The sequence below is a fragment of the Homalodisca vitripennis genome, chromosome 5 (genome assembly GCF_021130785.1).
Source record: "Homalodisca vitripennis isolate AUS2020 chromosome 5, UT_GWSS_2.1, whole genome shotgun sequence".
Lineage (NCBI taxonomy): Eukaryota > Metazoa > Arthropoda > Insecta > Hemiptera > Cicadellidae > Homalodisca > Homalodisca vitripennis.
The window spans coordinates 161,821,918-161,889,007 of NC_060211.1; the positions used below are offsets into that span (position 1 = coordinate 161,821,918).

Consider the following 67,090-nt stretch of genomic DNA (forward strand, 5'->3'; position numbering starts at 1 on the left):
TAAAGTCGATGAGTTCCAGTTGCTGTGCGATGACCTGAAACCCGATATTTTGGTGGTTTCAGAGCACGGTTTCACACTGGAGTCAATTGATTTGTTTTCCATTGAAAATTATTTAATGGGCAATTTTTTTTGTAGAGAAATTTTCAAGGGAGGTGGGGTTGCACTTTTCGTAAAAATAATATTAAATTTCAGTCTATGCATTTTGAATTTAGTAAAGAGAAAGATTTTGAAGTGTCTGGTCTGAAAATTCAGACGTCCTTAAAATCTCAAGAGGTTAAAATAATTGGAATTTACAGGTCACCTCAAGGGTCTTTACAATATTTTTTTGAAAAATTAGAACTTCTTTTGAATAACTTATTCTTTAAAAACTCTAAATTTGTTGTTATTGGTGATCTAAATATTAACATATTAAAAGAGAGCGGTGATACAAGACAGCTACGTGACTTATTGAAGACCTTTGGGTTGACATGGACCATAGACTCGCCCACACGAATAACAGCCACGTCTGCAACTGCCATCGACAATATTATCTCAAATACTGAAAATGTAGTAGTATCGGTGTTGTGCACGGGAATCGCCGACCATGACGCTCAGATTGCCGTCATTGATAGTTCGACACCATTATGCCACCAACCCGAAATAAAGCTAAAAAGGGATATGCAACCTTGTAACATTGCCCATCTAAAATATCTCCTCAGCAAAGAGAAATGGGATTTTTTTAACGAACCAATCTCTTCAGAACAAATGTTTTCTTTCTTTTATGAAACCTTTCTTTATTACTTAAATATAACCTGTCCGTACAAAAGTTTTAAATCCAAGGTTTTAAACGACCGTGCTAAATGGATAACAAAGGGCATTCTAGTGTCACGCGATCGATTGAGAGAATTGTCATATATGTCAAAAAATTCTACTGATAAGTACTTCCTCGATTATTTTAAATCCTACAAAAGAATTTACCGCAAGGTAATTAACGCCGCTAAATCTTACAACGTAAACAAAAAACTAACATTTTCCAAAAATATAAATAAAACTGCATGGGAAATAATTAATAAACATAAAAACAAGTTACAATACAAAAGCATTAATTTAAAGACTGAAAATGGAAACATTATTAGCAAATTTGCTATGTGACTTCTTTACATATGAGGTGACAAAGAAGTGTGACAAAGGGACTGTAAGAATAGCAGGCCCAATTATAAACTGCCATGAATCCTCAATGATGTTGACTTCAGTCAGTGAAGAGGAGGTGGCCATGGTTATAAAAAAGATAAAACCAAAAAAGACCGTTGATGTCGATGGCATGTCGGCGTGGCTCGTAAAAAAATGCGCTGTCTCACTTGTAGCCCCCCTCACACAATTGATAAATTGTTCTTTTAAGAAAGGAATTTTTCCCTCGCCTCTAAAGAAAGCTATTATTGCACCTGTTTTTAAGAAAGGTGATCATACCCAGCCTAATAGCTACAGGCCGATCTCTATACTGCCTGTTTTTGGTAAGGTCTTTGAAAGCCTCTTTCTCTCTAGATTATTATCCTTTATAGATAAATTCAAAATCATTTCGAATCACCAATTTGGTTTTAGAGCTGGTAAATCCACAACAGATGCTGTCATTCAGCTAACTGAATTAATAGTTAAAGGTCTTGAAGAACGAAATTCGACGCTTAGCGTCTTTTTAGACTTATCCAAAGCCTTTGACTGTGTGGATCATTTGATCCTTCTTGATCGATTAAGTGGCTACGGTATCCGAGGAGTCCCATTAAACTGGGTTCAATCATACCTAAGTAATAGGACTCAACAAGTTCAGATCTGCGGTACATTATCTAAAGCTTTGAAAATAAGATATGGTGTACCCCAAGGATCAATCCTGGGACCTATACTTTTCTTATTATATGTGAACGATGTTGCATCATCAGTCAATTCCGGAAACATCATACAATATGCTGATGACACAACTGTTTCTTTTAAATCGAATAACATGTCAAATCTTGAAATTCAAACTTTTGAAGGGCTGAATAGCTGTATACAATATTTTAATATGCACAATCTAAACACTAACAATTCTAAAACCAATTATATATTTTTTTGTAACCGAATACCTGTAAACGGTCATAGGCCAACAGTGATGTTGGGAGAAGAAGAACTCAACGAAGTATATAGTACTAAATTCCTTGGTATATTCTTAGATAGAGATTTGACATGGAATGTACATGTGGACAATGTATGTAAAAAGGTCTCATCAGGCATTTATGCTCTGAGATACCTGTCAAAATTTTGTTCAAGGCAGATCATGAGAACGGCTTACTATGGGGTTGTATTTCCTTATCTGTCCTATGGCATTGCATTATGGGGCAGTTGTGGGAATGCAGCTTTTCTGAGACTTTTCAGACTACAAAAGAGAGCGCTCAGAGCGATTCTGAAATTGAAAATTAGGGACTCGTGCAGGAATAAATTTAGGGAACTTGAGTTTTTGTCACTGCCCTGCTTATACATATTTGAGACAATAATATATTGCCGTTCGAAGTGTGTGCTGACGCAGGGTAGGGACGTTCATAATTACAATACTAGAGGCCGGGAAAATTTCAGAGTTGCCCAACATAGACTAAAATCTTACGAGAGTCTACCATCTGAAGTTGGTGTAAAATTTTTGAACAAACTTCCTGATAATATAAAGAACCAGACGAACCCTATGCATTTTAAACGATTACTTAAGCGTTATTTAATATTAAATGAGTTTTATAGCGTGAGCGAGTTTATGGAACATACAACTTGATCGGACATCTCTCACTGGGTGTTGACATGTCTATTCTTATGTTGACATTGTTAATTTTAGGAGTAGATCTTGTCTTTTATTAGGTACAATTGTTTAAATAAAATAATTTTAAACATTAACATAATTTATTGATAAATCTATAGAATTACACGATAGTTATAGAGTTATGACGATTGCTATACAAATTTTGTATTTATCTTCTGGCAATAAAGAATTGTGAATTGTGAATTATGTGTTACTACTACCTCAGTCAGTTAATCACATCATTGCCTTTAGTGATAACTGCGGAGGACAAAAAAGAATAAGTTTATAACAAGATTTTGGATGTACATTGTAAAAACACCCATATTAGGACTGTAGATCATACATTTTTAGTCACAGGACACTCCTTCATGGAATGTGATGAAGACTTTGACCTCATCGAGAAATGTAAGAAAACACTTTATTGTCTTTGTACCTGATCATTGGGTAACAGCTGTAACCTCTCACCCAAAGATTCCAAGCTGTAAGAATGATTAAAGATAACTTTCTAAACTTTTTAAATTAATAAAAACTTTTGGAAATAATTGGAAAAATTGATTTTTTGTCTTTTGTAGGTTGTCATCTTCAAATAGAGCAAGTGTGTTATTATATCATTGTAAATGGCAAATGAATTAAACGTTTACAATGATATGTGAGCATTAGACATAAAATTTAAAGAATAATTATAATAGTAACACATGTGGTATTTGATGGGTATAAAATAGGCAGTATTAAATCTGCTAAAAGGAATCGTCATGTATTAAAAAAGAAATGCACAGATATTGAATTATATGAAAATTTGCCTTTAAAAATTGCTTAAGAGAAATTTTTGTCAAAAAAAAAATTAAAGTCGGGTGATGGAAATGTTTAGAATTAAATTAGCTTTAGAACAATATTTTTACAAGCCAAGCAGAAAGGGATGCTGACAAATTAATTGTTGGCCCAGCTATTAATTTGGATTAAAAAAATGTAGTTACAGTTTCAGAAGATATACCTGTAGATGTTTTTATGTTATTAACGACATTGGTGGATGTAGATTGTGAAATATATTTTCTAAAAACCGTCTCAATAATGTTTAATAAAAAATATTTTCATTGAAAAGTTTAGAAGCGCTACCAAAATGTAAAGAACTTGTTCTTTTCTATATACTTTCACGGATTGTGATACTATTTCTGCGTTTCTCAATAAAGGAAAAATTAAGTTTGCCAGAAATTTTGAAAAAAGAAATTATTTACACGACTCAGCAAAAGTATTTAAAAATATCAGTGAAGATCCTAATAAATATTTCAAATGAGTGTAGCATGTTTTGGGTTTATTTGCAGCTTCAATAAAAACTAAAGATTGGAATACTTTCAGGTACAATTCTTTCATAAAAGCAACTGCCAAAAAAAACCCAGCTGGGATCACTTCTGGCTGGTTTATACTTCCAATTAAACCTACCACTGAGCACAGCAAAAACCAATGTGCCTCTTAAATCTGGTCAACCTTATGGATACCCAGGAGCGGCACATCACTAACTGCAAATATTGAGATTCTGGGGTACAAGGGTAATTCAATAGGTCTAGTCTACTGCGGGAGATGAGTGTTGGTGTTGGTGGGGTTTGTTTGCTAAGTGTTAGAGGTTCTTGCTAGCCTCAACAAGGATGTGTCACCCCCTGCTTTGGAGAGGCTGATTCAGAGCTGGCCTCCCCTTCTTTTGAGGGGACATGACTTTGAGATTAGTGCCCTAAATTCGTCCTCATGGATCTCAATAGGAGGCGGCCCCTACCCCCAACCTTACCCATCCTGAACATCCTGCCACTCTGGAAGCAGTGCAAAGGTCATTATAGGACTAGGTGCAATTTATAAGCTTCTTGTACTAAGAGAACAAAAAAACTGCCAAAAATACAAGTATTCTTTTGTCATCAATACCTCCTACATCTGATGCAGCATTTGAAAACTTAAAAGAGTGTACCTGCAAATCCAGATTTGTTTAAATTAACGTAGTTGTTAAAATTGGCAAAAACAAAGCGCAAAACCTATTGGCGATCATCTCAGTTACCTCTTTTTATTAATGTCATATGATATCTGTTTATAATCCAATCTCCTCAGCAACTCATTTAATTCAGGCCAGTCATCTTTGCAAATTTAACGGTTGCAGAAAGTTTGTGAGAATAGATAAGCATGATGACATAGGAGTCTTAATTTAGTAATAATGCACATTATTATATTACATCCAGTTTCCATTCATTGTCAAGCTTTTCATCTTACAATACTGCTCATTTTGTATGGATGCAACTATTAATGCACCTTCTTTATGAGCCAAGTGTTTTCGTAAGTACGAAAACATTTCAGTGCATTTTTCAGTTGGAGAACACAGAAGGTCCAATGATTTACCGCCACCCATTATACAATGATTATAAGCTACAAGCCTCCAACCCTCGATGGCACAGAGCTGTCAACAAAATTAATACCTGTTTTGTGTTAGTTGTCTAATTATTTTTTTATTACAGTAATCAAACTGTTCCATTTATTTACATTATAATTACAAAGATACCTGCTGTCCTATTATGCGTTATTATTCACTGTAATATGAATTATTCACTGATTACTTAAAATTTTAACAGTCATACAATTCTTAATTTTGACTATTTTATGTCAATTTTCCTTTCAGAAAAATAGGTGGTTTTGGGGCCCACCACTCCTTATGAAGTTGGCATCTATGATTATGTAATCACTAATATTTACTGACTTGTCCATATACAATACTGTTGACACAAAGCCATTTATTTAGTACAGCATAAAATAGTTGATTGATTACAATTAAATAAAGATTTTTATGACATAAAATTGGGTAATGACATTATGCATACATTTTTACTTTGTATATGTATTAATGTTTTCCTAATTTTCATCATTATTTTACTTTTTTAAACTTTATTGTTACTATCAGATTTTATTATTTGTTATTTCATATTATATCCTGATATGTTATTGATCGCATTCCAAATTTTATATAAAATGTATCTTTTATATCACCTTCCTTCTCTTCTGTACATGCATAGTAAGTAACTACTAGTACGTTATGGTCTTAAAACAACCATTGAATCTAACACGTTCATTGATTCAATTAATAGTATGGTTAGTTATATGACTATTAAATAAATTACTAATATCTCTTGACTTGTAAACACAAAATGATTATTTAATGGACAAGAAAATCTGCTGGATTTAGTTCTTACCGATATATCTTGTATTTTGTAACATTTTAAGAATCTTTTGCTGTATGAAAACATTTTTCACCCTGCCTTGGGTATCAATTTAGTATCACAACAATGAACATATCTCCTCAGCTTAGATTCATCCATGAATATTATAAAAACAACTGATGGAATGGATGCGATTTAGAAAAACTGAGAATGGAGTTATGTTATTGAATAAAACTACTGAATGAATAATTATTAATTACTTACTGGTAATTATCCATCTGCACGGATATAAACTTCAACCAATATCAAATGAATCTCAGTACCATAATGGATAAGAACAGACGTTTAAACTGATTAGTTTGTCTCCATTTCCCTACTGGTTCCTACTTAAAAGTTGTAGTCATCAAAAAGAAAAGGCTATATACGATTTATAAGATAACAGGATTTAATAGTAGTTAAAACGTGTTTGCTAGATCAGATCTGCCTGTATGGACAATGTAATGTAATTACCCCTGTCCCTATTCTCATAAGGATGGAAGTCTTTCACCTGTATCATTTATAATACATTTCGACCAGTAGTAAACTGACACCTCAAAGAGACATGATTCTATTTTAGTTTTGAAATTATCCAGATAGTTTTCTTTTGGAGCTTAAATAATCTGTCTTTATATTTAGCACAGCTGCCCCAAACTACACTTCCATAGCAGAGATGTGAGTAAATAATCTGTAATCTGGGAAATAATAACTCATTAAGGCATCTTAATGTTCATTCCTCAGTTTTTCCAATTCTCAGTTGTAATGCTACATCGCAATGTTAAGGAAGCCAACCAGTTTTGAGTACCTTATGTTTATTTTTTTTATAATCACTTTTGTAATGTGAAGTAAAAGTTAGATAACTTTGTCTTTGATATCTGCATTACAATTCTGATCAAGCACTGTATGCTAAATATTTTCTAAAAGGTAGGCATAAACCATTGTTTCAGCTCTTTGACAAACTAACTTCAGCTGAAAGCGTCAACACCTGTCTTGTGTCATTTACATTTAAACTGTGAAAAATAAAGATTTTTATCATTTTTTCTAAATTCTAGTGTTCCAGTAAATTTTTCTCATTTTTCTCTTCATAAAAACCTTCCTTGGTCTACAAAAAAATATTTTTTAATTAGCGTCCAGCCATTCTCTAAATTAGCGCTTAGCAACACATTTAGCAGTTTATTTTTACTTATGTGATATCTGACTAAATATTAATTTTAAAGGGATATGGTACTCTTTATATAATTTTTGCACTTTTCTCAAAAACTAATAAAAGTCTGCTTTGAAGTACATGCTGTACTATACATGAGCTGCTTTGAAAGCGACCTATTTGGTGAGACTCAGTTCCCCCTCCACAGTCCCTATCAACCACTATCCAGACGCCACTTTACCACTCGTTGGATATATGCAAGCAATATAAAGTGCAAGCTTAATACTTTTTTAATGGTACCTAAAAATTAACTTTTTATAAATGTATAATTTTTAGTAATTCAACATGTTTATTTTCTTGTTTAAAATCATAGTCAGTTAAAAATAGTACAGCTTATTTAGATAAACGTGATAGACATCTGGTAAACATTGTAACCCTGTACCTCTTAGTTTCTGAAAAAAGTGCACCAAAGTGAACAAAAATTGTATTTTTCAGGAACTACGAATAAAGTGGAAAACAATACTATAATATGCTTTTAGGTGAATTTACTTTTTAAAACATGTATAATAGCCTTAGTACAAATCCTTCTCTTCTTTCTTTTTGACACTCAGATTTTTTTTTCACTTCTTCAACACTTTTTCAGTTTCATCATACACTCTTTTCCTATCGATCATCGATCGTATGCTACACCGTTCACTGTGTTTTAGTCATAAAACAGAAAATGTGAAAAATTTAGTACGGTACTATATCCTCTTAAACAAGGTTAGTTTATCCTCTTTAACCATATTAATCTCTGAGGCGAAATTAAGTGGTACCATATTTTGTATTATATTCTTTTCTGGCTATTTGACTAGGGGGCTCTTCACTGTAAGGCTCACTGGTTATTATTCTGATCCTGGTTTTGATTTGTATATTAGTTATTTACATCAAGAGAGCTTTTATCCACCTACTGCATGATATATTTTTACTGCAAAATTCCTGGAACTTCGGTTATGTGAGTCATTATTTACTTAGCCTTCAGCTTCGTCATGAAATCCTTGGTAGCAATCCTTTGACGTGGAAAACCTACGACAGGTTCCCTACTCGAAAAAACAGTAAACAATATACTTAATACAATACAATAAGGTACAGCAATTACAAACCTCAATAGCGATAATTTCATATAGTATAGTTAAGGTCATCCAGTATTCACTCTAAGTTAACTAATTTTTTTTCCATTTCCTGACATTAATTTTAAAACCCACTCACTTTTTAGACTAAGGTGCATTGTACATCAAAAGGAGAAGACGTAGAATTTGTAAAACTGTGTATCAAATCATTATCGTAATATGCACTATCATATAAATAAAAAGAGTTACAAAATATAATAATAATTATTGTGGCAATAATATTATTATTGCAGTATCTTTCATTATAATATGATACCTTGGCAAACTAATCAATGTAGCTTTGAAAGTAGAAAGTAAATAAAAACAGCTGATTTCAATTCATGCCGAATTAAGAGTTTCTATTGGTTGTTCAGATGTGTTAGTGTTGTTCTGTAGCTCAGCTGGATGGGCGTGCGGGGTTGAGCGATTGTTTTTAATTGCGTCGTATCTCTCGAACCGTGCAATTTGAGTAGTTCGGTTGAAACGGCACCGTATGTAGTAACAGTGTTTGTTTGTAAAGTGAAGTGATGATACACAGTTAGTAACTTGATATAAGCATTAATTTGTGAATCTGCTTTTTAAAATTTCAAGTGACTTAATTTGTAAATATTTATACTAGCCTACTTAAAAATTAAACTTTTTGTTGACATATTTATTTCTAGCCAAGTGGTTGTGAATAAGATTAGGATATATTTTTTGTTCAAAAAAATAATGTAAATAGTTTCAAGTGTCAAATTTAGACAGTTTCATATTTCTCAAAAATGACTCAATCTCCAAGGGATACTATTATCCACTTGATTGCTGGGGGGTAAGTGTTTATCTTCATTAACCTATGAACATGAAGCATGATTGTTTATATTTATTTATCGTCATAATTCTAAAGATAAAAGCATATTTAAAAGACCCAAACCTTGCAAGAATAAATGTAATTTGCAGGAAAATAAGCAGAGAACATATATTTAGAGACTAAGGTGACATGTACAGTAGTTCTATGATTCCAATGTTAGCTAAAGATCAGCATAAGCTATCATCAAGGTTTATACATAGCCAAAGTTTTCTGTGTGTATGCTTCAGCATATTTCATAGGCCTAACATATCATGCCAGTCTGAAGTCCCACAGAATGCCACCAAAATTAAGATAATGAGATTTATTCCGAAAAAAACATAGACTTTACAATACAAGATTATTAAGGAATATAAATCTAAATTTGCTGTAATTGTAGCCCTACACAATTATATTTACCTTTATTCATATAATAAGGTATGTTATTCACACAGGAAGAAAAATTCACTAATTTCTGGTAGCCTAAGTGCCAAAAAGTCAATTTACAGAACCATTCAACCTGCTAAAGGTAGGGATGTTACACTTATCGCCAATGCCGAAGTTGCACATTTCTTCTCAGTCAGTCTGCTCTTAATTTTGAGTCATCCGTTATAATTTATCGCCACAACCCACACTGAAGGCAAGGCGCATTTGAGATCATCTAGAATAGTCAGGGAGTCTATTTTTTATCTTATTTGAAAAAAAAGATTATAGATGGCATTTTTAAATTTCAGCTATTTTCACATCTTTATAAATAATGTAGTATACACTAAACATAAGTTGAAATAGCATATTTCCATAAAATGGCGAAAGAGTCAGAAATCAGAAATTTATTTCTCTTAATCTTTTTTTAATTAATCTTTTTTTAGGAACTCCATTATTATATAATAGTTGCCTCACATAATTTATTCATAATTTAATTATTAATACTTATTTTTAATCTTGTTACACTTGTTGGCCATCTTTATTATTTTTCTTGTAATAGTGTAAAATGGTGTATGCCGTTGGTGAATAAAATAAATAAAAATAAATAAATATTGTCACGTAGGCTAACATTACATAATTGTAGTAGATAAGATCTACAATAAACAGGTCACTTGTCAATATAGGCTAATTTAAAATATATTTATCGTAAAAAAAGATTATAAACATAATTAATAATTCATCAATAAATAACCCCCATTAATCAAAAAAACAGTGATCCAGTATGTATACATATGTAAGCAAACATAAAACATTAAATTCTAACGGTACAGGTTATAATTTTATTCTATACGTAGTGGAATTAATATATGTAGGCCTACCTTAAAAAGTTTTGAAATGGTTGGAGAGTCATTTATTGAATGAAAGTTGCATTAATTAGAAAATAATTTTCTAAATAATATTCTTTCTCTATTAAAATATTTTTTAATTTGATAGAAAACTTTTCTAGAGGCAAAGAGGATAGAGATATTGGAATTTTATTTTAAAATTTTAGTCCTTTGTAGTAAGGATTAAAATAGCCTAGAGTGTAAGCAATAATAGGCCTATTCTTATTTCTTAGGCTTACACGGTTAGTGTCATAGAAGATGGAAAAATTTGGCCTAACAGTAAGGAAAACATAGTAGGTTCTTATTGATGGCCGTTTTTAAAGGGTTTCACTCTTGATGTGCTAGAAGTCAGCACCAGTTCTACAGAATTAATTTTTATCGGTATGGTCTGCTACTATTTAAATATCCCCAGACGTCAATATCACAAAGACTCTTTACACTATTTATAAAGCTACTAAACATTCTGATAAATAAAATACTTATGAGCAATTAGGCTCTATTGTATTGTCTAAAAATATTTTTTTAAAGAAATTAAATACTGGTAAGTGTAAATTTTATATTTGCTTTACAAAAATAATGCAGATTGCTAAAACTGTATATTTTATAAAAATAGTTCATCTACGAACCAGTAATAGGCTATTTCAATACAGCTCATTATGAACAACAATTATATACAAATATTAAATGAGCACCAGTAAACCACAGTGTATACAGGAGTAAATAATACATAATTATTGTTTAATTAGATTGCTGGGTTAAGTTTATTTTAAAGACTTGTTAGAAAACAATATTTTTAAATGTCAGTTTTGTTTCTTATATTTATGGCATCACCAAAAAATGGTAGGCACCATTGCTCTCACCATATTAATTTTACCATGAATAATATGAAGTAATTCAAGATTTAACAAACACGTCATCTTGATGATCTAGATTCTTGATTTCTTGTGAAGATTTTATTAAAATTTAATGCTATTATTAGGGAGGGTTTCAACACTGTAATATAGTTATAAAAAGTATTCTCCTGAAAAGATTTAAATCACTATATATAATCCACTCAGGCTCAAAATCCGATTACTTGAAACATAAGACTAACAGCTCTCCCAAGACAAGATTTCTAGCTGAAGATTTATAAAGAAAGATCTTTACAGATTTAAACTGAAACACAAGTTTTGTCTGATCTGATGTAACTAATTTTATTGTCTCTCAAATTTTATTCTGCAATATGGGGAGTCCAAGTTTATATACATTCTATGTAAGGGAGTTTGTTCTGAATAGTTTCATTATATATGCACCTCATTATCTACTGAGGAAGTTACAAACATAAATTCCTATTGATGTTGGAAGGAAAGGGAAGTGAAAATGTTGAAATATGTAATGATGCAACTCAGGAGCTAGTGATGAATTTACTAAAAAAACTTTAAAAATAACTAGTACAAGCGAATAGTGTATTAATACAACTTAGAAATCACAACTGGACTAAAAACAACATTACTTAACAAAGAAGAACCAATAATTAATGCTAGAAATGAAAATTAATCAGTTAAATAAAAAAAAAAACAATTTTTCTATTTCACTCCATAATTTTCAACCTAATAAAGTAAATTTTCAACATAGACTTCCCCTCTTAAACTCCACACCAGTATGTAGTGAAGGTACAAGAAATGGAGCATGGAGCTCTGTAAAGAATTTAAGCTAAAACCTTTCTCTGGGGTTAAGGGAATATTTTTGTTTAATAAGATGCTTGAGGTATATATTCACAAGCACTTAAAATTACAAAGGTTACATCAGTTTTTAAGAGATTTTTAACGTGTAAGGTTAATCCCATCTAGCTACCGACCTATTCATTAGTTCTATATTCAGTGAATTATTTGAGTCATGTATAAAAAAAACTTCATAGTTATTTTATTAAGAATAATCTCTTTTGTACAGTAATCAACAATTTTGCTTCATTCCAGCCTAAAGTACAATTAAAACTAGAGATTATTAAGTAGTGTAAATTTTGAACGTAAATAATTGTCATCTGGTGTATTAATTGATATGACCAAAGCATTTGATTGTATTATTCATGATCTCTTAATAGATAACTACTCTTCAGTTATAGTATTAAAGTATATGAGCTTAAAACTATTGGTGCCATATGGGGTAGAAAACGCATTGTTCTCTAGGGCAGTTACAAATCTGATTTTAAACCTGTAGAAATTGGTGCATCCTAAGGATCTGTCCTTGGCTCTTTACTATTTGTAATTGCCATTAATGACTATATTTAATATTCCTTATTACCAGTCCTGTATGAAAATTGCTCCTTAACTGTACTAGAAACCTGAATGAATTAATTGCTGAAAGAAGAAAACAGGCTTTGGAAATAGCCCTAGAGTGGTTTGAAGGAAACTTTCTGATGGTGAATAATCAAAAAACTGAAAAGATAGAATTTTCTTTGAATTTTTCAGTTTATAAACATTGTTGGGTATGTATCTTTATTAGTAGATTTTAAGTTGGGATTGTCATGTAGGGCATCTTTGTAAAAGATTATTAAGAGTTAGCTCCTGCCTAAATTAAGAAATTATTTGAGTTGAAAACAGAGTGTTTCCATATGAGGTATGGAATTACTTTATGGGGTAGGCCTAATAGTTGCAAAGCAAAAACTGCTTTTAAATCGCAAAAGAAGGCTTAAGACCACATATTTACATTTTTTTTCAATATTTAAAATAACGACTTCCGAATCTGTATATATTTTGTAGTTATAGATGATGTTAAAGAGTTACTAAATAAAATTCTTATCGTAATAAGTTGCCAAAAGAAACATGGCATGTCTTCCTACTAGATTCCAAATAAGTAAGTTTCTAGGCTGATTATGTAAACATTTATTTGCTACTATTACATTATCTGTTGTATATATATTTCGTATTCTGTAATACCAATCGGCTTCAATACGCTTCCAATTAGATCACAGTTCATAAAAAACAGAAAAACCAGTGTTCATGTTTTAATTTTTGAGTTCCCAGAAAAAATTTATAAAATTTTAGATTTATGTAAACATTAACAAATATTCTATACAGCTGATTAGAATCATGTTGTTTATGGTATTACTTTGTTAAAATTCTTTTTTTGGTTATGTTTTTAATTTATGGTTTGGGTTATGTTTCTTTGCTTTATTAAATCAGTGTGTTTCTCATGAAGGGTTCTGGGAACTCAAGAATTAAAACATGAACACTGGTTTTTCTGTTTTTTGTAAACTTTGAACTACTTAGAAGCATATATTTGGTATTATAATGTATGTAAATTTGTATATATTGTTTATTTTTGTTTTAAAATTTATTTAATAACAACTATTAAGTTTTTTATAATAATATTGTTTAAGTCAATCTGTATGAATTTTAACATAGTTAGCCTACGTATATTTTTATATTAGAATAGACCCACAATGTTTTATTCATTTCATGTAAGTATTACTTTGTCAATCACACATTTTATGTTCAAAGACAATAAAACTTCTGACTATGTTATATGTAAATGTATTTTTTATACTACTAGTTCTGCTTCATCAGAAATAATAATAGTTTTCTTTACTCTATAAAAAAAGTAATATATCACCAAAAACAATGTATTTATTTATTGACGAAGTTTTAAAAATTATTGACATTATGTTGATTACTTAAACACTGAAATTTTGAATGTTTTGTAATATTATAATGAAGATGCTTCTAAAGTTGATTATTATAATTTTATTTTATTCTATAATAATTTTAATGTAATCGTTTATTTCAATTTCAAATTGTATTTAAAAGAGTAAGTTTACTTCATAAACAATTATACATAGTTTTAGTTCTCTGCAAACAATTAATATCATTTTTTAACATAATTAAAATTATAGATTCATGTATAAACTATAGTTGGTACCTTGTTTAGTAATACATTCATACCTGTAACTTAAAATATTAGTATCAATTTACTGAATTGACACAGGACCTCCACATATATATGTATTAAATGCAATATTATATAGGGATTTGACAACTTGAACAATTTTTAAATTTACTTACGAAACTTTAATTTAAAAAATTAGAAACTTAGTTTATTTTGAGCAAAATTTATTCATATATCAAGATGAACGGTATTGAATAAATTTTGATCTAGTTCTACTATTAACCTACTTATAAAAGGTCAAAATCATAATCATAGTTTTACCGGAGAAACTACAAAATGATAACCATATGTAGTCATAAAGAAAGCTCAAAATCATAATCGTAGGAAAATTACAAATTAATAACCATATGTACTGAGTATGCCTTCAGTGTTGTACCTCACTTCAACAAACAAAAAATATCTCTTGAGATAGTGCCTATCAGTAAGAGACCAAAATTCTAGAGATAATGCATGATCTAAAAAACATTATAAGCTCACCAAACCATAATTCCTACAATCCTAAACGTCGAATATGTTATTAATTACAGTTCAGTAATGTAATCAAACTTGTTTTTTTTTTTTTCCATTTCAAACATGTTATTCAAAACACAAGTTACCTCCTTCATCAACCCTACCTTTACAACATACAAGTACAAGGGGAGTTCATGTAGATTCACCAACTCATGATACAGTAACTGTTAGAAATTTCCTATTTTTATATTAAAATATCAAATATGTCATTATATTTATACAATATGTTCTTCAAATATACTAATTGTATTAATTTTTGTATTAGAAAATTAATTAGTTTTATAACAACTGTGCAAGAAGTTAAGTACAACAGTGTATGCAACTAAAAGGATAAAGAATATTATAAATGACATGGATACACCTAGTAGAATAGCCTACTTTACAATTTTTTAGTCCCATGTAACGTATGGATAATAGCCGGGAGGATCTTATACCACAAACTTAAACTCCCAACACTGCAAAAACAAAACAGAACTATTGCTGAACTCAAAATAATGGAGACATGCAAAGAGAGTGTAAAGACTACAGGTTTATAAAGACTATGGCATCACTGTACATAGAACAAGCCGATCTGTATGCAGCTAACCTAGATCTCCCTACAGGCTACACTACTCACAACTATAATACAGTACATGGGTCAAACTATACTCTGCTGCCCATCAACAGATTGACACTCACATGAAAAAAAGCTTCTTACATTGGAGCAAAGCTGAACAACAATCTCCCAGATGATATCAAGGACTTAACCAGCAAGTCATTTGAGAAGATACTAACCTACTTGTACATCCTTTCTACTCTTACGAAGAGTTTCTACAATGCATCAACCCCTAAGTTAATCAATAATCTTACATCTTATTGATATTCTTTTATCTATATGACTACTTGCATGTAACTATTAACATGTATATTATAATTAATGCTTATTGCATATTTTTAAGTTATGTCAATAAAGAATTTGTATCATTGAGTCTTTAATCTTGATTTTTGACTGATATGGAATTATAAAAAGCTTTATTGTTACGCATTGATCAATGCTTTCAAAAACCTACAGCTCTATTCTAATCATTGTGGGAGACCAATGCAGACACCCTTAGCCCAGTTAGAAAAATAACTAAACAATCAAAATCATGCTATTCCGTAATTCTTTATTTGATGTTTGTTTTTGAGGATGGAAGGATTGTGAAGGAAACAGAATTTTTCTGGACATTTTCCATCGTTCAGTGATTCAAGAAATTAGCAACACTACGTTTTGAGATCTGCAATCTGATCTCTTCATCAGGACAATAACTAACCTAACACATAATAAATTACAAACTAGGTTAAAATAAACAAATCATACCAGATCGTAGTGACAAGCGTAACTCAGGAATCACAACCATCATTTTGTGTGTTAACTTCAATAATTCTAAAACATGTACTTAATAAAAAACTAATGCAACACTAATTATTAAAACAACCACAGAATACTGGTCACAATAGGTCCGCATTCACCGACCAACCACCTACGACTGACCAGAGGCCAATAGCAAATGGCAATCGTCACGGCAGAAACAAGATGGCAGCAAAAAATTCTCTAATAATCAAAGAATAATTCTGTTGCCTAAAAAGACAACACAATACTGAGTAATCAATAGTCTGTGTCTTACATGAACACAAGTAATAAAAATACAGTTTCGTTGACAATAATAAAATTACACGATAGTCAGATCGCACTGCTCAGCTCTGCACCATCCATGTAGAGTTTTCAATAAGTAGAGGAATATACTTAATTACAGTGTTTCAGAAACGAAGCTTATAAAACCAGTAGAGAATGTACAATCATAAGATGTAATTTTACGACCATAACAGAATATATTTATGCCAAGACCATTTATTTATGTTAGTGACCATAAATAGTGGTGTGGGCTGCAAGTAATGACTGAAAAGTTATTTAAATTTGCATAAACTGTAAGAATTTATTGTTCAAAGTTATTATTTTTTTATTAGTGTCATTGTTTTAAACTGTAAGATTACTGGTGTAATATACAGAAGTTTAGTTTAAGGAAAGCATGTTTATTTATTATTATTTTGTTATTATTCTTTTTGTTTTTTTAATATGTTCATCCTGTTATAAAGGGATTAATACTCATAAGAGAGGTCCATACTGCTTTAATCTGTAGGTCCTTTTTGTAAGATAATAAACATATCTTATCTATGGGCTATTGACAGAGATTACAAGGTCATTGTCACATAATGAGTTTATAACTACTTTTATTTAATTTTGTTTGAACAACGGCATACTTGGTTTATAATTGATTATGTCTGGGAAAGATGGGATTAGTAAAAGGAGGACTCAGTTCCAAGCAGAGTGGTATTAGAATGGTGACTACACCACACCAACAATACCACTAGTTTTGAGCACAGCAGAAACAATGACATTCTTTGATAATGACAGATATGTCAGTCAGGCTTGAAGTGTGTTATGTTTGAGGAAAACTGTTGGAAAGCCCAACTTCCTCAGTAGCTGTGCGACAAATGATCATAGTGTGATCCTGCAGCCAGGTCTGGTACTACCACTGATAAGACAGAGCAATACTAGAAAACTGTAGGAAAGCCCAACTTCCTCAGTAGCTGTGCGACAAATGATCATAGTGTGATCCTGCAGCCAGGTCTGGTACTACCACTGATAAGACAGAGCAATACTAGAAAACTGTAGGAAAGCCCAACTTCCTCAGTAGCTGTGCGACAAATGATCATAGTGTGATCCTGCAGCCAGGTCTGGTACTACCACTGATAAGACAGAGCAATACTAGAAAACTGTAGGAAAGCCCAACTTCCTCAGTAGCTGTGCGACAAATGATCATAGTGTGATCCTGCAGCCAGGTCTGGTACTACCACTGATAAGACAGAGCAATACTAGAAAATTCTATCAACTATTCCTATTTGCTGACCTCACAGAGAGAGGACTATGTTTGTGTTGTCTTTCTGTTGTGTAACTTATTCCCATGGATTTGTTGGAGGGAGATTTTAACAATGTTGACCTGCTCTACCTCAGATTCTTTATGAAATTTTATCACTTTTTTTGTTTATTTCACAGACTTTTAAATTTAAATTATTAATTGTTAGCTGTTATTTTTTTAAATAGTAAAAGAATAACCATTTTCTGGTGGCAGAAAACATATTGAATGCCACATAACACTACTGATGTTATCTTGAAGGGCAAAAGTTGGTTAGCTGAACATTTTATGCTGGAAAACCTCTTACTCTGAAATTGTTTAAAAAATTATTCCGCTGGATTTCATTTTCTGTTTTTGTAAGTGTGTTGTAATTTTACTGTAAATTAATGTTTCACTATTTATTCTTTTGTTTCATGCTTATTGTTTTACATACATCATTTATTATTTCTGTTACCGTCAGATTGTTCTTTATTAATAGTTAACGATAAGTGTGTTACCAATTCTATAATGTTAGCTTTAACACAGGATATCTCGATATACTGTTTAAACTGTTTTATTTCATTTTAATCAATGTTCAAATTATGTTCTCCATATAATTCAGTTACAACTGTTAAGAATGATTTACAAACCATTATCATTTTCTCACAGTTAGATGAAAATGTCATAAGTTATTTTCTCAAACTTTGAACTGCAGAGATGAAATGTAACAATAGTGAGTTTGATTACCAGTGTCTTGAGTTTCAGGAGGCCTGATGATTGAACTCAGATAAAAGTAAGGCTCCCAAAAATCTCTGATAAGCTTAAAAGAAGATCGTCATGCTTGTGAACCAAATCCATAACTATAAGATACTAACAAAAACAAAATCTCCTACATGATAACCTCCTTGTTACCACTACAGTTTTAAGTAATTAATTAATGGACGCAAACCACATAGTGCTGTACACACTAGAATAATTGGAAAATGTAGAAAATGTCATCAGCTAATAGTACTTTTTAAGTTTCAGCACTTGTAATTTTTAAAATAGTTGCTTTGCTTCATGAATTAGGCTACAATTGTTTTGCAATAATCAGTTATTATTGTAAATGTTATTGTAAATGAGTTTGGAAATGTAATAATGAAACCGCTTATTTTCAACATGAGCTTCTATGGTTTGAATTGTCTAATTAGATAGATTTATTATGATTGAATTTATTTTAATAAAACACTACACGAGTGTGCTTTTTATCACATATGCAGTGCAGAAGAGTATCAAAGGACCCGACATAAAGTACAAAAGTGAAAAAATGTTTTATGGTTATAGTCAGTTTGAGATTATTTGTTCATCCTATGATTTTTTTGTTTCCATCATGATTATGGCCTTTATTTTGATCTTTTGACCCCAAAATGAGTAAATTTCTTCCTTAGACCAAGTGAAAGATATTTACCAAGTTTAACGTCTCTAGTACCTCTCTATCAAGAGTTATGGCACAGATAGTGACAGTCTTGATAGAAAGTAACGCTACTGATGTTATCCTGAAGGTCTAAAGGTTGTTGGCTGACAGACTTGTACTTCTCATTAGTAAAAATTATTCTCCTGATAAAAAAAATGTGTCAAGAAAGTTTAAAATATCCACTCTGAAAATGTATCTGATAGCAACATAAACATAGCATAGAAACAGGAATAACAAGAGGGAAAATAAATGATATGGTTTACCACATATGTATCCGTTTTAACGATTCATTCCGTCCAGGCTATAAAAGTTCATAATTGCATTAGAGATTCTCATAAACTGTTGAGATACGAGGCCCAAACATAAGAACTTTGAGTTCTAAGACAACCAAATTCCATGTTCAGTGTTCATGTTGAAACTAATGATGATAAAATGTCACCATTAGGATCAATTTTGTAATGTCTAGTCAGTAAGCTTCACCAACTGGTTAATCCTATTATTAGTAAAGTTCGTCGTGCACAAACCACTTAGCACAGAAATCCCACTCACACCAAATCAATGTAAAAACAAAGCGATCCAAAGATTTCAACATTTCTTATTTTACTTTACATTAGTGTTCCATCCAATCCATAGCTGTTGAAAGACTCCCATTTTGACTCACCTTAGTCTATGTAAATTTGTTTAATTATTATTATCCCGTATAAGTAAGTAATAATATCCATAGAAGCCATATCCTCTATTGCTTCTGGGGGAAAATATGTTACAAGGTTGCATAAAACAATAATATGAGATAAAACTTGTGAGCATAGGAAATTTATAGAATCAGTTTCCTTTAAGGGATCATCTTCTATGAATACTAGGTGTTTTCTACACACAACATACTTGTGGTGGCAAGGGTTGATGCAATGCTAATGTTGAGTTCAGATCCATTTCGTGTTCCACTTAATGATTCAATGTCTCTAACATTACAGTGCACTCAATTGTGTACCTGCTGAGGCAACAAGAACATCTCTTCATCTATAGTACTCTGGATTTTGTAGTCTGAATATCTCTGACGCCAAAATGAAGCAAAGACTTTTTTTTAGCTTCTTTGTCGCCGACTTTTTTTGGATCTTTTTAGATGGACATGGAATCCAGATACCAGGAGTCAAATTTGTAATATCGTCAGACATTTCAGATACTTTACTAAGCGGATGGTGAAATGGAGCTAAGCTCAACATTCACGCTAGGTGTATGTGTGTACTTTCCAATTTTTTTTTTAAACATTGCTATAGTTTAATCATTTAAATCCCCTATACTATCGTATTCATCAGCTAACTGTATGTCGACAGGGTGGCCGGTACGATGGGAGCGATAGTGACATGTCCCCTGGAGGTGGTTAAGACCCGGCTCCAATCCTCCTCCTCTGGGTTCCACGTCCACAAGGTGTGCCTGCCCAAAATTGCCTCCCCTGAAGGCAACAACCACGTGACCTGTAAAACCATAGTATCGCAGCGTCGAAGGATAAATACTGTCACGTCCCGACATGCCACACAGTTCTTGGCCATCTCACATTATGACGGCGGCCTTCCACCTAACAAGTCCATGGGACTTATCCAGTACATCAGGTAGGTTTGTTTCTCATATTGTTTACACCTATTTCTTTGTGTTCTGAGTATTTTAGTCAGTGTACATTTCAGAAATCCCCACAGGTTTATCTCATTAACTTTCTAATGTCATTATGAAGAATTTGAATGTTGTCATTACTGGTATCTTTTCACAATGTCTCATTAGTTTCTTTCTCCCTCATGTTTTAATCTTGATGGTTTCTATCTTCAGTTCTTCACTGCCATTTAAAAGCTGCATTAAGCATAATATCGAATTTATTTTTTAATTTTCTTTATTTTTTTTCTTGTTTATTAGGTTTTTTGTATTCTTTTTAAAATCACTACTTTAAATGAGACAGTTTATTGAAATACAATATATTGTTACAATTGCTTCATTATAGCATTATATATACTTACATATATTATATATATATATATATATATATATATATATATATATATATAAAGATAGTAATTAATTTTAAATTTATCTGTTCAAACACTTAACAGTTTGTAAATTATATTTTGTTTCCAAAAGGCACAGAATTCAGAACTAACTCTGTAGGCTCGTTGGTTATTAAGAGTGGACTCTGAAAAACGTTAGGGTACATAAATTTTAAGTAATTCTGCTATATGTCACCATCTGACTTATAATGTGTATAAAATTTACAATAAACCACAACAACATGTTAAAAGCCAAAACATTAAATTAAATGTAGAATAAGAAAAATTATATGCACATTCAAAATGATTGCCTGATGATTTTTTTTTTACTGGCATGTTTTCAAGTCACTGGCTTGATGGAGCGTCTGATGTGAATAGTTGTTTGTTGTGTGTGGAAGCAGTTTTACAACATGGAGGACCCAGGCTCTAGCATGTTTACAGGTCACTGGCTTGATGGAGCATCTGATGTGAATAGTTGTTTGTTGTGTGCAAGCAGTTGTACAACATGGAGGACCCAAGCTCTAGCATGTTTACAAGTCACTGGCTTGATGGAGCGTCTGATGTGAATAGTTGTTTGTTGTGTGTGCAAGCAGTTGTCCAACATTAAGGACCCAGGCTCTAGCATGTTTACAAGTCACTGGCTTGATGGAGCGTCTGATGTGAATAGTTGTTTGTTGTGTGTGCAAGCAGTTGTACAACATGGAGGACCCAGGCTCTAGCATGTTTACAAGGTCACTGGCTTGATGGAGCATCTGATGTGAATAGTTGTTTGTTGTGTGCAAGCAGTTGTACAACATGGAGGACCCAAGCTCTAGCATGTTTACAAGTCACTGGCTTGATGGAGCGTCTGATGTGAATAGTTGTTTGTTGTGTGTGTGCAAGCAGTTGTCCAACATTAAGGACCCAGGCTCAGCTCTAGCATGTTTACAAGTCACTGGCTTGATGGAGCGTCTGATGTGAATAGTTGTTTGTTGTGTGCAAGCAGTTGTACAATGTGGAGGACCCAGGCTCTAGCATGGTTTACAATTCACTGGCTTGATGCAGCTTGGAATATCTTATGTGAACAGTTGTTTGTGGTGTGTGCAGGCACATTGTACAACATGAAGGACCCAGGGCTCTGTTCAAGGGTTTGGGACCAAACCTAGTAGGAGTGGCACCTTCCAGGGCCATCTACTTCTGTGCATACTCCCAGGCCAAGAGTTTTCTCAACTCTGTGCTAACTCCCGACACCGCCATCGTTCACATCCTCTCCGCCTCCTGTGCAGGTAGGCCTTTCATAATACACCAGACTAACTGGCCAATCAGTAACCTGTCATTGTTAAAAAAATCATCCCAAATGGTTTAATTACATATCAGTTATATGTTAATGCACCAATACCATAGAAAGTGTATTAAAATTTAAGAAATCAGACGCCTAACATTATCTGCTATGTAGTTAGTTTGTGGTTAATGTTAAAAATCATTACTTTTTATTCTTGATACATGTAAATGTCCATGAGAAATAAATTATTTTTAATTTGAATTTGAAACCATGCCCAATTAGTCATGAGAATAAGTGTTAATCTGACCTGAGTACCCTAAAATCTGCTTAGTGTCATTTTTTTACTAGAGTGTGCATCTTGAAAAACTTAATTTATTGAAATTCTTAAGATCTAACTTATTTTCATACAAAAGGTTATTTCTGTGCACTTTAGTGATGAGCCTAATCAAAATAACTGATTTAATACAATAGTTAGATTAAATCTAGTTTAGATTAATTTCATACATTTTATTCAATATATGGTTGTAAAAATTAAGAAAGATATTTTATATTTAATTTTTTTATTAGAAAATCTTACACTAAGTTGTTTATGCAGAACATTATTTATGTTATATGTATCCCAGTACTGCATAGATATTTGCATTTTTTTGGTTGAGTAAGCACTAACATCTGGAGAGTGTCTGTTTCTCTTTGGTGTATTTCTGGCATTTCCTGTGATTTCACCCACTGCAAGAATTCCACCAATATCACAACTGTATTTTAGTACATAGTTTTCAACTACAACAGTACCATGAGTGCCGGGTCACTCAAAAATGAGCCCAACATTTTATAGCCTGTGTTTATTACGTATTTGCATTTCAATATCAGCCAAACAAGTTTGTTTTCTCTTGAAAGTGTTCAATCAATGTTTTTTAAAGCAAGCAACATATACCACAGAGTGTTGTATAATATTGGCTATATCCAGTGTAAGCAATTGTAGAGGATGGCAAAGCCAATACAATTATGGTGACGGCCAGATGTTTATTGGCATTGAGTTCAATTTGTTGGACTGGTCAGGAGCTAACTACTCTCTACTCTTGACCTCCTTCCAACTGCTTCTTTGCCTTTGGTGTTGTGTTGTGTCTGTGTCACTCTGGCAACACGAGTCTTATTGCTTCTTTGATTCTATCAATAGTTCACTTCTTAATTTGTTTATATCCAAAATTTATTTATAAGTTTATATCAAATATATATCAAGTAAATTCTGGCTTCTTAAGATAATTAATTACATACATGCAGTTATAGATTTAGGTTCATTAAAATTTTAATAGAAATTCATAACATCTTAACTCTGAGGTCTTAATAAAGACGTCTCTTGTCTGTAGACCACTTTTAATTTTTCGCCATAAACAATTTAAATTATTACTTAATTAAATCATCCAAAGTAGCAGTAATATCATATTGGTCTATTGTCAACAAACATTTTTCCACAAAATACCTCTGCCAACCCCAAGTGTTTGAATACAATTTGTTTATTTAATATATCTACTGTAAACCCATTAGCATTCATTCTTATTTACAATAGCACTGATGTTGCCTTAGGTTATAATTAAATGCAAACAAGTTACAGAGTTTTACATTTTATTGTCTTATGCTCATGTGTAAGTTGTCTTTAAAATGTAATGTATAATAACTTTCTGAATCAAACTAAACATTTATATGAAACAGAATGAAAATGTTCTCTTTTTCTTATTTTTATATTTAAAGTAAAAGATCTATTTATAAAAAATTAAATTTTGATGTATTTTATCCTTATTTCTCACAATAAATATACAGACGGTACCAAAAATGGTCTAGTTTATTTCTGTACAAATGATGATGACATGTGTGAAACAACACTTCTCTGTCACAAGAAGTAGGGTTCACTCTCTAAATATTACACAATCTTGGGACATTTTGCCACTTGCCAAGTCCATTTGGCCAACGAAGTGTTGTGTTTACAACGAACGTCTAGGAGAGTTAAATGTGGACGTTTTTATGTTACTTTCTTTATATGCAGCCTTGAAATGTCCAGCTAACAGAGTGTTGTTTAAGTGGGGTTAAAGTGAAGCTACTTTATGTTATGAATAATTACAATCATCAGTTTGGCTAAACATTAGCGTATGTATGGCTTTATGAAATGACCAAAAATTGTAAATCAATTCAAGAGGATTATTTTTCTAATGGGTTTACTTGATTAATACCTTCTTTCCTCTATTTTTCTGTACTATATATTATTTCAACGAATCTGAAAATTGTATGTTTGTCGTTGAAAAGTTTCTTCTCCTTGCAAAAGTCCTTGACAGATAACAAAGTGAACTAAATCAAATAAGAAACGCTCTTTTCTCATTTAATTTATTCTGTAGAGTCGTCACTTTTTTCAATTGACAGAAAAAATAATTACGTTTAATTTAGTATTTATTAATGAAATTTAAATAATGCATGCTCTTTTATATTTGTCACTCCTACCAGAATTAATTGCTTATCTTTTAATTTAGTTAAATGAATTTTTAAACCTTGTCTCAGTATTGTTTATAGAGTTAGAGTGTATCGGCTTAGCTGGTCCAAATATGTGTTGTTGTTTACATAGGAGAGGGTATGTGTAAGTAAGCCCCACCCAGCCAGCGACCTGCCTCAGTTTGTTTATTGGCGGACATCATTGCTTGCTCAAACCTGTCTAAAAATACGCCTGCTTGGCCCCAGACTATTGTCTTAGTTTCTCCGCTGCTTAAATTGCCACTGGCATTAAAGCTATTTCGTTGTTGATTCTTTTTACAAATCTGAAACCTGTTAGTACAGAAAACAATAGCGTCCCTTTTAATAAACCTTGTTCTGTGGTTTTCTTCTATTTTTTGTTTGTGGTTGATAGATTATATCAGTAATGTGTAAACTGAGGTGATTTTTTATGGTATTCTTTTGAACTAATGTACCGATTCCAGCTCTAAATGTTCTAAAATATATAAAAACCTTTACTATAAATTTAAATACAGATAGTTCTCTTTTGACAGAAGTAGGCTTCTCTGATCTGTGATATATATATATATTTTTTATCAGGGAAAAAATAAAAACCACTATGGAACAAAACATACTAAGACCAAAGTAAATTAAAAAGACCATAAATATACACTTTTTAACATATTCTCTTGATTGTGACAACAAATTAAACTCAAAGTTAGTGTCGGAAATATAATTCCCTTGAACCATAAATGCTTATACACATGCAACACTACGAAATTGCGTTCAAAGCCGCGGGTAAATGCTAGTATTTTTATAATCTATTTGGAAGTAATAAGGTGAAAATAAATGTACGTTTATTTTGGTAAAATAAGCAAGGATTTAAATCCCTCTGTTAATTGTACCTTTTTAAAAGAATTTTGATTGATTTATCTAAATATATTCCATAAATATAAAGTTATCATGTGCATTGTTTCTATTTTGTAATGAGAACTTAAGTTTTAAGTTTAATCTGTATTAATTGGTAAAATCAACATATTTAAACAACTAAACTATGCATTAAAAAGTTTTGCTTTTAACCTTAGAAAATTTTTATTTGGGTAAAAAAAGTCAATTTGAAGGTCGCTAGCATTAAGTATTAGCTCGCTTCCCAAGTTTAACAATTTTACTATCATTCAACATGTCATTGTCTTATCACTGACCTAGCCTTATCCCTACTGACGTCAATGAAATTGACCTCTTATCACCACGCTCCCTCTAGATGTGCCCCCCAATTGTTTTACATTAATTGTTTTTTCTCAGTATCAGACCAAGATAATCATCTCCAGTCAAGCATACTCGAGATAACTCCCACAGTCACTCTAGCGGATGCTGATAGATAGTTTTTTTTACTCTAACGTCAGAGATTTATTGATCTTTTCAATTCTATATCACGTGTATCATGAGTTTGGAGTTGTTGAAATTCACCAAGTAACACGTCCACTGAATATGTTCCTGTCAGCTGTGATATGTAATTTCCGGTCCTCCCTTGTGATTATATAAAACACTGTTTATCTATTACAGAGTTGTTCAAGAAAATGTATTGGATCTATTCTAGAAATGAATGATTTTTCGTTTCATAATGAAGGTTTCCTTTGTCCTTGAGCACTTCAACTGTGAAAAGTTAATTTTTTTGTGTAAACGGTAGTTGCGTTGTTTGGTATATGGTGAACAGGAGATCTTATATGTCTCCTACCTGAAGCCGCAGCAGCTTAAGGCATAAGACAGTAAAACTTTTTCCACCGGGAATTAATGTGGAAATCTCTGTGTGTCAGTTGTAAGAGCTTTTGCCTTCAAACCCGATTTTGTTAGAATAACAATAAATTTTCCTGAAAACTGTTTTATCTCTAACAGATATATTTTGATGGACAAAAATGAGTTACAAAAACCGAAAATCTTGAGTGTTTACCATTTTTTTAAGTAGTGTATCTGCTATTTAAAATAATATGATTTATTTGTTCAAAACTGAATAATATACCTTGGAATATTTTTCTTTATTAGTAGAATAGAAAAGTAATATTTAGATTATTAGAATATGCACTAGAAGTTTGTCAAATGGAATCAGTTACAATTTGTACGTATTTAAGGAATGTACTTACAGTAGTATGTATTTACAACCAAAAAATATTATTTTTTACTTTTATCCAGGTTTAATTATCTTAACTCAGTGGTCAGTTCCATAAGTGACAAGATTAATCAACATTTATTTAAGTCTGTGCACAAATGTTCTCGAGAGTTAAAATGCCTTATGACTAGATAATGTCCAAATTTTGTACATCTGTTAAAAGATGTCAATTAGTTTATACCATTTATTGGCAGTTTTTTTAATATTTTATCCATTAAGATTTTAATAAATTATGGCCATTAAATTCAAAGTCAACTCAATTATGAATAAAAAAGAGAGGAAAAGTAGGACACAACCCAGTAAGAAGTATTTTCTGTGACTCTTTAGTGGTCTGAGACCCTAGTCAATGCAAGGATCTCTTCTACTGAAGAAACATTTGATTACAGCTCTGAACATCACACAATAACAAGAAGATTATACCATACCTCAGTCAGCTTTAACTTAAATACTGCTATCGTTAAATTAGGAATAGAGAATGAATGAAACTAAGCAACTTATGTGTAGACAAAATTATGTAATGAAAATGAAAGTTTTTATTTCCACACAAGGTATCGTAAAATTTTCCAAAAACACTTGTAAGAAGTGCAGCACTTGTATTAGGAAAAAAATTACAAATAATCTTCAAGGTAGTCTGAGATGTTTTGACATATGGGTGACCTCTAAACCCTGTGGTCATTTCATGCTGCCTTGCTGATAAGATTGTGATGAGTGTCTAATCATTATCAATACAGGGCAATCAATTTCTTAGAGCCATCTAGATCATAGGAAATTAAGGTGAAACTTTAATTTAATTTTGAGGTTTCTTGGACCAAAAAGTGGAAGTTTGCTTATTATGACGTCCATGTTGGGTCCAATATTGTGAGAATTAGCTAGAATACCAATCAAAGTTAGATTTAAAGTGTCACAATTTAAATGACAGTTAAATACAATTACATAACAAATAATTGTGTAATCGCCACAAATATATCGATTACTCAACCTCTGCCTGTTTTTTTACACATCAGACAAATTATTATCATTCACCTATAATATAAATCTATCTATTGAGTGGTGAAGAATCTGTAAGAGGGGAAGAATTTAGGGGTATGAACCTGAACTCCTCTCCCGAATCACTAACTAACATACTAAGTTTTACAAACTAGGCCCATAATTAAATTTATTAAAGTTGATGGTTTCAAAGTATAAACCAGTTACATCTAAACTATGTTCTTATTACTTTTTACAAAAATCAATAAAAATCGTACAAACTATTTTCATTGAACCTCGCGTTATAACAAATATTTTATACATTCCACTGCATTCACAAAAAAGTACAGTAAAGCTATAGTGTTTAAAGGATAATCTAAATTTGGATGATTAGGATTCTATTCTACTTGTTAGCAGCATTATGGATCTCTTCTAACATTAACTTTTTCTAATTAAAAGTTGTATTAAATATGTGTTTCCAGTATTGGTCTTTTCTAGGCAACTTACAGATCATATGTTCTTGCACAAAAATACCTAGGCAATATACGCTTTGGATGAAGGAAAGCGAAATAGTTGAACTAACTGGAAAAATTCAAAATTGAGTTAGCTGGAACTCGTGAGATATGGCAATTATCCAAGCCTTGAACCTGTGTGGTCAAAGTGGGAAATTTCCAACAAGTAATAAATATTATACTAAACATCGCTAGGCTAAATCAAGAATGTGTAGGAAATCCTGTTGTATAGGAAAACATTTATTTTTTATATCCAGTTTGAACATATATTATCCACTCACTCATTCGTTATGACTTTTAATTTTAGTTCACTCTATGGAAATTTTTCTGATTCAGGAAGGCAAAGACCTTGTGTGGAAGACTGAACTCCCAGATAAGTGACCTTGGACAGGACATGAATGAGCTCCCCTGTATTAATCACTAATCACATTGATGGATTGTTATCAGCTGTTAGTGACAGGAGATATGAGCCAAACATATTGAGAGGGTAACTTTGCCATCACTGACTAATTTCACCTGTCTAAATTGTAATGAGATTGTCCACTCATTAGTACTTGTTCAACAATTGAAAAAAACTGCAATTATTTTACTATTGTTTAGCTGATATAGTTATGTGGTAATTTTTTTGGTTCAATAGTGTCTAGAAATACTATAACAATGTTATTATTTGTGGAATAATTGCAGTTTTTAATAACCACTTCCACAATCTAATGATATCGGAGTCATTCATATCAATGCTTATAAACCACATTGATGGTGTAATTACATCTAGTGCTAGTTGCAGCAATAAGGTTTTGTGGCATTCGTGGAGTTTTACAAGAAGAAAAAAATGTTTATATGTTTGTAATTAAATGTAAAAAATCTCAATCCCTTTACTTGCATTTTGCATCTAATCTTCCTAGATTTGGCATTTTCCTTAACACCAAATTTAGTGTAGTTCTATAAACATGTTAAAAGTAACTTTCACAAAATTTAAGTCAGTTTATCATTAGAATGGAGCTAATAAATTAATAACAGTTTGTTAATAATTTACTTTACAACTATACAAATAATTTTATCAACAAAATAAGTTTTTGTTACAAGAATATTTGTATTTCTACTCATGAAAAGTAAAAAAATTGTTCAGTAAAGTTTATTTGTGTAAACAGTATCAATATTCAGGCTGATTTAACAGAATTTGTTCTACACTACGATATGAATAATTAAACAAAATTGAAAGCTTAATTAACAGAGTTAAAAATATCATTGCTAATTGGTTGTTTGCCATGTTACTTGATATTGTTATTTATTTTGGTCTGTAAATGTAACCAGTTTTAAACTAATTAAATTAATTTGATTGCTAAACCACTGACAGTTTTTTTCTAAGATAACAGATTAAAGATGTGGTTATGACTAAAATAAATTGTGTGAAATATCCTTTTCTTGTAAACATCGCGTAATTATTGTCATTTTCTTTCTTAAAATAAACCAATGTATAGGATAATTATAAAATGACTAAAATTTATATTATTAACAGTGGAAGTTGAGAATATTTTGATAAATGAATCATTTTCTTTTAAGTTGTGAATATGGAAATCCAGCAATATCTTCTTTCAATACAGCTACTGAATAGAGAATTGAGTCTGTGCTATTGTATACCTTGAGAAGATGAAAAACCTTGTTATGAGAAAAATACTCTTAAGATTGAAATATGGCTAGGCCTTCCTCACGACTTGCCTTGCAGTAATGAAGAATTCCATCTATGCCTTTTGTATCCTTTGACGTACTACCCAGTCATCCAGTGAAGAAGCTTGATACATTTTTTTAATTTACGTGATTTTTGTTGGACGTAACAATTTAGGAAGCTCTGTGATGTTCTGTGTATGAAGAATACCATGTATGCCACTACATATATGATATTTTCAACTAAGCTTCTTCAATGATTATCCAAACTAACAGCAATGATGTGAGGAATGATTTTCCCCCATATAAAGTCAGAACCATCAAATTACCAACCCAGTCAGTAGCAAGCTCAAGTATACAGTGCATTTCCAATCAATAAGGAAGAAATGAACAAGGAAAGCTTAAGAACCTCATGAGCTTCTGAAAGTTTCTCTGGGAGTTGGGGCAGAACTAAGAATAAGAATGGACTTCTGAAAACTCAAGATAAATTCAAAGCTGCCTAGCGCAGATTTAGCATCTTCTCATGGAAAGCAATATTTGTGATGCAGAGAGGGAAAACCAGTCAAGATTCCACTGGAAATGGATTGATTAAGGTTGGAAACGAGGGGAAATCCTCATTGTAATCAGTTAAGGAAAGTGTGAGTAGTTACCATAGTATCGAATCAGTTTCAAAGTTTCCTTCAATTATGAAGTTATTGTACATAATTAAAATTTCAACCAATCATCTTTATTTTAAATATTTTTAATTCTGAATAATGAATTTAATTATTAAAAGATGGGTTCTGAGCTGAATTAAACGTACATGAGCAGTATTAGTGGTTGGATAAAGATAAGCGCCCATCTGGAGCCAACCTGTGTCGGGCAGCTGATGCAATATTGTGATGAAGTTGAGCTGTCGTGTGATGGTGCGAAAATAATTAACTTTTTCACTGATGTAAAGAATTTGTGTCACTTTTGTGTACACTGCACGTCAAATATGATTAACATCTAAACTCAAGTGATCTAAGTAAATCCTCTTGGCAGGTGCGTTGAAGAAAAATTTATATATGTCTATCATATACGTATTTTATACATACTTATTATTATATTTATAAACTGAATCAACACCATTCATCCCAGTAAAATTACTTAGGTTAAAACCTACATTACACCACAATTTGTTGTGGAATGCAACTGAAGTTTTATTCAATTCAATTCAAAACAGCTTTATTCATTTAGCATATACACATATATACAAGAATAGTGTCAGGATTTTAATTCATGTCCATATCAGATAAAAAAAACAACAAGAATACATACAGAAAATACAAGCTAAATCAACAGGAAATAGAGAAAGTTTAAATACAATTATTACAGGTTAAAGGTTACAATTAAAGCAGCTTTTGGCACAAAACTATTAATTATGGAGTACCCTACCCCCAGAATCATCACAGGAATTCATTAAAGGAATATATAGCCTTGTTGATGAGATACTTTTAATCTAATTTTAAAGTTATTGAATGTAGCCTCTGACTTAACTTCAATAGAAAGATTGTTATAAAATTATGATCCAATACACTTTGCTTTCTTTTTAAAATGTAGTAAGGTTAAGGAGGTTTATTGCTACATTATTATGATTTCTTGTGAATGGTTGTGATTATCTCCTACCAATTCCAGTTCCTGAAGTTTGCTTTTGACTGATAATAGTATTAAAAATATACATCTCATAAATGGTCATAATATTTTCTTCTTTAAAGTATTCCTTAACAGGTGTTCTATTATGAAGATTAAAAATTATTGTAATGGTTCATTGGCAGATTCATCTATTGTTCATAGCCTGGATTAATCAGGTCATGTCTAAATACAATGTTACACAATAGTTATAACAAAGAAGTTTAAAGGAAACTTTTTAAGGCAAGAAAGGAAAACTCATACCATTCCTGAATTAGCTTGCATGTTTTCCAATGTTAAACTTTTAATGACTCTCCATTTTGCTGATGGGCGTGTGACTATATATTGAGAGGAGGAGTTTATGACTGTCAAGTGAGCACAATTGACTTCATCAATTGGCAGATAATTTGTTGAGGACTTTCCTGATGTCATCAGCACATTTAATCACTTACAAAGTTTATTTGTTTGGGTTTTGTTGCAGCCACTGCTTTGGTTATGCAACTTACTAATGTATTATTGGACCGAGTTTGGCATATTTAATATAACATAAGAAAACATAACTGTGATTTGTTTTTGATTGATTGCAAAATTCTATCGACTTCTATTTTTCATTTCATGGATCAGCCAGAGGCAGGCAGGTACTCTATATCGTTTTAAAATTAAAATATTCAAAATAGACACATCATAATCTTGTAACTCTCAAAACTCTTAAAAGGCAAGAAGTAAATCGTTACTGAGAAGGAATCGTCTTTTTAGTGTTCCACAAATGATCCTTTGGTATACCTCCTGATAATGTATAAATCGCCAACTCGGATGTGGAACATGTTTGACCTGATAGCTTCAGCACTATCAGCGCCCCGGGAACAGTTACTAGTTACAGAGTTACTCTGTTGGCGGTATATTTAGCCCGGCACGGGCACAACGACTTGACGCCTGGCCGCGGCAGACCGTGCCTGGATGGGTCAGTGACGTCGGCCGACCGGCCCTGCACGCGGTCTTCTCGTGGTCACCTTTATCTCGAACGCATCACGTGACCGATACTTTTCGGAACAAGAAACTTATCTCTGTCATTTTTTTTTTTTTTTTATTTCTCTAACTTTTTCCGCCGCTATCTTAGATGGATGGCCCAACAGTTGATAGTGACTTTCCCCCGATTTAATTCCTTTTATGTGCCCATACTTTATTGGTTATATTCAATTTTCAAGCGGTTACCATCTTAAATATTGTGAATAAAATTTATGTAATATAACTCTGTGTGATTGTTTTTTAATTTAAAAAAAATAGTAATTTTCAACTACCTTATTAAGTACTAGTAACCATCTTGATTCTGGCTATCTTAATAATATAAACGTTAATCCTCGCCTTTATTTTTTTTTTGTAACTTTAATTATAAGAGATTTTTGTATGTTTATTTTTAAAAAAATCCAAAATATCTTTTTTTTCGTCGTTAAAAGTATAGGTACCGGTACGTAAAAAAATATTCTTACTGAAAACGTAATATTGTGGATGCGTAATAATAACATCTTAAAGCTAAACAATTCTTTAACCAACATTTTAACATTTTTCTCATTTGAAACTCAAAAGTACTTTAACTTCGCCGGTTCTTATAACGAGTTGTTTAATTACGTTATATTACTTTCCAATAGATTAAGTCATTGACTTGGTTGTTTTTCTACTTGCTATGTTATGTAACTTGTGATACAACATGTATTATTTTTCTTGTCTCTATTATCCTATGTCTACGTATGTTCAATGTGATCACTTGGGGCGTGGTTTATTTAATTAACATATATGGATATACGGTAATTGTAACTAAGACGTCGGTTTACAATCGCTAGTGTGTTATAAACCCCACTCTCGTAGTTGAACAGAAATTGTGTCGTGATTTCATTGAAAAATAATAAAATTGACTGAAAATGTCAACGCTCTTTCGTGATGTGGAGCCCTGCCTGACTTTGCGTGTTTGGCGTTTGCATTAGGTATTGTTCTTGTTTTTTTATAACTGAGTGTCGACTTTAGATGTTTACTTTTTCTCCCGTGAATAGCGGTAGCGATTGTCTCAATTCAATTCGACCCCCCCCCCGCATCACCCTTACTCGACAGCTTATCAGACAGCTTTTTGTTGTGTCTGTCCTCGCCGGATACGATAATAGCCGATCAAAGAAAGAGAGAGAGATAAAGATATGTCACGCTCGGCTAGGTCGTGGAAGTTCGAGTCACGTGGTCTGATAACGCCTGGAATGTCGGACCGTTCGTTTAAATCATCTTGTCTCAGACAATATGGCCTTACCATTGTTTGTTTGTGATTTCAGACAATCAATCAACAGTTTTAACAACCATTAAGAAAGAGTATGACCTACTTTCTTATCAATAAAAAATACGGTATTGACAATTTGCATTTTAAAATATTTTATAGAGATAATATATTTATGACGTCAAAATTAATTCTCACTAATTATTTTAAAGAATGAATGACTTTCGATACTCATTGTCAGCTTATCCTCGATTTTCATTGACGTCGCTAAATTTAGTACTTTAATATTCGTTTATCTTCTGTAGATGATTTCGTGTAAAATGATCTTATCGTGAATTGATATATCATGGATGATTTCCTTATTTGGAATAAAACGTGAAAAATATGTCATTTATTTTTTAACCTTATGCAATCCCTCCATTTTTCGACGTCCATCAAAATTAGCACGACTGACTATTAATTTCTTTCTTACAGGAAATTCCTCTATCGATTTCACGAAAAGTGATTGTGTTCCTGTGTACCGCAAATTAGGTCTTGTGTCCCAGATTGTGTGTTCTACTCGGATTTATCTACCATTTATATTTATTTAATAAAATTAAGGTATGTCACAAATAGAAAACGTTATAGTAAAACTATTTTACATTCAGTATTGTTTATCGGCCCATAAAACTGTAGTCAGTTGTGGAACAGTGCACGTGAGCTAATCTCGTCCGTACGGGCCAAAATACGGGTCGGCAGACAGCGGCGGGTGACCCGTATCTCAGGGCTACGTGATTGTACGCACGCACTACACAACGCTCGCACGTTCGCACGTCTGCCCCTCTCTCTCGCTACGCTAACTGTCCGTGTTCCCATTGTTGCGTAAGTACCCCTCCGCCTAACAAACAGCAGCGCGCCGAGTGCGAGACCTTGCGGTACGCCCGTTGTGGATTCTCCACTAGCACAATTAAAATCAAAACAATCAAGCGTTATCGTGCTTATAACGCAATTTATGGAGTTTTATTTATATAATAATTTTATTTATATAATAATTTTATTTATATAATAATGGTTATTTATATAATTTTATAAATGGATCCGTAAATTATGTTTAAATTGCTCATGTATTCTTCTTCACACAGGCTAACAAAAGATACATTGATATCAGTTCAGAAACACGCCAAGCAAGACATACTCTACGTGAAGATTAAATAATTGCTATAAAATTAAGTTACCATTTTTATATTAATATCGCGTTGCTTACACATTTATGTGATTTTATATGGTTGTGCAGTGTACTAAATTTTGTTTTCAAGTAAATCGTCGTAGGATGAGATATTGACTTGCCTTAACAAAGCCAGTGCCATTCATTTCGTTGAAATTAAACAACGTTTTGTGATATAAGAGTTAAGTTATTGCTACCAACGGTTATCGTAATAACATACGGTACACAATAAATTATATAATTTAAAATTATGTAGGCCTAACTGAGTGTAACACGACAATGCATAAAAATCATCAGTGCGAAATTACTTCGTAAATCGCTAAAATGATAAATTACCTAATGGAATAAAGGCTTAAAATGCATACCTTTTATTTCAATTCCAGTTTTATCCCTTACAGTATCGATTTCAAGACAGTTGAGGTGGTTTTATTAATAGCCATAGAAAGATAAGTCAGTGTCTTAGCGAGCGGTCACCGGCTTTAATAAGGATATCTGATAGTGTTTATAACATAGCCTTGCCTGTACTCATACGCTCATGTTTCATAAACAGATCAAGGTGTACCTCTGTACAGGGCCGAGGATATCCGATATCTCACTACGTAGTGTTGTCTACACATGAACATAAACATCCTGGCAATTATGATATAACATATTGGTTGCGGTTATTTTGGTGCGGTATATACACACTACAGGGGTCTTGGAACCCATGTGAGACACAACATAGTGAATGTGAGGGTAGTAAGAACACAGACACTTACGCATTTATAAGGTTTGAGTTAATTATTTCATTCGCTCGCTACACTCAAAACATGTTTAGGTAAAATATTTAAACTTTAATCTTTTTCAATTACCAATAATAATACATTTTTTATGTAAAGCCAGCTTAAAATTGTTGTCCGATTATTAAAACTATAGTTTTTGTTAATAAATCAATAAAATTACAATAAAAACACTGCTTAATTCTGAAAATCACTTCACATATCACTGAAAGTAATATTACGATCAGTTGTTTCCTAAGAAGAATGTAACGGTCTAGTATTTCGTCACGCTATAAAATTGTTACTAAAGCCTTTTTATTTTATATTGTACTTTAAATACAATAAATTCATTTAACACCTCTAGTTAACGATTCAGTAGAGTGCAACAAGGTTATTTAGTTAAATAATTATTATATTTGATCGTTGAAATTAAATATATTTAGTGTTCTATATGAATTTCATAATTTGCCTTTATAAAATGTGTTGTACTTGTAAATGTAAATTGTAGATGTTTGCTAGTAAATCAATTTAATATAGCTTTGTTTAATTATTTCTTATTGTTTGGAAAGTTGGCTATTCTGCGTGACGATAAACTTTACAATCAGCTGTTTTAACCAAAACAGAATTGTTTATCTCGGATAAGACAGCAGACCATAAACTGGCGTGTTTTGTTGACTAGGTATAGCAACCAATTGGCTAACTGATATGAATACGGGTTGTGCAATCTTTGAATTTCTTTATTTAGGTGGAGGTGATATCCTTAAAATGGATGCAATACAAGTTATTAATTCTTAAACTAAATAGCTAAACTAGCAATTAGAGTTATGTAAGCAGTTTCCAATTTGATTGATTTGTATTTTATAATTATTTTCACTAAATTCTTATTACAACCATGACATCGGCCTCAAATAAAAATGTCACAATAATTTTTAAAATTATAATACTTATGCATTTTATAAAAAACCTAGTCATCTATAGAATATGCTTATGCATGTAACACTGTTAATGTTGTTAATAAGTATTAATTTGTATTTTAAACTAAGCTGCACCTCCCAGTATTTCCAAGGTCACCACACTTTCTATATTTGAACACAGTTATATTGGAGTTTCGTTTATAATCGGAATAGACATTTTAAACTAAAACTAAGTGTTATAACCCTGGGGCCCAAGACCTCCCACACATTCTCATGTGTCCGCCCCTGGCACTTGACATGTTGTTTAGTCGCTTCTCGCAACAGTCGTTACGGTCGCAGATAAACACCTTTTTGTTGCGCCATTATTCTGGGGCTCGGGCTGTTTTTACACCGACACCATTCAACTCTGCCGTTTAAATGAATACCGTTACTGGTGTTATTGTGGTGGTGACTTCATCAATGGAACACTGAATCCCGCTGTGTGGACTCTCAAATTGTGATACGCTATTTGCAATTATGTAATTGTTAAAATTACGGAATTGGATCGAAACGGTTAAGCAACGTATTACTCATGAAATTGGCGTTTCTACGCCTCAGCTGCTGAGCACTTTGCTCTATTACGTAATCATATCAGTGTTATTTCTCTCCTATCGCACAATTGCCGCCTTATCCGTGACCTTGGTTTTGGACGTGTCTCGAGGGCCCTGTCCGGTGTAGAAGGTTATTGTGCAAACTAGTGGCTTCATCATCTGCGAGGTCTGTTGCTCTGTGGGCATTGTCTACCTTTGTGTAAACAAGCAACGTGTTTTCCTAGTCACAAACTGTGACACGATGACTGTAAGGTAGATCACGTCAGTGACAATCCCGCTTTACGCGCAAACCGCTTTAGACGCATTCCTTGATCGGTAGCCAAGTCGTTTCGTGCTCCGTCGGCAACACTGTGACCCGCTTCACGCTCAGGGCGTGATTTGTAACCACTTGCTGAACTTGTCGGTGGTTCTGGTGGTAGCTCGCACATGAGAAATAGGCTTACTGAAGTTTACATTACTGTTATATTTTTCCTGGGCTTCTCTGCGTCAGCAGGTGTAAAGGTTTCTGAATTGAGCTTCTGAGCTGTTCGAAAAAGTTTCCAAGGGCTAAAACGGAATCGTCTATCCGTTTAGATCAATTTCCAAAGATTGAACTTGGGCGACTCTGTGTAACAGTTTCCAAGAATTAACTAAGAAGTTTCTTATCCTTGTAACATCGCTTTTATGGATTGAATCTAAACTTCTTTGTCACCTACAAACCCGTATGTTGCAGGCTACGTAATTACAAAGGTTAATTACACGCTACACAAAACCAAAAGAAACTATTGTATCCCAGGGACACAGCATTGAAACTGGGGAGTCTATCAGACTTACAATACTGTATTGTTTCTGATTATTATAGATTCTGTCTAGATATTTAGCAGGAATTGTCACGTGATTATGCGGCATTTTGATGTAATGACATTGATCTCCGTGATTATCAAATAATTTCTTCAGTGCCATCTGTGTGTATTAGAAAAGTCTCCGTAACATATGATTTCCGTGATTTTCAAACAATTTTTCATGCCAACTGTATCACAAGAGTTTCTGTAACACATGATCTCCGTGATTTTCAAACCATTTTTCAGTGCCATCTGTATCACAAGAGTTTCCGTAACACATGATCTCCGTGATTTTCAAACCATTTTTCAGTGCCATCTGTATCACAAGAGTTTCTGTAACACATGATCTCCGTGATTTTCAAACCATTTTTCAGTGCCATCTGTATCACAAGAGTTCCGTAACACATGATCTCCGTGATTTTCAAACCATTTTTCAGTGCCATCTGTATCACAAGAGTTTCCGTAACACACGATCTCCGTGATTCTGAAACGATTTGTTCAAGCGACTAAAATTCAGTGCGCCGGCTTCAATGAGCATATATCATTATGGACTTTCTATGTGAAAGTAGTCAGCCCGAAGTCGCCAACGATCGCCAAGTACGCAGTGGTGGCCGTGATTGTCGGGATTGGCGTTTCCTGCCCAGCAAAACAACAAGTGCAGAGATACAATTGACTGTCGCGTGACCCCCCCCTCTCCCCCCATCACGATGCCTACCATTACAGGTCCCATGGTGCTCTTTTTAAATTAACCGCCCCGGAATGAATTGTTCGCTGTCGTTCCAGTAATTTGTGGCACGTAACGTTCCAGCCAGTTATCCTCATAATAGAGTGGTTACTCGTAACATTGTGTGTTGTTCCAAACGAGAGAACTTTATGCGACTAGTTCAGAGACTACTGACGTTCAGAGTGTATATGACACCATGTAACTAGCTGTTGTATTCTACATGTGAAGATATCGCCGTTTGCTTTTCTACAGTTTAAAAAAAATTGACGTCTTTTTAAACCGTAGCTAGTTGTTGATCAAATATTACATAATTTAGTCCGTAGAACATGTATACTGTAGAAAGTTTCTACTCAAAACATCCATTAAGCTTAGCGGATGATGTTTATGCCCAGTAATGCGTTATAAGCTAATACAAAATGAGGAATTCTTCTAGTTTTAACCACTTTGCCCGAGTAAAGTATCTGTCATTAAAAAGGTAACAATAAAAATCGAGTAAACAAGTAAGACGTAAATGTCCAAAATTTGGAAGTGCCAGTTCTGAAAAAGAAAATTTCTTTAAGAATTATTTATTTTTGCAGTACGCTCTACAAATTATTTTACCAATAATACTGTCATTATTTATAAAGTACAAATGTATTTTACTTAAAGTAATGTGTTAGCCATACTCGTTCTGAAGTTCAAGTTTTTAAAGAGTCTGTAAAGTTCAAAATAAATTTGAGAGCTATCTAATGGAAATTAATTATCGACTTTCCATTGCTTCAGCAATGCAATGCTTTTGGCGGAAAGATATGAATGAGCGACAACGCAACTTCAGTACATCCCTGGTTGGTCTGAAAGTTGTGATACACGCTATGACAAGCTCATTTTTATTGACAACTCTCGATCAGCATCTACAAGATACAACGCACCCGAAAAGATCGCCGAAGGAGCACCAAGAGCCGTCCATGCGTGGCCAGTTTGTCTTCTGAACAAGCGACAGATAACAATGTTTGGCGCTCCGCTCTGGCACGCTCGCATCTGGGACACACAAACACGTACACGCCCCTCACTGTGACATAGGTGTCATGGGTACATACAGCATCAGTCTTGTAGCTATTAGTGTAGTAGCGGCGGCAGTCGAGGTCGTTATTTGTACTTGACTCGCCTTTTTTGTTTGTTTTCTTTTGTACTATTAAAGGTGCAAAAGCTTTCCAAAAATAATGGATTCAACTATCTGAACTACTTAAAACCCCGTATCATGTCACGCAAATCTGGAGACATTCCTAGAATTATATAACCAATTGCGTCAACTAATTCGCGAATGTATCGGAAAATCTGTGTAATCACAGTCATTCAAGTCGTCAAGTGGAGCCCTACTTAGAAAACCTGTTACAAGTAAAACTATACAGAATTGCGGAACTGTTTAAATCCACTCCCAATAACAGTTATCAATAAACTAGTTCTTGCTCCAGACAATCTTAATGTGGAATGCCGGAAGGTAAGATCATTAGTCCGCTTCTTTTTTTCTGACACTTCTTTTTATCTCGAGCAATGCTGGATTTCTTTGGGCGTTCGGCAATTAAATTGTAGTGGAGACAAGCGAAAATTTAACTTTGTTGGATCAGACTAAATTTGCTCTACTTGATGAAACCGTTCAGTGATGATACAGGAATTAATGTCACTATAGCTTAGATAAATAGTCTGAATGGTACAGCAACAGTAATTACAACTTATACCAATCTTACATAATTTACTGCTAAAAGTAAAAGTAACAGTGGTATTCCAACTAAATGATTAGTAACTCGCTGAAAATTCATATTATTTATATAATGTCAAGTAGTTAATGTACAGGCTCTAGACTGAAGGTGAACTGCCCGTTGGTAGCAAAAGGATTAACACCTCATAAATAGTATTCGTACATAGCCGGTGTATTGACCGTACCGACACGGAATACCTGACATATTAAGTTCGGGGGGGGGGGGGTTCGCAGTACGGCAGGGTGGCAGATCCTGCTTGGTTTAGTTTGACAGAACCCCTAATTTTTGAAAATAGACGATAGGTCGACATTTACTTTAAGTTATGTATTTAGGAAACGGGATATTTTGAAACTAAAGGATTTGGTTGAACAGCAAAGTTCCTTCTAGTATTGTATGTCCTCCTCATGGTCATGGTGGCATTGTTTCCATCATGGTCTCACCAATGCATTTACTTCTTCCGGCCCCCAATCTAAGTACCATTCCTCTCTTTGAATACATCAAATTTGTTTCCAGTACTAATACAAATGCATAAATATAAACACATGTTAGATATTTTCTTATTTATTTGACCAGTAAGGCAATAAAGTAATGTTGGATTCAAACTAATGTCTGCTTTTATACAGTTACAGTAAAACAAGTGTTCTGATCGAATAATGAAATGACCTATTCTAATTTACTACTGCTCAGATTTTTATTCCAATTATTACAATTCGACACATATGCCGTTCACCGATCTCAGAACTTTTCTCAGGTAGTTTTTGGTGAGCTCTTCCTGAATGCCGCTAAGTGACTGAAGTCCATAATCCATAAAGTGAGGAGGCATATATTATGCCGTTGGACAAAAAACTCCCCGGTCGTACCACGGTTTTGGTTTCAGATTGCCGCGGGCCGCCTTGTATTGTGGCCGGCCCGTGACGGCAACAGGAAAACTGCCGGCCGGCGAGTTGCAGTTGGGGAGAGCTATTTATAGCAGACTGGATGATCCTCCTACTCCCGCCAAGACAGGGACAAGGCCAGCCGGGCCAGTGACAGTGTGTGACCTTGGGGTCACGTGGTAGGGAGTTGGGTGTACACAGTCATACTGCGCAGTACGCGCCAGAACGAGTTCGTACAACTCGCTGTTGCGGCACAAGCAGATATAGACTTAGCATACCGACCGCCACGCTTGGCTTAGTCAATGGACTGGTTTGAAGCGGATTTCCGCTCGCCGTAGAACCCAAAACGACCATTACTACTTCTTTGGATCCGATTTGGCTTCAGATCTGTTGTCGAAACCAAATGTCACTGAATTGTATTTGTATTACATCCCACTTCACTTACTATAGTTATACTATTTCCCTATTGTCTGACACATCAAACGTTGTATACAATCGACATAAAGCGCATAATATTCACTCACCGCGCAGATAGGTATACAGGGATGGCATTCGTTCACTAACGCTTCAGTCATTACTGTTGTAAGACAAGAACTCCCCCAACAAGTAAAGTGACGCCAATTGACATTTCAATTCAGTTTTCAGCGAAGTTTTTCATCTCATTGGGAGGGCTGTTATCAAATACTGTGCCGCTTGGGAGACAGACGTTCATTAACTCATTAACCACGGTGCGGTGTTGCCATGTTCTGTTGTTGTCTCTGCCTCTCTCAAGGACATACCAGACTGTAAATCTGATTTAATGAGTGTGTCGATCATCATCAGAATTTTAGACATTTCAAATATTTTGTTGTTCATCTGAGATCATTACAAGGTCAAGAAAGAAACGTTTCAATGCTTAGTTGACAAACTTCACATTGTGTCAGCTTGTAGTCCTGATGGATAGAATTGTGTATAAGAGTGTAGAGTACATGGCGATGCCAAATTTGTGTTGGGAACTACACTTATCAACTCCGCTTGTTTGCACAAGGTCGTAAAGATAAACCTGGTTGCCTTGAGGATGATGTAGTCATTACAAGTTTGCATGGCTTTGTTGTAAGGTACTTCAGTACTTTAATGTTTATATTGTTGGTCTCCCATTCTGGAATTGTAAAACTAGTGTAATAATGTTGTGGTGAACAAATATATGAACTAGGGAATGCTGGATTTGATTCGGTTTGCAGTCATCTAGGTAGCTGGTCAATTTTCTAACCACTTGTACATTGTATGAACCACTTGTACTTTCAATAGCCATACACTAAAAATGTGAGATTGTAGTAAGATACAATCACCAATTTCAGCTTTCTAAGGAAAGGATGACAAGATGTACATTACACAGTTCCACCAACTTTCCTGGTGCCAAAGAGTGTTTTTCAATCAAATGTTAAAGATATATTTATATTAGTTATCAAAATTTGTATATTACTTATCAAAGTTTGAATAAGATTTCTTTTAATATGAGAGTAAGTTTATGATTTTCCAATATAATATATAATAGTGGTATATATTGTAGTTTAGTGTGCCTACATTTTTATGGCAAGAATCGTCTCAAAATTACTAAGAATTTTTAATTGTTTCAAAGAATCTCCACAATGCACTTTGGAGTTGAAATCTGCTATTCCTTCCTTCAAGATTTTCCGTAAATTCTATAAAAATGCTATGGATCAGGAATGTGTGAATGAAATTTTACAATTTTTCACTTTACTACAGTTGGTAAAAGACCTTGACAATTTTCACGTGAGGAGAAATTATGTTAGTAGCTTATCTAGCGCTACTGTACCGTTTACAACAAGGTAATAATTACTGTTTGTTGGTGTAGTTATGTCTGCAGTGGAGGTGGATTTATCAAGTCGTAACTCTAGGCAGTTCTAGGAGCAGCCTTAACATCTCTACATTGCTGCATGTATTAAGGCAGCTTATATCTTACATTGAAGCATATGTGTTTCACACCACATGGGATAGATTATACAGCAACTTCACATTCGCCATGACAAATTTATCAAGAGCTAAGGATCATTAATAGTTTCCAGTAACCTTTATGTTCCGATTCAACAATTCCTAGTTCATTTTCCTCCTACACTTTCAAAAACTCTCACTGACAATGATTTTGAAAATATTCATTGAAGTATTTCATACATTCATTTGTCAGAAATATGCTATAGACGATGGATGGTTTGAAAAAATAATAGGATTTTGTTATTTATTACTAAAATAGAACTCTACATTTCCTAAAGATTGGAAGATGATAGATTTTAATCCTCGAAACTAGGTTAGAGGTCTGACTGAGTTTTATATTTGACTTAATAGGATAACAATAAAGTTTGTAATGTTGGCAGTCTTTTGAAGTTGTTTCTTAAGTGAATTATGATCATGTTTGTGTAACGCAACTAGGAAAAGTTTGTTGCCAATAGATTTAAGGCTAGGATCAAAACATAATTTTACTCCCTTTCCACGATTTTTGAGTCATACTCTCTTTATATTTCTCACTCATATGGTTCTACACACAAAGGTTTCTACCATAATCTATCCAAGGACGACACATTCTTTTATATTCAACTTGTAAAAAGTGAATATACAGACTCTAAATAGGTTTATAACATTAAATTCTTGGTTAAACACAATATGAAATAAAATGTTATATTTATTAAACTTGATTTTTGTAGTTTAACCAGTTGACAGTATATGATGGCCATCATTGATGTCATTTTAGTTATAAAGAGGGTAATTTTCAGTGATGCGATTCATGAAAAATAATGCTTTTAAATTGCAGTAATAAAGGCATCACTAGGCTGCTTAGTGGAATGAGTAAGGGAGATAATTGTAGAAACTAATCCAAGCAATAAGAGATTTAGTCTAAGTGTGTGGTAAATCTTCAGATCTGTTGCAGTGATTTTTAATAACACTACCCAGTTGGATGATGATAAGATTGAGATTAGTTGATCAGTAGCCCTTCTGCCCAGCAAGAGCACTGAGTCATCGCATACGTGGTGTAGTTGCTGTACTCCTGTATGAAATTAGGGAGGTCATTTGTGAAAAGAATGAACATAAGGGGTCCTAACACAGCCCTGTGGCACAACCTCTTTGTGACTAGTAAACCATTCTTTTGAGGTTTCATGGATTCCAAGTAAAGTCTTTGATAGTCTTAATCATAAACTAATTGGGCTTTTTAGAGTGTGTTTATGATTAAGACTATCAAATGCTTTGAAATGAAATGAAAAATGTCTTTATTAGTGGCAAAGTCAGGACTATAAAGTCCTCTCTACCACTTAACCTCGTAAAAAATTAAACTAACATACATATACATGTATAACTAAAAATAAATCTATTTATTTACCTTATACGTTAAAAGAATCTTAGCTTTAAAATAAAATAATAAAAAAACATCTATAATTAATGTAACTTTATAAATATTTACAAAACTATAATAAGACATACACGCATTCATTGAACTTGCATTCAGTTACCCTAAGTACCACATTCCAAAGCCGCCAACCGCTATACCCCCTAAGCCCCCAGCATCAAGGCCCTGACCTCCTTTGCTGTAGTCCAATAGAATGGCAGTTGATGTGTACCCCTCTTTGTGTTAGTTTAGGAAAAACTACAAGATTAAACTCTATTGAGACTGCTACAGACTTGGCCCTGACCATGACATTGTCCTCATGCCGCCAGGGAGCTTTGCCAGGCAGGGCTGGATTAGAGATTCAATAAGAAATGTTTTCCAATCCGATTGAAAATAATCATTTCATTTATTCTTTGATTATGGCTAAATTAAATTATAAGAACATTTCAACACAATGTTCAATGTTAATCTTTTGGACAGTGTGACTGTGTACATTACAATTTTTCTTTAATGTTTTCGTAGGCTATTACACTTATTGTAAAAAAAGGTTATAGTTTTGGCTCTTTACTAAATAAAAATTTGTTGAAATAAATAATGTAATTGACGTTGTGTCGTTGAAACAGTAAACATATGTAATATTTCATCGTTACAATGAAATGATAAAGTTGCAAGTAGAAAATGTAACTCACTGAGACCAAAATACCGGTTAGATCAAGTTAATGAGATATAAAGACCTTGGTCTAAGTATTTACTGTTTGTTGCTTGGACTCAAGACACCACTTCAAGAGAGATAACTGGCTTTTGTTGTGTCTTGAATACACACTCAAGCTAATCTTAATCAGGAGATTATGCTATCGTTTTATCTCTTGCTTTGCTAAATATTCTACACCTTTTACATAAAAACATTTTAAATCAAACTGTTAAAAAATTATGGTGTTGTCAGATACAAATGTTTTATTATAAATCAATAATTAACCCCAAGAAATTTAATTTATATCAAATATGTTTATATGCTTGTATAATGTAATATTTCATGTTTTTTTTTTTCATAATGTTTGGAGTTACAGTCAAGCAAAAAAAAACTGAGAAACCATTGTGAGAATTCTCTTTAAGCAACATTGGTTCTTATATAAAGTATATTACCAAACTGACAACTAACCAAATTAAAAGGAAATTTAATGATTTTAAAACAATTAGTAATATCGTTCATTTTTCTACAATTTAACAACAATTCAAATTATTAACATCACTTGCAGGATATTTAGTTAAATTTTAAAATAGGGTCACTTGGTATTTGGAAGTTTGGTGACAATCACGCAAAGCACAGTTGGCGTCCATTAAATCGTTTAGCAGTCATAGATTAGCAGGTTCGCGCTAAACAGCTAGACAAGCTCTCAACTATTACCTGAAACTTCTTCAGCTGGTCGTAATTCAAACGGCCTCCAACCGACTGGCTGCCAATCATTGTTTTCACTAACAAACTATTTTCAAACTTCCAATCTATTTTAAGACTTATAGTGTTCACTCACTTCAATAGATTCATCATGTGCAATTGTTTCTAATGGATTAGTTTTACTAATATCCCGTTTTGCTGGATTTAAGTTAATGGAAAAAGGAATAAATTTAAACAGTGTATGGATAGTAATTTTTTTGTATTGTTCAGATAGATTGCAATAATATCATTAGGACTTAAAGGTTTTAAGTATTGTTGCATGACGTTCATGCTGAAAGTTCTGAGGCACAGGCAGACAATGCATAATACAATAATCTTGTCATTGTTATCGGATCGTCCAGCCATTCAGTACCTGACAGCATCTTGGGTTTTTTTCCTTATACAAGAATCTTATAAATTACACTTAGTCTTACAAGAACCTTAGCGCTGCTTCCGGAGTTACAGGATATTCAGGATGGGTAAGGTTAGGGGATAGGGGCTGCCTCCTATCAAGATCCATGAGGAAGAATTAGGGCACTAACCTCAAAGTCATGTCCCCCCCCCCCCCCCGAAGAAGGGGAGGCTAGCTCTGAACCAGTCTTTCCAGTCAAAGCAGGCAGGGGTGGTACACCCTTGTTGAGGCTAGCAAGAACCTCTGATACTTAAGGAACGAATCCCTCCAACTCCAACAGTCATCTCCCGCAGTAGACTAGACCTATTGCATTACCCTTGAACCCCAGAATCTCAACATTTGCGGTTAGTGATGTGCTGCTCCTGGACCTCCATAAGGTTGCTCAGATTTAAGTAACACATCGCTTTTTGCTGTGCTCAGTGGTAGGTTCAACTGGAAGGTATAAACCAACCAGGAGTGATCCCTGCTGGGTGAACAATTTGGGTTCATCAGTGTACTTGTGTCATCTGATCAATTTCATGGAGTAATTTATTGAGAGAGCGTTTTCTGGCTATTATTTGCCACGATTTTAAAGTTGGGTCTCAAGGGGACTGTGTTGAATGTCTCAATATTGCCTGTGGCCCTGGAACACCCTCCTGTCCTATTGTTTTAGGTGGTATTTGGAATTTCGAAGGGCACGTAATGTGCTATAATATGACGAATGTCCATAAAGGCTGTATCATTCCCCTATCACTCAAGAATAGAGATCATCACACTACTATTTTGGAATATGATTAAAGCAATAAAATATTAATTAATACACTATATAGATCTATCAACTGTTTTTTTTTTCTTTAAGAATATTTTAAACCAATCTTTGATCAGATCGTGTGAACTGAACATAAAGTCAAGACATGAAGTACGTGGCATGACATTACTAATAATTTATTAATATATACTTGCAAATGATTCATTATATGTTGTTGTTGGTAATTGTGAATAAAGACTTTAATTATATGGGGACGCATTAATTTTGTCAAGCACTAAGTCAACAAATTTTAATAGATTATTATATATTATCGTAAAACCCATGTAACAATTAGTACACCTGGTGATAACATAACATCTATAATCTTTAAGAGAGAACATATGGCTAGCCTTTGGAATTATATGATAAATTCAGTGTAGTAGATACTTAATAGCTCCATTTTTACAATGTCTTGTATTATGCTGAGTATATAATAAATAAAAAATATAAATTTGTATGTTTATAATTTGAAAGAAGTTTGTCTATCTCAACTTTCTTAAAATGTATTTCTCTGAATTTTTATTGTGTAATATATCAGTTTCCAATTGTTTTTTACAGTATATGTGACTTTAAGGCAATATGGTTTCACCATTTTGGCCAGTAAGAGAAATTATATTTATTTATTATAACTATTGTCAAGAACAAAGGGTAGAACCAGAATATAAGAAATGATAGTTGGTGGACAATGGGTGACTGCAACCATGTTATTCAGTAAATGAGGTTATTAACAGTTAGTAATAGTTATTGTAATTTTACAGGCTTTGTAGCTTGCTCTGCGACCAACCCTATCTGGTTCGTCAAGACTCGGTTGCAGCTCGACTTCACTAAGAGTGGACAACGGCTGACTGCAGCACAGTGTATACGAAGGATATATCGACAATCGGTAAGTTTTCCCTTGCTTCATGTAATATTCATCTGTTGCTTTTTTCCCTCTCTTTGTTTTTCATTCTTATCTCATATTAGTTGTAGACATTTGAATTTGTTTGTTTCTTATTAAAAATATTATAGCACACATTTATAATCAGCATGAGTGATTAAATGTTTACAAACAGGGTGTAATAAGAGAGATAATTTCTGTTCAATATGCAGTGATGTTGTTGAAGCAAATTAAAACAATCTTGGTTTTAAATTTATGTTAATAGAAATATATCTCTTCTTGTACAATTGTTGACTGAACATTGTTTGTAATAATCGTGATGATAAAAGCAATATTTATGATTCAAATACCACACTTATATCACTTATGTCAAGAAAACTGAAACTATTTGACATACTGTTGCAAAATGAACTCGTGTGAAGAAACCATGTTTATTATCTATATAAACCACATAGAAACCACATATTGATGCCTGCCTGATGGTTACAACTAATTGGTCTTAATTTTATAGACTATTTTGAAATCTTATATCAGTGCCTGAAATTAGTTGAGTAAATATTCACAACGAAGCGGTGTGATGAGTTGATGAGTCGTGGAAATAGAAGTAATTACAATTTATTTCTATTGGTATTCTCTGAATACTCATCATATGAAAGTATTCCAATTAATTGTTCTTTAAAATGTATTATTATTGAATTGTCCTGCATATCTCGGTTTTAAAAATTATGAATATTTTACTATTCGTAGTAACTCATTCTTTGAAGTCTTCCGAAATCTCCAGCCACGAAGGATCACGCACTGTGCGCTCGAGTGTCACGTGTGGAAGATGTGAATCTCTATTTCTATTCAAAGTCGGTTCACCTCGCCTCATCACCTGTCATTATGATTGACACTACGCCAGCTCAGAACCTCCTCTGCATTGTTTTATTTTTGTTCTTTGTGTAACACATTGATGCCCAGAGAGGAAACTAAATAAGTAGAACTATTCTTGTCGTCAGTGGAGTTGTACAATTTTCTGTTTGTTGTGATTTGTTTATCACTCAACGTTGTCACCCGAGTGTATTTGCTTCTCCATCACTGTCTGGTCAGGCCCCTTAAGAACCAGCTGTACCATTGGCCATTTAGATTGTATTCCCATTAAACGGTGTTGAACATCAAACACTTTCACGCTCTTATTTTTTGTTGTAAAAATAAGAAAGGTATTTCATTTTGAAGATCTAATACTTTTTATGCTTCCAAACACTTTTTAGTTTTTAAAATATTTTGATTATTTTAAAAATCCCAAATCATATGTGTGCTTTATTGTTTCAGTATTTATTAAATACACACTTCAATGAAAAACCAAAATGCGTTTGGATGCATGTTAACTATGATCTCCTATAATTCTACCAGAGAAAAAAAATAAGAACTTAAAAGTGTAAAGATTGATCCTGACTCTTGAAACTACCATCAATAACATTTTGATTCACTGGAGCACTAGCAAAAACTAAGGTTCAGAAAGAATTAAATTTTATTTCATCTATCCAAAGGTAATTGTAAATAATTGTGTTTAGATCTTCAAATATCATTATTAAATTAAATTAAATTATTTTTTATTGTTCTGTTATTTTTATTAATTGATTTGTCATTATAATTTGCTTTTATTATTCTCAGTGTCAATTAAAACGCAATTTTAGGTAGATTTTCTATACAAAATCAGCCTATTGCAATTATCCTCATGGCACCACTTAAGGAAACTTTCTACATTCCTTACATAATGAATTAATAACATTTCATTGGTGACAAAATCTACCTGCTTCTTCGGACTGAGCAGGAAGGACAATTTTTTAATTCCATTTACATCTTAACAAACCAGTGTGTGTGTTTACAAAAAATTTGTGATTGTCTATGCTTTATTAATAAATATGTATTAAATATGAATGTGAACTCATTTTTAAGAATAATTTTTTAAGATGCAATTGCTTAAGATTTAAGGTTAAACAGTTCCCTACTTGCTAGGTTTCAACCTGATAAGGATGAGTAAGTACTTTATTCTGTTAGCATGTATTCTACTTGCTCACTTGTGTAAGTTTCCGGGTGGCTGTAAGAGCATGAACGAGCTGTCCTCTATCTCTTTTTTCTATTTGTGCAAACAGCAAACATCGCAGGAACATGTTTGATTCAGGAGCAGAGTTGGCAGCCATGGCCTGACAACCGAGGCCTTAGGCCGAGGTGAGCGGACCTCACGTACGCGGCGCAACAGACGGCCGGGACTGCGTAAAGTGAGTAGTAGACGAGCCCAGTGGGCCAGTTGCTGGGACTCACCTATCTTCTTTCTGTTTTAAGTTCAGTCAGAAACTCTTGTGGATTTCCAATTTTTTCTTGCTACATTTATCTGTATTTTATATTGCTCAATTTCTATGTACTAAATGTAAACCTAAACTCCTGTACTCATAAGGTAACGTTGTTATCATTCTATGAGGCATGTCTAAAAAGTTTCTGATCTCCAGTTCTTCAGATCGTCTCGTGGTGCAGTGTGCGCAACTTGTCCGTCAAACACCAAATAATTTTTATTATATGATAATGTACATCCTTTATAAAATAACTTGGAATTTTATTTAAATTTTCATTGGTTCTTATATCACTGCAAGTCATATTTCATAATGTTCAATAAAATATTGTGTTTTATATTCATTACCAAGCATCCTGTAATGTCTGTCTCTACCAAATTACAAAATTTACCATACAAAAATAAAATTTGGGATCAAATTTGGCATGAAATAATATGTGACGACATTGTAAGCTATTTCCAATAATATCAGTTACATATGATTTGTTTACAGTAGAAGAAACCCTAGAAGTTAGGGAAAATATATTTTAAAAAAGACAACATAGTTTTGGACAGGTTCAACTCATCATTGTGATAAAGATGAAGATTTGAAATTTTTTGGACAATCCTTGTTTTAATGTACATAAAGTTTACATCATTGACAGTTAATTGCATGCATAGTTATTTCTCTCCAACAGCAGTTACTAAAATTTCTTACTATCCTATGGTATAGCTTATAAAGATTGCACAAATTTTAAGATTTTTATCTGGTTACAAAAGATTAATTGTAATCCTTTTTTATTTTCTGTGAAAAAAGATGATGATTCTTTGAAGCATTGCAGAAGAATTTAAGATGGAGAGAATCAGAAGTAGGCCATCAGAAATATATTTTTGTAAAATGTCAAATTTCAAGATGCATTTTTAGATCATATAATAAATAATGAATATTTTACCTGTGGTTTTGTTACTCTTTATTATTCTCGTGTTGAAATAATTTTATTTAAATTTAAATTTACTTATTAAATTGAGTACTTGCTTTTAGGGTTTTATTACAACATGTATAAGATTTGTTTCAATTTATTAAGTTTATTTTAATTTATTTGTTTTGATAGAGGTATTCTAAATTATTTACATGAAATTCTTTTTAAGTTTGAGTACATTTAAATGTTGACTCATTATCTCCAAAATGTTACAGGGTATCCTAGGGTTCTACAAGGGCATAACCGCATCCTACTATGGCATCTCGGAGACAGTGATACACTTTGTGATATACGAAGCATTGAAGGCCCAGCTGATGTCAAGGCGGTCGCGCAGCAATCTCAACGAGAACGAGAAGACCTCACAGGATTTCCTCGAGTTCATGATGGCAGGAGCAGTGTCCAAGACTGTGGCATCCTGTCTCAGCTATCCACATGGTGAGTAGACGAGTAGATGAGTATAGTTAAACTGCAAGCTGTCAAAACATTAACCGGACCATTTGGTTTTTTTATTTTTTTTTGTTCTTGGCTATTGTTCTACTCAATTCTTGTAATAATATCATTACTCTTTATAAAGAGTAATATTACTACTTTAAAATTATTACTTTAGACTTATTTTGATTGAAGGAAAGCTCTCCCATTTTTAATTTGAAATTTGTCAAAAGAAGAAATTTAGTACAACTACTCAAGACGAACTGTGATCAACCAAAGTTAAACCCCAACAAGGGGGGGGGGGGGAATGGCGAGATTGTGCTTGCCAAGATAGCGATTATTTATTCAGATTCTAAATGTTAAAATGTGTAATAAACAGAAGGTTATCTTTGTTTACCAATGTCCAAGGTTTGTTTCCCTGTAGTGGCGTTAATCGTCAATCAAAACAGCTTGATTCATGTTTTGTAACTTGAACAACAACAGAGATTATTTTATGTGAAAATTGTTACACCACCAAGCTGATGAGCTTTTCTTGTATCGGCTCAAGTAGTTGTTTGTGCTAACTTGAAGTGTCTCTGATAGCACTTATCGGTAGTAGAGTGAATGTGGCGTGGCTGCTGAATTTGGTTCATGAAAAATGTGTCTACAGATCACTTGGATTTGCTTAAAACACTATTTTAATAATATGGAAATAAGTTGAGTTTGGAGAGCAAGTGACCATATGGTCTAAAGCATCGGTATTTAGACATTCTTTATCAGTACTGGTTACTTTGTAGTTTTACAGACTCATTTCTGCTTATTTTGTTTGGATTTCTATTGTGAAGATCTTTGGGGCATAAAGAGAGACTATAAAGGAGACTGACCTCTCGTTTATTCAAAACATAAGTTAAATATAACCCGTACTCAAGACTGTTTAGATCTTATCACTTTTACTGATAAATTCCTACTTCTATTTAGTGCTATAACTTTCCACCATAAAACAACTATTTTTAACAAACCATTTGTTTTATTTGCTTGCTGTTCAAGGGATTTTCTTTTACGCTTCCGGAGAGTCAATTTAGAATATAATGGAATAGAATTGCTTCTTTATTGAAGCGAAATAGGGCAGCATAGCTACTCTTACATTTAACCTCAAACAATTAAGATTTAAAATAAATACTTACTTATGAGTTAGTCTATTTTTAACTTTAGAGGTTGCAGGAATTTTATATACAGAGCGGTGGGTTAGTTTTCATGTAGCAGTGCCGGATATCCAACGGCTAATGTTGCCTCACATTGTGTCATTTTTTAAGGAGTAAATATTATCCAATTTCAATAAATCTCAAATGTTTGCAAAGAGTAAGCATCAAATTTCTTACTAATGCGTTCTTTTGTTAGGTTTTATACTATTCGTAGTTTTCTTTATGCATATAAGGAATCAGTTATAGAGTAGAAAGCTGGTCTCCATGTACTGTTAATTTCCTGTGTACATTTCTGAGGTTCCTTCAGCTAGTTAGTAATCATTTGCTAAATAAAAAAAGTATAAAATTATTTTTTGTAAATAATTTGTAATATGACATCCAACAGCGACTTAGAATAGGGGTGTTTCCTACACTTGTATACATTGTACATTGTAAATACAAATACGTTGCATCAATGTTTTTTTTATTTTTAGTTGATTTATAATCAAAATTATTTATGAATATATATATATAATGTTTTTTTTTTGCATATTCTCTTAAAAAGAGATAAACAGTGAATTTGTTCATTTTCGTAAAGTAACACGTTACATGTAAATATATACTTATTAAATCACCAGTAAATTTGCTATAAAATTTTTATATATTGGATTTTTTTAATTTTACTTGCATTGTTAGGTTTAATTATAATAATAAACATTCTGTATAAAAAATGTTTCTATGTTCTTTGTGAAAAAGTCATAAAAGTTGCTCGGTATAATAAGCGATTATATATAACATAGGTTGAAATAAGCTTTAGAAAAATACTTATGATCTGAACTGTTGGCGTATACACTGTGCTATTACAGAAAAATTACAGTATAAAATAAGTCACTTAAAATTTAGTTTTCTCCACAACACTTTTTTCCTTTCAATTTATACTGCCCCTAGTTCAGTATTAAGACCCTGATATGCTGTTGTATAGTTTAGAAAATGTTACTTCAGCTGTAGTACAAAACTAGACCGACGCTCAATACCCCTAAAAGTGTCCGATAAGGAATTCCAAGTTTTAAAGGCAATGACAATGAAGGATTGGCTATATGCACTCTCTAGTCTTGTGATGGAGGATGCGTAACATAGATGACTCAAGAGCACTTTATAAGTTTCCTTTAGGTGATTTTTTTTTTAGGTGATTGACTTGTGGATTGAATGTTTCAGTCAAAGTTAGTTTTCTTTCAAAAATGAGTTTTTAAAAAAAGCTCTACAAAAATAGACTTTCATTGTGTATGCTCAGTTCAAAAATGTTTAATTATATTTGTTTGTAAGTTATTCCAATACTCATCACGAAAATGATAAGTATAACTGTGTAGATATTGCCCCTGGTGATTGTGTATCTGTAGGCCAACACGGGTCAGCTAGAGGCTGCTCCTTGGTCACAACAGCAATTAGCTCCGCTCGATATCGTCAGTTGGCTCAAGTGCTTTGTTTACAATCTTACCTCCTCTCCACTTGGCAGGTTATTATTTACTGTCGCTTGCAAGAATTACTTTCAACTGTAAACAACTTCCACACCGAGATGCTATATTTGGGCTGTCTCTTTCAGAGTGAGATTATTGTTGGTATTTCACATTTCCAGTTCTTTAATTGTTATAATTAAATACAGTGTCTGTCAAAAGTATAAGAACACTAGAAAAAAAACTAATACATACATGCTAGTACTTAAACATTTGCTAAATTTAATTATAGTATTGTCATATAGCCCATGAAATACATAAATTTTTACTCAAATTAGACCACTCTATCTTGAGTACAGTAGATTCCACATAATTATTTATATCTGTAATAACAGAATAATATTATCTTATTAGCATAATATAATTAGGTTTAGCTCATTTTTAAGGGCTACAGCCTATATTATAGTATTTTGCTATTGTCCTTATACTTTTGACAAACACTGTACTCTAACTCATCAGTTCAAAAATTCTCATACACATCTCTATTTAACAATCCATTTTAGGTGGATTTTGTGTCACAAAATTAGCCTATTGCAATTATGCTCATGGTAGCCAAACATGACTCATAGAGCCCAAAATAATCCCCCTCTCCTATCACAAAATTAGCCTATTGCAATTATTATGCTCATGGTAGCCAAACATGACTCATAGAGCCCAAAATAATCCCCCTCCCCTGTTTATATTTATCTATATATGTGTTATATAATGCGGCTTGTAGAAACTATAACTGTCCCAAACAAAGCAAAAACAAGTTGTGAAACTTGTTGCAAAAATTAATCTTATAAGTATCTCGACTGTTTGTTAATCTACTTGGAACACTACTTAGTTCCAACATGGCGGCCATTCAAACTTTAAAAATTCTCAACAACATTATTTTTCAACCTAGAGAAAAAACAAAAAGCGTTATGGAATGAGTATAACATTTCCTAAACTTTTTGTTTTAAACAAATTTTTTGTTTCTCAAATGGTTTTCGAGATATATAAATCTCATGAGAATAAATTAGTAAACGTTTCAATTATCACAAAATTTACATATTTCTTTCGACTTAGCAGGAAGAATGATTTTATTTGTTTATATCACATAAATTGTGTATTTTAGTGAATCCTCGATTATTGTAATCTTTTTGGAATTTTTAAATTGTTTTTATTTGTTATTTTTTATTTTTTACCTTTTATTATTGTTTAAAAAGTGCCTTAGACACATAACACAAACTACTAGTTATAAACATTAGATAGTTATAAATACATATATCTATCGGAAACATTTGTAGATAATGAGTACAGCATTTGGATAAGACCAATAGATATTAAATCAGCAGCATGATGTACTTTAAATGGTACACTGTAAAAGTTCCACATCAATAAATACTGATTTTCATACCTCCTCAGAGCAAGCAAAAGACCTGGGATCATTAAAAATTGTTCTATTTTATAAGAAGCCAAAGCTTCTTCAACCCAGCAATAATTAAAGTTAGTAATTAGATTTTATTTTGAATAGTTTTATAATAGATTTTAGTGTTTTGAAGGTATTATTTCCACTGCTTTTGTTTGAAATATCTTAATGTTGATGATCTCTAAAGAGTTTAGTTTTACAACTGTTACATATTGTTCTGTTGGTTATTTTATTTTGCTTTTTGAGTAAACCGTAAAATATATTCGAGTGGAATCACCTCAATGGGTTCTTTCTTCATTCCTTAATAAGATTGAGAGTGTCTCAAGATTTCAGTGTGGTATTCGTCATCTGTGATGATGTTGCAGAGGTGGCCAGAACAAGACTGAGGGAGGAGGGCAGTAAGTACAAGGGGTTCTGGCAGACATTGGGAGTGGTTTACCGGGAGGAAGGCCACCGAGGACTTTACCGAGGTCTGGCGACACAGCTAGTCCGGCAGATACCGAACACCGCCATCATGATGGCCACCTACGAGGCGGTGGTCTACATCCTCACCTCCTACTGTGATACCAACTTTTACATCGAGGAGGAGCTGGAGGAATGATTAAGAGGTGAGGTTAATTTACTGCTTCATGTCGCTCAATTACTACACGGGTGTATGTTTTCAAATGATAGATTTCCATTTGTAGTTGGTCAAACAGCTAAAACTTTTACAAGCACTCAGATCACCTTTTAAACAATCTATGCAGCTACCGGAATGACAGAGTAGGCTATTTAGGATGGCATTAGGGCTTTCCATCCATATAATTTATTCAAATAGTCTCAATTGAAAAGAGTGCATTTTCAAAAAACTTTTAATAAATAAAGGTATATATAAGGTTAACTTTTATATAATATATATTTTTTGTATAATAATAAACCTTTATTACATTTAAAAATGTTTCAATTAAAAAAATTGTCTTTTAATGTTGTTTATATAAAAAACATATCTTTAGAAAAATATATCACAGTGAGTTTTATTTGCGTTCTCTTTAACATGTTTGATCATTTAATTGTAACTTTATAAATGTTATCATATTATTAACGATTTTGATTCGTTTACATATGAATACTAAAATTAAAATAAGAAGTTTGAAGTGTATAATGAATTAAGTGGTATTATCTTGTTTCAGAGTACGTTGATCCATACTATGACTTGTTTCGCTGATGGATGCACAAAATCCGAAACTTATCTTCGCTAGACTAGCAAGTGATTGTTATTAATTTATGATGTAACTGTAATATATACTGTAGAGCCCCTCCGGGGCAGAGGCTGTATGTGATATGTACTTACCTTAGTCGGGTCGTCGCGATACATCGGTAGTCAGGTTGTTATTGTCACTGTTAGTACCTAACTTAACGTTAACTTGCATCATTAGGCTCATTCCTACAGGTTGCGTGATAACTGCTTTGAGCTGCGGTTGGAACTTCATCATTAGACTTTTCATTTAGACGTTCTGCAACAGTGTAAATGCCATTAAGGAGTGCCAGATAGCTCAATAAGAATCTTTGATATTAATAATCATCAGTGATTCAGTAGGTTTTGTAAGTAGCTTGAATTGTACTCGTAGTTTTACAACGAATCGAGGATAAATCGTGTTTCTAGATTTTTAAAATCTGTAACCGTATTCATACACTTAGACTTTTAGTGTTAAAATTAGTAGATTTACAATGATCAGAAAAAAATATTGCATGCTTTAGCAGAGTATTTATGCTAGTCTGAGACTTGAAATGCTGTAATTAAAATCTTTGCTGAAAAATGTGCAGTTTTTTATTTATATTCAAAAAGAATAGACCAGATAAAAGTAAAACACTAAACTCACTAGTTTATGTTCATACGTTAAAAGTTATATTTTGTGTTTATTGATTTAAATCTTTAATGGTGCTTTCTAGAAAATGTGCACAAAGCGTTTCCAAAAATTTTGTTATATATATAAAAGTTTTAAAATTCTCTAAAAAACTCTGTAATCTTTAAAATTATATTTTAGTTGTAATAAAACTTGATTGCCACCAAATTGCTTGGTTGTTACTTTATAATGTTGGATGCAGAAAACTGTTGAAACCTGTTTGATATCTTGTTTGTTGAGTTTGCCTGTGCTCCAAGTAGCGATGTCTCGGCCACACGTATGTGGCCACCCTTTCCATCTTCGTTCATAATAACAACTTTGGTTCTCAGTCAGGCTGCCCTCACATACTGGTCCTGTATCATTACCCAAACAGGCACCAACATGTATAAGGTTCCTCGCTTCTTTTCATCTCCACCTGCTGTCTCTTTCTTATACTTGTGACATTTGAATTAGCACCGATTGCATTGATACTGTATGCAATGAATCGTAATGATTCCACCAGCTGTGTGTTTTAATCTGCACATGCATGAAACTTTCCTAAACAATATGGCAGCCAAGCAACGATCTGATAAGATCTGCTCTCAGCCATGTCTGTCCACTTCTGTGTACACTCCACCGAGAGTTGCACGGAACTGCAGTTTCTAAGTAGTATAGAGTCTTGTTAGTAACCAGACCGTACCGATCATGCACCTGTTCTCTCAAAGCTTTGCATCCAGCGTTTAAAAACGTCTGCCATTAAAACCAAGTATAGAAAACTTATGTTTGGTGCAAGCCGTATCAACAGCTGTCACCATTCCTTTTACTAGATTTTTACTGGATTTACCCCCTAAGTACAATTTATTTAATATTTTATTAACTACCTTTATTTAAAATACCTTCTTTATTCAGTTTTTCTTCTGAGTTTTTCAAGTGTTTGCATAGGTTATTATTTTATAGTCAATTGATTGTTTTCTAAATCAAAAGTGTGTTTCAGTGGAATTGAAAGAAAATATTGCTGTTGCAACCAAACTGTAGCATTGAATAACCAATCTTTGTAATTTTTTCTCACTTTTTACTGCGCCTTTTTGCATCATAATCACTGTATAATTGTAGAACCAGGTGAGCAGAGCACTCTAAGTAAAAGTGCAAAGTTTTGTGTGTTGGTTGTTATTATACAGCTGCTTCATTACATCTCCGAATAATCAAAAATAAGCTAGCCATATGTTATCTACTTTTTTATTTATTTTTTGATTAGGCTGTAATTGACTGCCATGTTATGTATTGTTTTGTTAATTTAGTGTTATACTCGTAAAACCAATTGATTAAAATATTTCGTCTCATTGGTTGTTTGCCATCATTATTGAAACTGTTTCCTTAGTTTAAGTATACACATAATAGAATTTGTATGTTTTAATTTCTACATCTATTTGACGTGAACATTTATTTGATAACAAAAGGAACTTAGTGATTAACCCTGGCAGAGCCAACCAGAATACTGTAGTGTAGGGCAGGTGCTGGACGCTCTGGTGGGTCAATCATCTTTACTTTTTGACTTGTTTATTGGCCAAATTTGACTGTTTTCTATAGGAGGAGCTAGTAGTAAAAAAGACTGCTTTAAATATGTAATAATGATGTTATAACAAGTTATCATGTAGTTATAAATATGCATAAGTTTATACATGTATTTGTCCATATGAATGTTATTAAAGGTGTCTTTGTTGAAATTTGTGGTTTTATTTTTCCCCTCCAGTATAATTTAGCTTTTTCTGTGTTGTCAGTGTTCATTATAATGTAGATGTTAAACCTCTTACATTAACTAAATTAAAGAAAAATTAAGATTTTGCTTCGCATTTGTATGGTTCAATTAGAAACTGTTTACAAACAAGAAAACCAATTGAACAAATCAGTGTTTTGCAAATGCGCCAGAATTATTATCACAGTTATTTTATCTGGTGTAAAAACATTAAAATATTGCAGTAAGATAATAGATTAAAGCTATCACTTGACCAACACAAATTTAATGTAATAATCAAGATTTAGTTTTTGCAAATGTTGAAATTGTTAGTTTGTTTACTTGTTGCTGTTGCTCACACATTGGTAGATTTTCTGAGAATGTGATAAAACAAACAATGGAATATTATTTCAGGCAGTTAGACGTTATGTCATATCCCAATAAGACTGTTTTGAATGCAACCCAACATTTGTACTTTTTTTGTTTTGGCTCATATTAGTAGTCATCAAATTATAGTAAGAAAATTCCCTTTGCCTGTAGATATGATGCACTTCCCATGAGTTTTAAACTCCTACTGTTATTTATTAGCTGTGTTAAGCAAAGCCTCTCCCACCAATTGCTGATGAATAAAATCCGATTTCTGTCTGTCTGTACACATAATAATGAGTTGACCTAGAAAGCTAAAATTTAGTTCAACACTCAACTTCAATACTACCTCCAGAATTACTGATGAAAAATGTAATGACAGCATGAATCTCTAGTACAAGAGTTTTTTTTAACTAACTTTCTTATCAATGTTATGTATAAATATTATATTACAGGGAGTTTTGAAATTTGAAACATTAGCTCAGAACTGGATAACAGGGCAATAACGTGACAGAATGGCAATAATTATTCTGCCTACTGTTCAGTGTCTTAGGCATCTGCCACAGTCAACTTCCTGGCTATAATACATGTAGCTAACACCTTTACTGCGGCTATACTGAATGAGACTGGTTACTCTGCCTCCTGTTCAGTGTCTTAGGCATCTGCCACAGTCAACTTCCTGGCTATAATACATGTAGCTGACACCTTTACTGCGGCTATACTGAATGAGACTGGTTACTCTGCCTCCTGTTCAGTGTCTTAGGCATCTGCCACAGTCAACTTCCTGGCTATAATACATGTAGCTAACACCTTTACTGCGGCTATACTGAATGAGACTGGTTACTCTGCCTCCTGTTCAGTGTCTTAGGCATCTGCCACAGTCAACTTCCTGGCTATAATACATGTAGCTAACACCTTTACTGCGGCTTTACTGAATGAGACTGGTTACTCTGCCTCCTGTTCAGTGTCTTAGGCATCTGCCACAGTCAACTTCCTGGCTATAATACATGTAGCTGACACCTTTACTGCGGCTATACTGAATGAGACTGGTTACTCTGCCTCCTGTTCAGTGTCTTAGGCATCTGCCACAGTCAACTTCCTGGCTATAATACATGTAGCTAACCCCTTTACTGCGGCTATACTGAATGAGACTGGTTACTCTGCCTCCTGTTCAGTGTCTTAGGCATCTGCCACAGTCAACTTCCTGGCTATAATACATGTAGCTAACACCTTTACTGCGGCTATACTGAATGAGACTGGTTACTCTGCCTCCTGTTCAGTGTCTTAGGCATCTGCCACAGTCAACTTCCTGGCTATAATACATGTAGCTAACACCTTTACTGCGGCTTTACTGAATGAGACTGGTTACTCTGCCTCCTGTTCAGTGTCTTAGGCATCTGCCACAGTCAACTTCCTGGCTATAATACATGTAGCTAACACCTTTACTGCGGCTATACTGAATGAGACTGGTTACTCTGCCTCCTGTTCAGTGTCTTAGGCATCTGCCACAGTCAACTTCCTGGCTATAATACATGTAGCTAACACCTTTACTGCGGCTATACTGAATGAGACTGGTTACTCTGCCTCCTGTTCAGTGTCTTAGGCATCTGCCACAGTCAACTTCCTGGCTATAATACATGTAGCTAACACCTTTACTGCGGCTATACTGAATGAGACTGGTTACTCTGCCTCCTGTTCAGTGTCTTAGGCATCTGCCACAGTCAACTTCCTGGCTATAATACATGTAGCTAACACCTTTACTGCGGCTATACTGAATGAGACTGGTTACTCTGCCTCCTGTTCAGTGTCTTAGGCATCTGCCACAGTCAACTTCCTGGCTATAATACATGTAGCTAACTACCTTTAACTTGCGGCTATACGGAATGAGACATGGTTACTCTGCCTCCTTCAGTGTTCTGATACAATCTGCCACAGTCAACTCTCCCTGGCATAAAATACAATGTAGCTCGAACACCTTTAACTGCGGCAATACTGAATGAGACTGGTTTACTCCTGCCTCCTGTTTTCAGTGTCCTTAGACATCTGCCCACAAGTCAACTTCCTGGCTTATAATACATGAGTAGCTAACACCTTTACTGCGTCTATACTGAATTAGACTGGTTTACTCTGGCCTCCTATATCAGTGTCCTTTAGACATCTGCCACAGTCAACTTCCTGGCTATAATCTCATGTAGCTAACACCCTTTACAGCGGCTATACTGAATGAGAACTGGTTTACTCTGCCTCCTATTCAGTGTCCCTTTAGGTGCCCCCCAATCTGCCCACATACAAACTTCCCTGGCTATAATATCATGTAGCTAACACCTTTAACTGCGGCTATGACTTGAAATGAGACTGTTTACTCCTGCCTCCTATTCAGGTGTCCTTAGGCATCTGCCAGAGACAACTTTCCTGGCTATAATACATGTAGCTAACACCTTTTACTGCGGCAAAACTGAATGAGACTGGTTACTCTGCCTCCTGATTCAGGTGTCTTAGGCATCTGCCACTGACAACTTCCTGCTATAATACATGTAGCAGAACACCTATACTGCGGCTAATACTGACATGGAGTATCTCGGTTTACTCAGCCTCCTGTTTCAGTGTCCTTAGGACATCTGCCGAACAGTCAACTTCCTGGCTATAATCCTGTTGGATGTAGCTAACAACCTTATACTGCGGCTAATTACTGAATGAGACTGGTTACTCTGGCCTCCTATTCAGTTGTCTTAGGCCATCTGCCACAGACAACTTTCCTGGCTATAAAACATGTAGCTAACACCTTTTTACAGCGGCTATACTGAAATGAGACTGGTTATACTCTGTCTGGCCTCCTATTCAAGCTGTCTTAGCGCATCTGCCACAGACAACTTCCTGGCTAAAATACATGTAGCTAACACCATTTACTGCGGCTGATACTGTAATTAGACTGGTTACTCTGCCTCCTATTCAGTGTCTTAGGCATCCTGCCACAGAACTACTTCCTGTGACTATCAATACCATGTAGCTTAACTCCTTTACAGTGGCTATACCTGAATGAGAAGACTGTTTTACTCTGCCTCCTGTTCAGTGTCCCTAGGCATCTGCCATCATTCAACTTCCGTGGCTATAATACATGTATGCTAACACCTTTTACTGTGCTTATACTGAATGAGACTAGTTTATACTCCTGCCTCCTGTTCAGTGTACTTAGGCATCGTGCCACAGACAACTTACCTGGCTAGTAATGCAATCGTAGGCTAACACCTTTAACTTTTGGCTTATTCCTGAATGAGACAGTGGTTTACCTCTGCCTCCTGTTTCAGTGTCCTTAGCATCTGCCACAGTCAACTTCCTGGCTATAATACATTTAGCTTAACACCTTGTACTGCGGCTATACTGGAAATGAGAACTGGTTACTCTGCCCTCCTAATTCAGTGTCTTTAGGCATCTGCCGAACAGGACAACTTCCTGGCTATAATACATGTATCAACACCATTTACTCGCGGCGTATACTGAATTAGACAGGTTACTCGCTGCCTCCTATGATTCAGGTGTCTTAGACATCCTGCCACAGTCCAACTTCCTAGCTATAATACATGTAGCAAACACCTTTACTGCGGCTATACTGAAATGAGACTGGATGCTACTCTGCCTCCTAATTCAGGTGTTCATAGACATCTGCCACAGTCAACTTCCCTGGCTATAATACATGTAGCTCAACACCCTTTACTGTGACTATACTGAATGAGACTGTGTTTACTCTGCCTCCTGTTTTCAGTGTCCTTAGGCCATTCTTCCAACAGTCAACTTCCTGGCCTATAATACATGTAGCTTAACACCTTTTACCTGCGGCTATACTGAATGAGACTGGTTACTCTGCCTCCTGTATCAGTGTCTTAGGGCAATCTGCCACAGTCAACTTCCTGGCTATAATAACAATGTAAGGCTAACACCTTTACTTAGCGTCTATACTGAATGAGACAGTTTACCTCTGCCTCCTGTTCAGATGTCGTTAGGCATCCTGCCACATGACACCTTCCAGGCTATAATACATGTAGCTAACACCCATTTTACTGTGGCTTATACTGAATTGAGACCTGGCTTACTCTGCGCTCCTGTTCATGTCTTAGGCATCTGCCACAGTCAACTTTCCTGGCTATAAGCATGGTAGCTAACACTAACACCTTTACTGTGGCTATTACTGACTGAGACTTGGTTTACTTCTGGCCTCCTGTTTCAGTGTCTTAGGCATCATCTGCCGACCAGTCAACTTTCCCATGGCTAATAATACATGTAGCCTAACACCTTTACTGCGGCTATAGACTGAATGAGACTGGGTTACTCTACTCGCCTCCTGTTTCAGTGTCCCTTAGGCCTCTGCCCACAGTCAACTTCCACTGGCTATAATACATGTAAGCTAACATCCTTTACTGTGGTTATACTGAATGAAGACTGGGTTTACTCTGCCTGCCTGTTTATCAGATGGTCTATAGGCATCAGCCAAAAGTCCAACTTCCCTGGCTATAATACATGTAGCTTAACACGCTTTACTGCGGCTAATACCTGAATGAGACTGGTTTACTCTGCCTCCTATTCAGTGTCTTAGGGGACATCTGCCACTGTCAACTACCTTGGCAATAATTAACATGTAGCTAAACACCTATTAACTGTGACCTATACTTGAATGAGACTGGTTACTCTGCCTCCTGTTGTCATTGTCCCTTAGGCATCTTCCACAGTCCAACTTCCTGGCTATAATGCATGTAGCTAACACCTATTTACTGGTGGGCTATTACTGAATGAGACTGGGTTTACTTCTGCCTCCTGTCATTGTCTTTAGGCATCTGCCACAGTCAGTCAAACTTCCTGGCTAGAAATACATGTAGCTAACACACTTTACCTGGCGGGCTATACGGAATAGAGACTGGTTACTCCTGCCTCCTGATCAGCTGTCTTAGGCATCCTGCCACAGTCCAACTTCCTGGCTATAATACATGTAGCTAACACCTTTAACTGTTGGCTAATCTGAATGAGTACTGGTTACTCTGGCCTCACTGATTTCAGTGTCCTTAGGGCATGCTGCCACAGTGCAAACTTCCTAGCTATAAAACATGTAGCTAACACCTTTACTGTGACTATACTGAATGAGACTGGTTACTTCTGCCTCCTGTTCAGTGTCTTAGGCATCTGCCCACCATGTCAACTTCCTGGCATATAAATACATGTAGCTAACACCTTTACTACTGGCAGGCTTTATACTGAATAGAGACTGGTTACTCTGGCCTCCCTATTCAGGTCTCTTTGACATCTGCCACCAGTCAACTTCCTGGCTTATAATACATTGTAAGCTAACACCTTTACTGTGCACTATAGCTGGAATGGAGACCTGGATTACTCAGCCTCCTGTTCAGTGTCTTAGGCATCTGCCACAGTCCAACTTCCCTGGCTATAATACATGTAGCTAACACCTTTACTGCGGCTATACTGAATGAGACTGGTTACTCTGCCTCCTGTTCAGTGTCTTAGGCATCTGCCACAGTCAACTTCCTGGCTATAATACATGTAGCTAACACCTTTACTGCGGCTATACTGAATGAGACTGGTTACTCTGCCTCCTGTTCAGTGTCTTAGGCATCTGCCACAGTCAACTTCCTGGCTATAATACATGTAGCTAACACCTTTACTGTGGCTATACTGAATGAGACTGGTTACTCTGCCTCCTGTTCAGTGTCTTAGGCATCTGCCACAGTCAACTTCCTGGCTATAATACATGTAGCTAACACCTTTACTGTGGCTATTCTGAATGAGACTGGTTACTCTGCCTCCTGTTCAGTGTCTTAGGCATCTGCCACAGTCAACTTCCTGGCTATAATACATGTAGCTAACACCTTTACTGCGGCTATACTGAATGAGACTGGTTACTCTGCCTCCTGTTCAGTGTCTTAGGCATCTGCCACAGTCAACTTCCTGGCTATAATACATGTAGCTAACACCTTTACTGCAGGTTATACTGAATGAGACTGGTTACTCTGCCTCCTGTTCAGTGTCTTAGGCATCTGCCACAGTCAACTTCCTGGCTATAATACATGTAGCTAACACACCTTTACTGCGGCTATACTGAATGAGACTGGTTACTCTGCCTCCTGTTCAGTGTCTTAGGCATCTGCCACAGTCAACTTCCTGGCTATAATACATGTAGCTAACACCTTTACTGTGGCTATACTGAATGAGACTGGTTACTCTGCCTCCTGTTCAGTGTCTTAGGCATCTGCCACAGTCAACTTCCTGGCTATAATACATGTAGCTAACACCTTTACTGTGGCTATACTGAATGAGACTGGTTACTCTGCCTCCTGTTCAGTGTCTTAGGCATCTGCCACAGTCAACTTCCTGGCTATAATACATGTAGCTAACACCTTTACTGCGGCTATACTGAATGAGACTGGTTACTCTGCCTCCTGTTCAGTGTCTTAGGCATCTGCCACAGTCAACTTCCTGGCTATAATACATGTAGCTAACACCTTTACTGTGGCTATTCTGAATGAGACTGGTTACTCTGCCTCCTGTTCAGTGTCTTAGGCATCTGCCACAGTCAACTTCCTGGCTATAATACATGTAGCTAACACCTTTACTGCGGCTATACTGAATGAG

The 67,090-nt window shown here is 33.9% G+C and overlaps 1 protein-coding gene across 1 annotated transcript; it reads left to right on the forward strand.

Moving 5' to 3' along the window:
* Window positions 1-8,686: 8,686 nt before the first annotated feature.
* On the forward strand, window positions 8,687-60,083 carry LOC124363064 (mitochondrial carrier protein Rim2). Its single transcript, XM_046818145.1, has 7 exons — window positions 8,687-9,112; window positions 20,571-20,846; window positions 22,356-22,534; window positions 48,598-48,722; window positions 52,220-52,439; window positions 56,863-57,105; window positions 57,667-60,083. The coding sequence occupies exons 1-6, from the start codon at window positions 9,066-9,068 to the stop codon at window positions 57,096-57,098; spliced, it is 1,083 nt and encodes a 360-aa protein (XP_046674101.1). The 5' UTR covers window positions 8,687-9,065; the 3' UTR covers window positions 57,099-57,105; window positions 57,667-60,083.
* The last annotated feature ends 7,007 nt before the right edge of the window (window positions 60,084-67,090 follow it).

What these genes read in the sequence shown, in the direction of transcription:
- LOC124363064 (XM_046818145.1), top strand. Translation starts at nt 9,066, where the DNA reads ATGACTCAATCTCCAAGGGATACTATTATCCACTTGATTGCTGGGGG. An exon ending in GGACTTATCCAGTACATCAG is followed by an intron (nt 20,847 to 22,355) that starts GTAGGTTTGTTT and finishes TGGTGTGTGCAG; the next exon opens with GCACATTGTACAACATGAAG. An exon ending in GAAGGATATATCGACAATCG is followed by an intron (nt 48,723 to 52,219) that starts GTAAGTTTTCCC and finishes AAAATGTTACAG; the next exon opens with GGTATCCTAGGGTTCTACAA.